The sequence below is a fragment of the Oncorhynchus mykiss genome, chromosome 6, assembly GCF_013265735.2.
Source record: "Oncorhynchus mykiss isolate Arlee chromosome 6, USDA_OmykA_1.1, whole genome shotgun sequence".
In the NCBI taxonomy this organism is placed as follows: domain Eukaryota; kingdom Metazoa; phylum Chordata; class Actinopteri; order Salmoniformes; family Salmonidae; genus Oncorhynchus; species Oncorhynchus mykiss.
Window position 1 is genome coordinate 91,039,568 of NC_048570.1, and position 62,500 is coordinate 91,102,067.

The 62,500-nt window shown below is 46.4% G+C and overlaps 2 protein-coding genes across 4 annotated transcripts; one reads left to right on the forward strand and one right to left on the reverse strand.

Annotated features, from left to right (window-relative positions):
- Positions 1-2,966: 2,966 nt before the first annotated feature.
- LOC110518689 (RNA polymerase-associated protein LEO1) lies at positions 2,967-24,212 on the forward strand. Of its 3 annotated transcripts, none has more exons than XM_036981506.1 (15): positions 2,967-3,127; positions 3,502-3,647; positions 3,735-4,009; positions 4,140-4,573; positions 5,580-5,948; positions 7,430-7,524; positions 8,106-8,254; positions 8,466-8,550; positions 11,132-11,226; positions 12,787-12,921; positions 19,915-20,050; positions 22,123-22,303; positions 22,374-22,391; positions 22,759-22,856; positions 23,903-24,212. In XM_036981506.1, exons 1-15 carry the CDS (start codon positions 3,070-3,072, stop codon positions 24,017-24,019), a joined length of 2,391 nt encoding a protein of 796 aa, XP_036837401.1. In that variant the 5' UTR covers positions 2,967-3,069; the 3' UTR covers positions 24,020-24,212. The 3 variants fall into 3 exon arrangements, with proteins under 3 accessions (XP_036837401.1, XP_036837403.1, XP_036837402.1); XM_036981508.1 differs by having other exon boundaries at positions 5,580-5,942; XM_036981507.1 differs by lacking the exon at positions 22,374-22,391 and having other exon boundaries at positions 22,123-22,318.
- A 70-nt stretch (positions 24,213-24,282) lies between these two features.
- LOC118965056 (leucine-rich repeat extensin-like protein 5) lies at positions 24,283-29,339 on the reverse strand. The gene is made up of 2 exons (XM_036981800.1): positions 29,320-29,339; positions 24,283-26,302 (listed from the first exon to the last, which is right to left on the reverse strand). The coding sequence occupies exons 1-2, from the start codon at positions 29,337-29,339 to the stop codon at positions 24,283-24,285; spliced, it is 2,040 nt and encodes a 679-aa protein (XP_036837695.1).
- Between the last annotated feature and the right edge of the window lie 33,161 nt (positions 29,340-62,500).

Sequence of the window (62,500 nt, forward strand, 5' to 3'; positions counted from 1 at the left end):
TCAGCACCCCCCTGCAGCAACTTGCCCAACCCCGCCCCCTCCACCCGCTTCTCCTTCACCCAAATCCAGACAGCTGATGTTCTGAAAGAACTGAAAAATGACTAGCCTGTTCAACCTCTCTTTTGTCTGAGATCCCTAAAGATTAGAATGCTGCCACGGTCATCGCCCTCTTCAAAGGGGGAGACATTCTAGACCCAAACTGTTGTAGACCTATATCCATCCTGCCCTGCCCTTCTAAAATCTTCGAAAGCCAAGTTAATAAACAGATCACTGACCATTTCGAATCCCACAGGTACCTTCTCCACTATGCAATCTGGTTTCAGAGCTGGTCATGGCTCTGACGCTGGACCTGTATGCTCTCGTTGGCTGGACCTCACTACATTATTCGTCGCCAAACCCACTGGCTCCAGGTCATCTATAAGACTTTGCTAGGTAAAGCCCTGCCTTATCTCAGATCTCACTGATCACCATAGCAACACCCACCCATAGCACGCACTCCAGCAGGTATATCTCACTGGTCATCCCCAAAGCCAACACTTCCTTTAGCCGCCTTTCCTTCCAGTTCTCTGCTGCCAATGACTGGAACAAATTGCAAAAATCTCTGAAGCTGGAGTCTTATATCTCCCTCTCTAACTTTAGGCATCAGCTGTCTGAGCAGCTTACCGATCACTGTACCTGTACACAGCCAATCTGTAAATAGCCCACCCAACTACCTCATCCCCATATTATTACTCACCCTCTTGCTCTTTGAAACCTAGTATCTCTACTTGCACATCATCATCTGCACATCTACAGTTGAAGTCTGAAGTTTACATACACATAGGCTGAAGTAATTAAAACTCGTTTTTCAACCACTCCACAAATTTCTTGTTAACAAACTATAGTTTTGGCAAGTCAGTTAGGACATCTACTTTGTGCATGACACAAGTACTTTTTCCAACAATAGTTTACAGACAGATTATTTCACTTAGAATTCACTGTATCACAATTCCAGTGGGTCAGAAGTTTACATACACTAATTTGACTGTGCCTTTTAAACAGCTTAAATTATGTCATGGCTTTAGAAGCTTCTGAGTCAATTGGAGGTGGACTTGTGGATGTATTTCAAGGCCTACCTTCAAACTCAGTGCCTCTTTGCTTGACATCATGGGAAAATCAAAAGAAATCAGTTAAGACCTCAGAAAACAAATTGTAGACCTCCACAAGTCTGGTTCATCCTTGGGAGCTATTTCCAAATGCCTGAAGGTACCATGTTCATCTGTACAAACAATAGTACGCAAGTAAAAACACCATGGGACCACGCAGCCGTCATACCGCTCAGGAAGGAGATGCGTTCTGTCTTCTAGAGATTAACGTACTTTGGTGCGAAAAGTGCAAATCAATTCCAGAACAACAGCAAAGGACCTTGTGAAGATGCTGGAGGAAACCGGTACAAAAGTATCTATATCCACAGTAAAAGAGTCCTATATCGACATAACCTGAAAGGCCGCTCATCAAGGAAGAAGCCACTGCTCCAAAACCGCCATAAATAAGCCAGACTACGGTTTGCAACTGCACATGGGGACAATCGTACTTTTTGGAGAAATGTCCTCTGGTCTGATGATACAAAAATAGACCTGTTTGGCCATAATGACCATCGTTATGTTTGGAGGAAAAAGGGGGACGCTTGCAAGCCGAAGAACACCATCCCAACTGTGAAGCACGGGGGTGGCAGCATCATGTTGTGGGGGTGCTTTGCTGCAGGAGGGACTGGTGCACTTCACAAAATAGATGGCATCATGAGGAAGGAAAATTATGTGGATATATTGAAGCAACATCTCAAGACATCAGTTAAATCTCAAATGGGTCTTCTAAATGGACAATGACCCCAAGCATACTTCCAAATTTGTGGAAAAATGGCTTAAGGACAACAAAGTCAAGGTATTGGAGTGGCCATCACAAGGCCCTGACCTCAATTCCAATCGAAAATTTGTGGGCAGAACTGAAAAAGCGTGTGTGAGCAAGGAGGCCTACAAACCTGACTCTGTTACACCAGCTCTGTCAGGAGGAATGGGCCAAAATTCACCCAACTTATTGTCGGAAGCTTGTGGAAGGCTACCCGAAACGTTTGACCCAAGTTAAACAATTTAAAGGCAATGCTACCAAATACTAATTGAGTGTATGTAAACTTCTGACCCACTGGGAATGTGATGAAAGAAATAAAAGCTTAAATGAATCATTCTCCCTACTATTATTCTGACATTTCACATTCTTAAAATAAAGTGGTGATCCTAACTGACCTAAGACAGGGAATTTTTAATAGGATTAAATGTCAGGAATTGTGAAAAACTGAGTTTAAATTTATTTGGCTAAGGTGTATGCAAACTTCCGACTTCAACTGCATCACTCCAGTATTAATGCTAAATTGTAATTATTTTCGCCTCTAGGGCCTATTTATTGCCTACTTCTCTAATCTTCTACATTTGCACACCCTGTACATAGATTGTTCTATTTTTCTTTTCGTTTGTGTTATTGACTGTACGTTTGTTGTTGTTTTTGTCGCATTGCTTTGCTTTATCTTGGCCAGGTCGCAGTTGTTAATGAGAACTTGTTCTCAACTGGCCTACCTGGTTTAAATAAAGGTGAAATAAAAATGTTTAAAATAAAATAATTCCAGGATCTTTATTGTTCAACAGGTGAGCCCCTCTCTCTACCAGATGAGAAAGGTCCTGCGCTGCGTGTCATCACCCAGCATGGATGCTCCGCACTGCTCACTCTCAGCACCCTTACAAAAAAAATACTGCAATTAGAGTGTAGTACACAGCAGTTATTCTGCAATTACTGCGTCCAAAATACCACAGTCGACTACAGATTCTGCACTTTTATAAACTGCAATATTTTATGTCAGGGTTAAATTATAAAATAACACAATGATTTCCATTAACGTATTAATCTGATGCATGTTTACGTGCACCTTATTTCACAGCGCTCATCTGCCGCCACCCGGTGGATATTCAACGCAGTTAATCGTGTCGTGCTGAACTGGGAAAACGCTCATCTGTCACTTCCGGTTCGTCTTTATCGAAAGAAATGGCGGACATGGACGAACTGTTCGGGAGTGATGGGGACAGTGACAACGAACAAAGAGGTGAAGTTAGCCATCAAAATGCTGTTCCGAAAAGTTAGCTAAACACGTCTAAAGTTACGCTAGATGAATAGCTTTATGCGGTTACAGCAAGTAAGTTAGCTAATGTGATCTAGCTAAGGCCGGTTGGCTGATGCTAGCGAAGCTAACGTTAAGTAGCTAACAAGTAGCTAACGTTAGTAAAGAGGACCTTTGAGAATATCCATCAACAACCTAACTAGAACCAAACGTAGCTAACGTTAGTATTTGTGTTTATTTCACATGCATGTACATTTCCCCTCTGCTGAAAGCTAACGTGTGTGTGTGTGTGTGTGTGTGTGTGTGTGTGTGTGTGTGTGTGTGTGTGTGTGTGTGTGTGTGTGTGTGTGTGTGTGTAGTGGTCTCAGCCGTGGCGTCTGGCTCTGGTTCAGGTTCTGAATCTGAGCCGGAGATGCCCAGGTCCCGTTCCCATAGTAACGCCTCCGGCAGCGACAGCGGGAGAGATGATGATGATGGACAAGATGGGGGAAAGCCCAACACCAAGGTGAGGTCCAGTTGTTTCAGTACATACACACACACACGGGAAACACTCTTAACCTCAATAATGACATGGTATAACTCTATGAACCAGGAGCTGTTTGGGGATGACAGTGAAGAGGAGCGCCAGAGCCGACACAGCGACAACCAATCAAACCTGTCGGAACGCTCAGGAAACCAGTCGGACGCCAGCATGCACTCGGAGCCCGAGGACAATGACCAGTCAGACGCGGAGCAGCACAGTGGGTCGGAGAGAGGGCACCTGGAGGAAGAGGAAGAAGATGGAGATCGAAGGTCAGAGGCAGGCAGTCCAGTATCGGGGGCGGGGAGCCCCAGGTCTGGGAGGGGCAGTGTTCGCTCTGAGAAGAGGTGAGGAGGAATGATTATGGATGGGTTTTATATAGGCTAGTGCTTTTTCATCTGGTATTGAAAGCACTTTTGAGTGAAAACAAATTTCATTGGAATGTACATAATTCATAATAACTTTTTTTCCTGCCAGTATCCATAGCGACCCCGGGACCCCCCACTCGGCTCCCGGCACCCCCCACTCAGCTCCCGGCACCCCCCACTCGGCTCCCGGCACCCCCCACTCGGCTCCCGGCACCCCCCACTCTGCGCCCGGCACCCCCCACTCCGCGCTTGGCACCCCCCTGTCAGACCCCGGCACCCCCCTGTCAGACCCCGGCACCCCCCTGTCAGACCCCGGCACCCCCCACTCAGGGCCCGGCACCCCCCACTCAGGGCCTGGAACCCCCCACTCAGATGGGGAGGGGTCAGGCAAGGAGAACCAATCAGATGATGAAAAGTGGGGAGTAGGGGCTAAGAGTGACCAATCAGAGGATGAGGAAGAGGAGAAGAAGCGGCACCAATCGGACGAAGAACGAGATAATTCTGATGAGGACGGGGCGGGGCACAGGAGCAGGAAGAAGTCAGGTATTGAAGAAAGTGTGTGTGTGGTCTGAAGGACCTTCCTCTAGCCACTCACTAGATCAGCCTTGGAGTGTGAAAAGAAAATTGTAGCAACCTTCAGCCACATCTGCTTTTCTCTTGTATTAATGTACTCTATCAAGCTTTATCAATATGATACTGTTGTATCACATCCTCTATGCTATTGGTTGCTGCTGTGCCCTTGAACAAGGCACTTAACCCCCCCACAGCAGCAGTTCCCTGTGAACCCAGTCTGGCAGCTCCCCTTACCACTAAAAAAAACCTCTACACAGCGCATTGTGACACTTGGCATTCAGGCCAAAGAGTTCAATCTTGGTTTCATCAAACCAGAAAATATTTTTTATCATGGTCTAAAAGTCCTTTAGGTGCCTTTTGGCAAACTCCAAGTGGGCTGTCATGTGCCTTTTACTGAGGAGTGGCTTCTGTCTGGCCATGCAGGTCACTGCTGTGGAGTTGGTTGTTTTTCTGGAAGGTTCTCCCATCTCCACAGAGGAACTCTGGAGCTCTGCCAGAGTGACCATTGGGTTCTTGGTCACCTCTCTGACCAAGGCCCTTCTCCTCCGACTGCTCAGTTTGTCCGGGCGGACAGCTCTAGGAAGAGTCTTGGTGGTTCCAAACTTCTTCCATTTAATGGAATGATGGAGGCCACTGTGTTCTTGGGGACCTTCAATGCTTCAGACATTTTTTTTGGTACCCTTCCCCAGATCTGTACCTCGATACAATCCTGTCAAAATAATTTAATCAATTTTAGAATAAGACTGTAACGTAACGAAATGTGGAAAAAGTCAAGGGGTCTGAATACATTCAGAATGCGCTGTATGTTGATGTGTCTTCTTTCAGAGGGGTTGGGTTAAAAGGGAAGTAACATTTTGATTGGACCTTGTGTGCAATTGACCAGTAAAATGATCTTTAATCTTTGTTTGAGCAATGACTGGAAGTCTACAGGAGAATTATAATAATTAAATGATGTGTGTGTGTGTGTGTGCTTCAGAGTCTGCGAAGGGCAGTGACAGCGAGGATGACTTCGTCGGACGGAAAAACAAGAAGATGGCGTCTGCCTCGGACTCTGACAGCGATGTTGGAGCCAAGAAGAAGATGGCGGCGTCTGGCTCAGACTCTGACAGCGATGTTGGAGCCAAGAAGAAGATGGCGGCGTCTGGCTCAGACTCTGACAGCGATGTTGGAGCCAAGAAGAAGATGGCGGCGGCATCTGCCTCAGACTCTGACAGCGATGTTGGAGCCAAGAAGAAGATGGCGGCGTCTGGCTCAGACTCTGACAGCGACGTTGGAGCCAAGAAGAAGATGGCGGCGTCTGGCTCAGACTCTGACAGCGATGTTGGAGCCAAGAAGAAGGGTAAAGGTAAACCTAGATCTAACTTTCCCAAAAATCCCTGGTTTTCCAGAAATCCTGGTTGGAGGATTCCGGATTTCCTGCTTATCCCCGCCTGAATCCGGGAGTCTTCCAACCGGGAATTGTGGAAAACTTGGGCGTTTAGAAAAATGCAACCCTAATCTGAAGAGTCCTATAGGAGGTCTCCTCAACGCATGCTAGGGGAGAAGATCCAAGGTTCCTCCTGGTGTAGGCTTGGCCGGTATATATCATATATACCAGGGATCATCAACTAGATTCAGCCGCTGGCTGATTAAAAAAATGTAATAAATAAAAAATATTATTCTTGAGTGGATTTTCCGGAAGGGGTCCGGAACATAATTACAAATAATTTGTAGACTGCAAATTGACCACAAAAAAAACCCAAACAGAGATAATATTTGACTAAAACAATATTATTTCAAACCTTGCTTACATTTGTATGTATAATGCATGGGAATACTTGGGAACCGATTTTCCAGAATTAAAATCACTTGGAGCTGATTTCCTGGTGTTTTTAGTCTTTTATGTTAAAACAATTGCTCAACTTAGGGAGGGAGGGAGGGGGGGGCAAATAAAAACCGTTTGGCCAGTGGGCCGCCATTTGAGGAACCCTGATATATACAGGATACCGTATCCCGGTGTATTTGGAAATAGCCACAGGATGGTTTTGCAATAACGTTGTAACTATCTCATTTATTTAATACATTTGAATATTTGTAGCTACTTTTTATGTACTGCAGTCAACTTGCAATACGCTTGGTGGTCTGCTTTGTCTCCTGTCACATTATTTTACATTCTGGAGCCTTGAGTCACTCACTGTTGTGCAGCATGAGCCAGGAGATGTAGTTACACATATTTGACAGCTAAATATCTTCTCACTATTAAGTTGACTGTCTAAAAGGTGCTAAATGCTCTGCAGTTGTGCATTTGGTTTGCTAATTTAGTAGCTAGTTATCTAGCTAAGTGGTTAGTTTCTTCCAAAATCAAGCTTTGCTTGGTAACAAGAGAATCCCCTAGTGGGTCAGGAGAATCCCCTAGTGGGTCAGGAGAATCCCCTAGTGGGTCAGGAGAATCCCCTAGTGGGTCAGGAGAATCCCCTAGCGGGTCAGGAGAACGCTATTGTCTGTTCTGCAAATAGTTTGTCAGAGAATGTTCGCAATGCGCTCGTTAGCATTTAGCTAGCATTCACTATGGGATTTCACATGTACTTATTAGCATTAGTAGCCTCCATATTGCAGAGGCTCAGTGGGGTTTGAAAAAAGCGCCCCTTGTGTTCAGTGCCGGTATTACTGAATATCCGGGGATGAAGGTATGACAGTCTGGATACCACCCAAGCCGACTCCGATGCACTTTGAGGAGGAGGCGGGGGGGGGGGGGGGGTCAGGGTATAATCCCTCCATGTTCCACTCCTACCTGTTACGGGTCAAAGGTTAGGGTTCAGGACTCCTCTCTCTCCATCTCTTCCTCAGGTAAGAAGCCAGCAGCAGACGACCTGTTTGGAGAGGCAGACGACATCTCATCAGACAGTGATGCTGAGAAACCCCCCACTCCAGGACAACCCCTGGTGAGACACACTTTACCCCCACTCCAGGACAACCCCTGGTGAGACACACTTTACCCCCCCACTCCCACTCCAGGACGACCCCTGGTGAGACACACTTTACCCCCCCCCCCCCCCCCCCCCCCACTCCAGGACAACCCCTGATGAGACATACTGTACCCCCCCCCCCCCACTCCAGGACAACCCCTGGTGAGACATACTGTACCCCCCCCCCCCCCCCCACTCCAGGACAACCCCTGGTGAGACATACTTTACCCCCCCACTCCAGGACAACCCCTGGTGAGAGACACTTTACCTCTGCATGTTACAATAACTAATAATGAAGAGTCTGTGTGTGTCTCTCTGTGTGTGCGTGTTTCTGTGTGTGTGTGTCTCTTTGTGTGTGCGTGTCTCTCTGTGTGTGTGTGTCTCTCTGTGTGTGCGTGTCTCTCTGTGTGTGCGTGTTTCTCTGTGTGCGTGTTTCTCTGTGTGCGTGTTTCTCTGTGTGCGTGTCTCTCTGTGTGCGTGTCTCTCTGTGTGTGCGTGTCTCTCTGTGTGTGCGTGTCTCTCTGTGTGTGTGTCTCTGTGCGTGTTTCTCTCCCCAGGACCAAGAGGATGGTATGGAAGGGGAGCAGGCTGAGGAGGAGCCTGTCCCAGAGACTCGTATCGAGGTGGAGATTCCTAAAGTCAGCACTGATCTAGGATCAGACCTCTACTTCGTCAAACTACCCAACTTCCTCTCTGTTGAGCCCAGGTTAGACTCACCCCAGATGGTCCCAGTTCACTTACTGACCCTCCCCCTGACCCTAGACCCTGACACCCCCCGGACCCTAACCCTGACCCCTAACTCTGACCTTCTCCTGAGCATCCCATGTTTTCAGATGTGAAGGGTCTGGATAGGTAGAAGCAGTGTCTTCTCTCTGAACTCTGTGTCTGATGTGATGTGTGTGTTCCTCTCTGTTCAGACCCTTTGACTCCCAGTACTATGAAGATGAGTTTGAGGATGAGGAGATGTTGGATGAAGAGGGACGGACCAGGCTCAAACTGAAGGTGTGTGTGTGCTCAGTTCTTGCCCTGTGTGTGTGATGTGACAGTATTGTGTGTGTTGTGATGTGACAGTTTTGTGATGTGACAGTGTTGTGTATTGATGTGACAGTGTTGGGAGTGATGTGACAGTGTTGTGTATTGATGTGACAGTGTTGTGTTTTGATGTGACAGTGTTGGGAGTGATGTGACAGTGTTGTGTTTTGATGTGACAGTGTTGGGAGTGATGTGACAGTGTTGTGTTTTGATGTGACAGTGTTGTGTTTTGATGTGACAGTGTTGTGTTTTGATGTGATAGTGTTGGGAGTGATGTGACAGTGTTGTGTTTTGATGTGACAGTGTTGTGTTTTGATGTGACAGTGTTGTGTTTTGATGTGACAGTGTTGTGTTTTGATGTGACAGTGTTGTGTTTTGATGTGATAGTGTTGGGAGTGATGTGACAGTGTTGTGTTTTGATGTGACAGTGTTGTGTTTTGATGTGACAGTGTTGTGTTTTGATGTGACAGTGTTGTGTTTTGATGTGATAGTGTTGGGAGTGATGTGACAGTGTTGTGTTTTGATGTGACAGTGTTGTGTTTTGATGTGACAGTGTTGTGTTTTGATGTGACAGTGTTGTGTTTTGATGTGACAGTGTTGTGTTTTGATGTGACAGTGTTGTGTTTTGATGTGACAGTGTTGTGTTTTGATGTGACAGTGTTGTGTTTTGATGTGATAGTGTTGTGTGTGATGTGACAGTGTTGTGTGTGTGTGTGTGATGTGACAGTGTTGTGAGTGATGTGACAGTGTTGTGTGTGTGATGTGACAGTGTTGTGTGTGTGTGATGTGATGTGACAGTGTTGTGAGTGATGTGACAGTGTTGTGTGTGATGTGACAGTGTGTGTGATGTGACAGTGTTGTGTGTGTGTGATGTGACAGTGTTGTGTGTGTGTGACAGTGTTGTGTGATGTGACCGTGTTGTGTGTGTGATGTGACAGTGATGTGGTGTGATAGTGTTGTGAGTGATGTGACAGTGTTGTGTGTGTGTGTGATGTGACAGTGTTGTGTGTGTGATGTGACAGTGTTGTGTGTGTGATGTGATAGTGTTGTGAGTGATGTGACAGTGTTGTGTGTGTGATGTGACAGTGTTGTGTGTGTGTGTGATGTGACAGTGTTGTGAGTGATGTGATGTGACAGTGTTGTGTGTGTGATGTGACAGTGTTGTGTGTGTGATGTGATAGTGTTGTGAGTGATGTGACAGTGTTGTGTGTGTGTGATGTGACAGTGATGTGACAGTGTTGTGTGTGTGATGTGTTGTGTGTGTGTGTGATGTGACAGTGTTGTGATGTGACAGTGTTGTGTGTGTGTGATGTGACAGTGTTGTGTGTGTGTGATGTGACAGTGTTGTGTGTGATGTGACAGTGTTGTGTGTGATGTGACAGTGTTGTGTGTGATGTGACAGTGTTGTGTGTGATGGGACAGTGTTGTGTGTGTGTGTGATGTGACCGTGTTCTGTGTGATGTAACAGTGTTGTGTGTGATGGGACGGTGTTGTGATGTGACGGTGTTGTGTGTGTGATGTGACAGTGTTGTGTGTGTGATGTGACAGTGTTGTGTGTGTGATGTGACAGTGTTGTGTGTGATGTGACAGTGTTGTGTGTGATGTGACAGTGTTGTGTGTGATGGGACAGTGTTGTGTGTGTGTGTGATGGGACAGTGTTGTGTGTGTGATGTGACCGTGTTCTGTGTGATGTGACAGTGTTGTGTGTGATGTGACGGTGTTGTGTGTGTGATGTGACAGTGTTGTGTGTGATGTGACGGTGTTGTGTGTGTGTGATGGGACGGTGTTGTGTGTGTGATGGGACGGTGTTTTGTGTGTGATGGGACGGTGTTGTGTGTGATGGGACGGTGTTGTGTGTGATGGGACGGTGTTGTGTGTGATGGGACGGTGTTGTGTGTGTGATGGGACGGTGTTGTGTGTGATGGGACGGTGTTGTGTGTGATGGGACGGTGTTGTGTGTGATGGGACGGTGTTGTGTGTGATGGGGCGGTGTTGTGTGTGATGGGACGGTGTTGTGTGTGATGGGACGGTGTTGTGTGTGATGGGACGGTGATGTTTGTGATGGGACGGTGACGTGTTCTGAGTGATGTAACAGTGTTCTGAGTGATGTAACAGTGTTCTGTGTGATGTAACAGTGCTCTGTGTGATGTAACAGTGTTGTGATGTAACAGTGCTCTGTGTGATGTAACAGTGCTCTGTGTGATGTAACAGTGTTGTGATGTAACAGTGTTGTGATGGAACAGTGATATGTGTGATGGGACTGTGATGTGACAGTGTTCTGTGTGATGTGACAGTGTTCTGTGTGATGTAACAGTGTTCTGTGTGATGTAACAGTGTTCTGTGTGATGTAACAGTGTTCTGTGTGATGTAACAGTGTTCTGTGTGATGTAACAGTGCTCTGTGTGATGTAACAGTGCTCTGTGTGATGTAACAGTGTTGTGATGGAACAGTGATATGTGTGATGGTACTGTGATGTGACAGTGTTCTGTGTGATGTAACAGTGTTCTGTGTGATGTAACAGTGTTGTGATGTAACAGTGCTCTGTGTTCAGGTTGAGAATACTATCCGGTGGAGAGCCAAGAAAGACGAGGAGGGGAACGAGAGCAGAGAGAGTAACGCCCGCATCGTCAAGTGGTCTGACGGCAGGTCAGCGCGCGCGCACACGCACACACGCACACACACACGCACACACACACACAAGACCCTCAGAGGGCTAGATGAAGAGGAGTAACGCTGGGACAGCTGATGAAGAGGAGTAACGCTGGGACAGCTGATGAAGAGGAGTAACGCTGGGACTCCTGATGAAGAGGAGTAACGCTGGGACTCCTGATGAAGAGGAGTAACGCTGGGACTCCTGATGAAGAGGAGTAACGCTGGGACTCCTGATGAAGAGGAATAACGCTGGGACAGCTGATGAAGAGGAGTAACGCTGGGACAGCTGATGAAGAGGAGTAACGCTGGGACAGCTGATGAAGAGGAGTAACGCTGGGACTCCTGATGAAGAGGAGTAACGCTGGGACTCCTGATGAAGAGGAGTAACGCTGGGACAGCTGATGAAGAGGAGTAACGCTGGGACAGCTGATGAAGAGGAGTAACGCTGGGACAGCTGATGAAGAGGAGTAACGCTGGGACTCCTGATGAAGAGGAGTAACGCTGGGACTCCTGATGAAGAGGAGTAACGCTGGGACAGCTGATGAAGAGGAGTAACGCTGGGACAGCTGATGAAGAGGAGAAACGCTGGGACTCCTGATGAAGAGGAGTAACGCTGGGACTCCTGATGAAGAGGAGTAACGCTGGGACTCCTGATGAAGAGGAGTAACGCTGGGACTCCTGATGAAGAGGAGTAACGCTGGGACTCCTGATGAAGAGGAGTAACGCTGGGACAGCTGATGAAGAGGAGTAACGCTGGGACAGCTGATGAAGAGGAGTAACGCTGGGACAGCTGATGAAGAGGAGTAACGCTGGGACAGCTGATGAAGAGGAGTAACGCTGGGACAGCTGATGAAGAGGAGTAACGCTGGGACAGCTGATGAAGAGGAGTAACGCTGGGACAGCTGATGAAGAGGAGTAACGCTGAGACTCCTGATGAAGAGGAGTAACGCTGGGACAGCTGATGAAGAGGAGTAACGCTGGGACAGCTGATGAAGAGGAGTAACGCTGGGACAGCTGATGAAGAGGAGTAACGCTGGGACAGCTGATGAAGAGGAGTAACGCTGGGACAGCTGATGAAGAGGAGTAACGCTGGACAGCTGATGAAGAGGAGTAACGCTGGGACTCCTGATGAAGAGGAGTAACGCTGGGACTCCTGATGAAGAGGAGTAACGCTGGGACTCCTGATGAAGAGGAGTAACGCTGGGACTCCTGATGAAGAGGAGTAACGCTGGGACTCCTGATGAAGAGGAGTAACGCTGGGACAGCTGATGAAGAGGAGTAACGCTGGGACAGCTGATGAAGAGGAGTAACGCTGGGACAGCTGATGAAGAGGAGTAACGCTGGGACAGCTGATGAAGAGGAGTAACGCTGAGACTCCTGATGAAGAGGAGTAACGCTGGGACTCCTGATGATTGTGTTTGAATAATTAATACATTGATTTAACAATGGGGAAATGTGTGTTTACGTGTGTATGTATCTGTGGATGTGTTCTGTCTTCACAGCATGTCTCTCCACCTGGGTAACGAAGGTGTTTGATGTGTTCTGTCTCCACAGCATGTCTCTCCACCTGGGCAACGAGGTGTTTGATGTGTATAAAGCTCCTCTCCAAGGAGACCACAACCACCTGTTCATCAGACAAGGAACTGGACTACAGGGACAGGCTGTGTTCAAGACCAAACTCACCTTCAGGTAACACTGTCTATACACACACACACACACACACACACACACTGTATGTAGGCATACACACACCTTGCTCTTTGTCTGAACCCCAACCCAAAGCTCTGAAAGACGTCATGCACCGAATACAGGAACACGTTCCGTCCAGATGGTATAGTGAACAACAACACAGTATCTAAGCTGAGCTCCCTCCAGATGGTATAGTGAACAACAACACAGTATCTAAGCTGAGCTCCGTCCAGATGGAATAGTGAACAACAACACAGTATCTAAGCTGAGCTCCCTCCAGATGGAATAGTGAACAACAACACAGTATCTAAGCTGAGCTCCCTCCAGATGGAATAGTGAACAACAACACAGTATCTAAGCTGAGCTCCCTCCAGATGGAATAGTGGACAACAACACAGTATCTAAGCTGAGCTCCCTCCAGATGGAATAGTGAACAACAACACAGTATCTAAGCTGAGCTCCGTCCAGATGGAATAGTGGACAACAACACAGTATCTAAGCTGAGCTCCGTCCAGATGAGTGAACAACAACACAGTATCTAAGCTGAGCTGAGCTCCCTCCAGATGGTATAGTGAACAACAACACAGTATCTAAGCTGAGCTGAGCTCCCTCCAGATGGAATAGTGAACAACAACACAGTATCTAAGCTGAGCTGAGCTCCCTCCAGATGGTATAGTGAACAACAACACAGTATCTAAGCTGAGCTGAGCTCCCTCCAGATGGAATAGTGAACAACAACACAGTATCTAAGCTGAGCTGAGCTCCCTCCAGATGGAATAGTGAACAACAACACAGTATCTAAGCTGAGCTGAGCTCCCTCCAGATGGAATAGTGAACAACAACACAGTATCTAAGCTGAGCTCCCTCCAGATGGAATAGTGAACAACAACACAGTATCTAAGCTGAGCTCCCTCCAGATGGAATAGTGGACAACAACACAGTATCTAAGCTGAGCTCCCTCCAGATAGAATAGTGAACAACAACACAGTATCTAAGCTGAGCTCCGTCCAGATAGAATAGTGAACAACAACACAGTATCTAAGCTGAGCTCCGTCCAGATGGAATAGTGAACAACACAGTATCTAAGCTGAGCTCCGTCCAGATGGAATAGTGAACAACAACACAGTATCTAAGCTGAGCTCCCTCCAGATGGAATAGTGAACAACAACACAGTATCTAAGCTGAGCTCCCTCCAGATGGAATAGTGGACAACAACACAGTATCTAAGCTGAGCTCCCTCCAGATGGTATAGTGGACAACAACACAGTATCTAAGCTGAGCTCCGTCCAGATGGAATAGTGGACAACAACACAGTATCTAAGCTGAGCTCCCTCCAGATGGAATAGTGGACAACAACACAGTATCTAAGCTGAGCTCCGTCCAGATGGAATAGTGGACAACAACACAGTATCTAAGCTGAGCTCCCTCCAGATGGTATAGTGAACAACAACACAGTATCTAAGCTGAGCTCCCTCCAGATGGAATAGTGAACAACAACACAGTATCTAAGCTGAGCTCCCTCCAGATGGAATAGTGGACAACAACACAGTATCTAAGCTGAGCTGAGCTCCCTCCAGATGGAATAGTGAACAACAACACAGTATCTAAGCTGAGCTCCCTCCAGATGGAATAGTGAACAACAACACAGTATCTAAGCTGAGCTGAGCTCCCTCCAGATGGTATAGTGAACAACAACACAGTATCTAAGCTGAGCTCCCTCCAGATGGAATAGTGGACAACAACACAGTATCTAAGCTGAGCTGAGCTCCCTCCAGATGGAATAGTGAACAACAACACAGTATCTAAGCTGAGCTGAGCTCCCTCCAGATGGAATAGTGAACAACAACACAGTATCTAAGCTGAGCTCCCTCCAGATGGTATAGTGAACAACAACACAGTATCTAAGCTGAGCTGAGCTCCCTCCAGATGGAATAGTGGACAACAACACAGTATCTAAGCTGAGCTGAGCTCCCTCCAGATGGTATAGTGAACAACAACACAGTATCTAAGCTGAGCTCCCTCCAGATGGAATAGTGAACAACAACACAGTATCTAAGCTGAGCTCCCTCCAGATGGAATAGTGAACAACAACACAGTATCTAAGCTGAGCTGAGCTCCCTCCAGATGGTATAGTGAACAACAACACAGTATCTAAGCTGAGCTCCCTCCAGATGGAATAGTGAACAACAACACAGTATCTAAGCTGAGCTCCCTCCAGATGGAATAGTGGACAACAACACAGTATCTAAGCTGAGCTCCCTCCAGATGGAATAGTGAACAACACAGTATCTAAGCTGAGCTCCCTCCAGATGGTATAGTGAACAACAACACAGTATCTAAGCTGAGCTCCCTCCAGATGGAATAGTGAACAACAACACAGTATCTAAGCTGAGCTGAGCTCCCTCCAGATGGAATAGTGGACAACAACACAGTATCTAAGCTGAGCTGAGCTCCCTCCAGATGGAATAGTGGACAACAACACAGTATCTAAGCTGAGCTCCGTCCAGATGGAATAGTGAACAACACAGTATCTAAGCTGAGCTCCCTCCAGATGGAATAGTGAACAACAACACAGTATCTAAGCTGAGCTCCCTCCAGATGGAATAGTGAACAACAACACAGTATCTAAGCTGAGCTCCCTCCAGATGGTATAGTGAACAACAACACAGTATCTAAGCTGAGCTCCGTCCAGATGGAATAGTGAACAACAACACAGTATCTAAGCTGAGCTCCCTCCAGATGGAATAGTGAACAACAACACAGTATCTAAGCTGAGCTCCCTCCAGACGGAATATTGAACAACAACACAGTATCTAAGCTGAGCTCCCTCCAGATGGAATAGTGAACAACAGCACAGTATCTAAGCTGAGCTCCGTCCAGATGGTATAGTGAACAACAACACAGTATCTAAGCTGAGCTCCGTCCAGATAGAATAGTGAACAACAACACAGTATCTAAGCTGAGCTCCGTCCAGATGGAATAGTGAACAACAACACAGTATCTAAGCTGAGCTCCCTCCAGATGGTATAGTGAACAACAACACAGTATCTAAGCTGAGCTCCGTCCAGATAGAATAGTGAACAACAACACAGTATCTAAGCTGAGCTGAGCTCCAGATGGAATAGTGGACAACACAGTATCTAAGCTGAGCTGAGCTCCAGATGGAATAGTGGACAACAACACAGTATCTAAGCTGAGCTCCGTCCAGATAGAATAGTGAACAACAACACAGTATCTAAGCTGAGCTCCCTCCAGATGGAATAGTGGACAACAACACAGTATCTAAGCTGAGCTCCGTCCAGATGGAATAGTGAACAACAACACAGTATCTAAGCTGAGCTCCGTCCAGATGGAATAGTGGACAACACAGTATCTAAGCTGAGCTCCGTCCAGATGGAATAGTGGACAACACAGTATCTAAGCTGAGCTCCGTCCAGATGGAATAGTGGACAACACAGTATCTAAGCTGAGCTCCGTCCAGATGGTATAGTGAACAACAACACAGTATCTGAGCTGAGCTCCGTCCAGATGGAATAGTGGACAACACAGTATCTAAGCTGAGCTCCGTCCAGATGGTATAGTGAACAACAACACAGTATCTAAGCTGAGCTCCGTCCAGATGGAATAGTGAACAACAACACAGTATCTAAGCTGAGCTCCGTCCAGATGGAATAGTGGACAACACAGTATCTAAGCTGAGCTCCGTCCAGATGGAATAGTGGACAACACAGTATCTAAGCTGAGCTCCGTCCAGATGGAATAGTGGACAACAACACAGTATCTAAGCTGAGCTGAGCTCCGTCCAGATGGAATAGTGAACAACAACACAGTATCTAAGCTGAGCTCCCTCCAGATGGTATAGTGAACAACAACACAGTATCTAAGCTGAGCTCCGTCCAGATAGAATAGTGAACAACAACACAGTATCTAAGCTGAGCTGAGCTCCAGATGGAATAGTGGACAACACAGTATCTAAGCTGAGCTGAGCTCCAGATGGAATAGTGGACAACACAGTATCTAAGCTGAGCTCCGTCCAGATAGAATAGTGAACAACAACACAGTATCTAAGCTGAGCTCCGTCCAGATGGTATAGTGAACAACAACACAGTATCTAAGCTGAGCTCCGTCCAGATGGTATAGTGGACAACAACACAGTATCTAAGCTGAGCTCCGTCCAGATGGAATAGTGAACAACAACACAGTATCTAAGCTGAGCTCCGTCCAGATGGAATAGTGAACAACAACACAGTATCTAAGCTGAGCTCCGTCCAGATGGAATAGTGAACAACAACACAGTATCTAAGCTGAGCTCCCTCCAGATGGAATAGTGAACAACAACACAGTATCTAAGCTGAGCTCCGTCCAGATGGAATAGTGGACAACAACACAGTATCTAAGCTGAGCTCCGTCCAGATAGAATAGTGAACAACAACACAGTATCTAAGCTGAGCTCCGTCCAGATAGAATAGTGGACAACAACACAGTATCTAAGCTGAGCTCCCTCCAGATGGAATAGTGAACAACAACACAGTATCTAAGCTGAGCTCCGTCCAGATGGAATAGTGGACAACAACACAGTATCTAAGCTGAGCTCCGTCCAGATAGAATAGTGAACAACAACACAGTATCTAAGCTGAGCTCCGTCCAGATGGAATAGTGGACAACAACACAGTATCTAAGCTGAGCTCCGTCCAGATGGAATAGTGAACAACAACACAGTATCTAAGCTGAGCTCCGTCCAGATAGAATAGTGGACAACAACACAGTATCTAAGCTGAGCTCCGTCCAGATGGAATAGTGGACAACAACACAGTATCTAAGCTGAGCTCCGTCCAGATGGAATAGTGAACAACAACACAGTATCTAAGCTGAGCTCCGTCCAGATGGAATAGTGAACAACACAGTATCTAAGCTGAGCTCCGTCCAGATGTAATAGTGAACAACAACACAGTATCTAAGCTGAGCTCCGTCCAGATGGAATAGTGAACAACAACACAGTATCTAAGCTGAGCTGAGCTCCGTCCAGATGGAATAGTGAACAACAACACAGTATCTAAGCTGAGCTGAGCTCCGTCCAGATGGTATAGTGGACAACAACACAGTATCTAAGCTGAGCTCCGTCCAGATGGAATAGTGAACAACAACACAGTATCTAAGCTGAGCTGAGCTCCGTCCAGATGGAATAGTGAACAACAACACAGTATCTAAGCTGAGCTCCGTCCAGATGGAATAGTGAACAACAACACAGTATCTAAGCTGAGCTGAGCTCCGTCCAGATGGAATAGTGAACAACAACACAGTATCTAAGCTGAGCTGAGCTCCGTCCAGATGGTATAGTGGACAACAACACAGTATCTAAGCTGAGCTCCCTCCAGATGGAATAGTGAACAACAACACAGTATCTAAGCTGAGCTCCCTCCAGATGGAATAGTGGACAACAACACAGTATCTAAGCTGAGCTCCCTCCAGATAGAATAGTGAACAACAACACAGTATCTAAGCTGAGCTCCCTCCAGATGGAATAGTGAACAACAACACAGTATCTAAGCTGAGCTGAGCTCCGTCCAGATGGTATAGTGAACAACAACACAGTATCTAAGCTGAGCTGAGCTCCGTCCAGATGGAATAGTGAACAACAACACAGTATCTAAGCTGAGCTCCCTCCAGATGGAATAGTGAACAACAACACAGTATCTAAGCTGAGCTCCCTCCAGATGGAATAGTGAACAACAACACAGTATCTAAGCTGAGCTCCGTCCAGATGGAATAGTGAACAACAACACAGTATCTAAGCTGAGCTGAGCTCCCTCCAGATGGTATAGTGAACAACAACACAGTATCTAAGCTGAGCTCCGTCCAGATGGAATAGTGGACAACAACACAGTATCTAAGCTGAGCTCCGTCCAGATGGAATAGTGGACAACAACACAGTATCTAAGCTGAGCTCCCTCCAGATGGAATAGTGGACAACAACACAGTATCTAAGCTGAGCTCCCTCCAGATGGAATAGTGAACAACAACACAGTATCTAAGCTGAGCTCCGTCCAGATGGAATAGTGGACAACAACACAGTACCTAAGCTGAGCTCCGTCCAGATGGTATAGTGAACAACAACACAGTACCTAAGCTGAGCTCCGTCCAGATGGTATAGTGAACAACAACACAGTACCTAAGCTGAGCTCCCTCCAGATGGAATAGTGAGGGGACTTGTTTTGGTACAGTATTACAATAGAAGGGGACTTGTTTTGGTACAGTATTACAATAGAAGGGGACTTGTTTTGGTACAGTATTACAATAGAAGGGGACTTGTTTTGGTACAGTATTACAATAGAAGGGGACTTGTTTTGGTACAGTATTACAATATAAGGGGACTTGTTTTGGTACAGTATTACAATATAATGGGACTTGTTTTGGTACAGTATTGGAATGGAACGGGACTTGTTTTGGTACAGTATTACAATAGAAGGGGACTTGTTTTGGTACAGTATTACAATAGAAGGGGACTTGTTTTGGTACAGTATTGGAATGGAACGGGACTTGTTTTGGTACAGTATTACAATAGAAGGGGACTTGTTTTGGTACAGTATTACAATAGAAGGGGACTTGTTTTGGTACAGTATTAGAATGGGACTTGTTTTGGTACAGTATTGGAATGGAACGGGACTTGTTTTGGTACAGTATTACAATAGAAGGGGACTTGTTTTGGTACAGTATTAGAAGGGGACTTGTTTTGGTACAGTATTACAATAGAAGGGGACTTGTTTTGGTACAGTATTGGAATGGAACGGGACTTGTTTTGGTACAGTATTACAATAGAAAGGGACTTGTTTTGGTACAGTATTACAATAGAAGGGGACTTGTTTTGGTACAGTATTAGAAGGGGACTTGTTTTGGTTCAGTATTATGAGACGCTGTTCCTCTTTCAGTTTAAAGGAACAAACATGAATGTCTGATTTGAGATATAAAGCTGTTTATTGTGTGTTTTCTCTCCAGACCCCACTCCACAGACAGTGCCACCCACAGGAAGATGACCCTCTCTCTGGCTGACCGCTGCTCGAAGACCCAGAAGATCAGAATACTGCCCATGGCTGGACGAGACCCCGAGTCTCAACGCAACGAGATGATCAAGGTAACACACGCTGGACGGTGTCATCTCATATAGGATGTCATGTAATAAAGGTTATGAGATGTGTGGCGTAATGTTAGCAGAACTACACTCAGCAAAAATATGAACGCAAAAAAATGGAACGATTTTAAAAGATTTTACTGAGTTTACATTTCATATAAGTAAATCAGTCAATTGAAATAAATGCATTAGGCCCTAATCTATGGATTTCACATGACTGGGACTACAGATATGCATCTGTTGGTCACAGAACCCGTAGATAAAGAGAACCAGTCAGTATCTGGTGTGACCACCATTTGCCTCATGCAGCGCGACACATCTCCTTCACATAGGGTTGATCAGGCTGTTGATTGTGGCCTGTGGAATGTTGTCCCACTCCTCTTCAATGGCTGTGTGAAGTTGCTGGAAATGGGCTGGGAACTAGGAACACGCTGTCGTACATGTCGATCCAGAGCATCCCAAACATGCTCAATGGGTTACATATCTGGTGAGTATACAGGCCATGGAAGAACTGGGACATTTTCAGCTTCCAGGAATTGTGTACAGATCCTTGCGACATGGGGCCGTGCATTATCATGCTGAAACATGAGGTGATGAACGGCACGACAATGAACCTCAGGATCTCGTCACGGTATCTCTGTGCATTCAAATTTCCATTGATTTAAAATGCAATCGTGTTCGTTGTTCATAGTTTATGCTTGCCCCATACCATCACGGTGTGTGTCCTCTGTTCACAACGTTGACATCAGCAAACTGCTGGCCCACACAACACCATACACGCTGTCTGCCATCTGCCTGGTACAGCTGAAACTCCTGTTTGCCATCTGCCTGGTGCAGTTGAAACTCCTGTTTGCCATCTGCCTGGTACAGTTGAAACTTCTCCTGTGTGCCATCTGCCTGGTACAGTTGAAACTTCTCCTGTGTGCCATCTGCCTGGTACAGTTGAAACTTCTCCTGTGTGCCATCTGCCTGGTACAGTTGAAACTTCTCCTGTGTGCCATCTGCCTGGTACAGTTGAAACTTCTCCTGTGTGCCATCTGCCTGGTACAGTTGAAACTTCTCCTGTGTGCCATCTGCCTGGTACAGTTGAAACTTCTCCTGTGTGCCATCTGCCTGGTACAGTTGAAACTCCTGTGTGCCATCTGCCTGGTACAGTTGAAACTCCTGTGTGCCATCTGCCTGGTACAGTTGAAACTCCTGTGTGCCATCTGCCTGGTACAGTTGAAACTCCTGTGTGCCAGTGGCCGTCGAAGGGGAGCATTCGTCCACTGAAGTTGGTTACAACTGAACTGCAGTCAAGTCAAGACCCCGGTGAGGATGACGAACACTCAGATGAGCTTCCCCGAGACGGTTTCTGACCGTTTGTACAGAACTGTTGTGCAAACCCACAGTTTCAACAGTTTGTCTGGGTGGCAGGTTTCAGACGATCCCGCAGGTGAAGAAGTCGGATGTGAAGGTCCTGGGGCTGGTGCGGTTGTAAGGCCGGTTGGACGTACTGCCAAATTCTCTAAGACGATGTTACTGAGGTGCTTTATGGTAGAGAAATGAACATCAAATTCTCAGGACATTCCTGCAGTCAGCATGCCAATTGCCCGATCCCTCAAAACTTGAGACATCTGTGACATTGTATTATGTGACAAAACTGCACATTTTAGAGTGGCCTTTTATTGTCCCCCAGCAGAAGGTGCACCTGTGTAATTATCATGCTGTTTAATCAGCTTCTTGATATGCCACACCTGTCAGGTGGATGGATTATCTTGGCAAAAGATAAATTCTCACTAACATGGATGTAAATACATTTGTGGACAACATTTGAGAGAAATAAGCGTTTTGTGAATATGTGAACATTTCTTGAATCATTTATATCATCAGCTCATTAGAAACATGGGACCAACACTTTACATGTTGAGGTTTATATTTTTGTTCAGTGTAATAACTACAGTCTGGAGACGAGACAGACTTTCTGTTGTTTCTAGAAGCACCGACTGGGCTTCTGTTGCTGATTACAGTCTCCTATATTTTCTCAGAACATTTCAAATAGACAGGACGACACCTTATCTCTTTCCCCCCTACAGAAAGAGGAGGAGCGCCTGCGTGCGTCTATCCGTCGTGAGGGACAACAGCGGCGGATGAGAGAGAAGCAGCACCAACGAGGGCTGAGCGCCGGTTACCTGGAGCCCGATCGCTATGACGACGATGAGGAGGGGGACGAGTCGGTCAGCCTGGCCGCCATCAAGAGCAAATACAAGGGAGGAGGAGGGGGGCTGAGGGGTGAGGACACACACACCATATCTAAACAGAGACATCCAGATCAAATACAAGGGAGGAGGAGGAGGGCTGAGGGGTGAGGACACACACACCATATCTAAACAGAGACATCCAGATCATATACAAGGGAGGAGGAGGGGGGCTGAGGGGTGAGGACACACACACCATATCTAAACAGAGACATCAGATCAAATACAAGGGAGGAGGAGGAGGAGGAGGGCTGAGGGGTGAGGACACACACACCATATCTAAACAGAGACATCCAGATCATATACAAGGGAGGAGGAGGGGGGCTGAGGGGTGAGGAGACAGTGAAAGTGTTTGTATTTGCTCATTTTAATGCGTTCTCTCCCCTTCCTCTCTTCTGTCCCTTCCCTCTCCTCCGTCCCCCTCCTCTCCTCCGTCCCCCTCCTCTCCTCCGTCCCTCTCCTCTCTCCATATAGAGGAGCGTGCTCGGATCTACTCGTCTGACAGTGATGAGGGTTCTGATGATGATAAAGCCCAGAGACTGCTCAAGGCCAAGAAACTAGACTCTGACGAGGTGAGACACACACACAGGTGTTAGTACAGTGAGAGAATGGAGAGATGACAGAGGGTGCAGTCCTATGATCTACCAGCAGGAGACATTGTGAATCACTACATATAGGAACCTAGTTCAGCTAACAAAGCACTTTGAGGCAGATCTGAAGTGAGTCAAATCACATTTTTCCTGTCTCTCTCCCCCCTCTTTGTTTTCTCCCCCCTCTTTGTTTTCTCCCCCCTCTTTGTTTTCTCCCCCTCTTTGTTTTCTCCCCCCTCTTTGTTTTCTCCCCCTCTTTGTTTTCTCCCCCCTCTTTGTTTTCTCCCCCCTCTTTGTTTTCTCCCCCCTCTTTCTCTCTCCCCCTTCTTTGTTTTCTCCCCCTCTTTCTCTCTCCCCTCTTTGTTTTCTCCCCCCTCTTTCTCTCTCCCCCCTCTTTGTTTTCTCCCCCCTCTTTGTTTTCTCCCCCCTCTTTGTTTTCTCCCCCCTCTTTGTTTTCTCCCCCCTCTTTGTTTTCTCCCCCCTCTTTGTTTTCTCCCCCCTCTTTGTTTTCTCCCCCTCTTTGTTTTCTCCCCCTCTTTGTTTTCTCCCCCCTCTTTCTCTCTCCCCTCTTTGTTTTCTCCCCCCTCTTTCTCTCTCCCCCCTCTTTGTTTTCTCCCCCCTCTTTGTTTTCTCCCCCTCTTTGTTTTCTCCCCCCTCTTTGTTTTCTCCCCCCTCTTTGTTTTCTCCCCCCTCTTTGTTTTCTCCCCCCTCTTTGTTTTCTCCCCCCTCTTTGTTTTCTCCCCCCTCTTTGTTTTCTCCCCCCTCTTTCTCTCTCCCCCCTCTTTGTTTTCTCCCCCCTCTTTCTCTCTACCCTCTTTGTTTTCTCTCCCCTCTTTGTTTTCTCCCCCCTCTTTGTTTTCTCCCCCCTCTTTCTCTCTCCCCTCTTTCTCTCTCCCCTCTTTGTTTTCTCCCCCCTCTTTGTTTTCTCCCCCCTCTTTGTTTTCTCCCCCTCTTTGTTTTCTCCCCCCTCTTTCTCTCTCCCCCTCTTTGTTTTCTCCCCCCTCTTTCTCTCTACCCCCTCTTTGTAGGAAGGGGAGAGTTCAGGGAAGAGGAAGGCTGAGGAGGATGAGGAGGAGGAGGTGGAACCCAAGAAGGCAAAGAAATACGTCATCAGCGACGAAGAGGAGGAGGAAGATGATGAATGATGTCATGTTGTTGATCATACCACTGTATTATCAGTGTGTTGTTATATCCAGTGCGTTGCGATGTAGACCTAAACGTTTCATTTGTAGTTTGTATATTTTCTAATGATGCCTGTGTGTGAGTGAGAGAGAGAGAGCTCTGTACAGCTGTAGGAATAAAGACCAGATGAACTAAGTGTTTATCTCAATGACCAAACCTCAGTCTCTTTGTTATGATTCATTTTTAGAGTTCAGTTTGACTGTTTTTGTTTTGAGATGTCCATTTTCTAATGGAGGTTAAAGATGGAGAGTTGATGGGGGGGGATGGACTGTCTGGGGGATGATGGACTGTCTGGGGGATGATGGACTGTCTGGGGGATGATGGACTGTCTGGGGGATGATGGACTGTCTGGGGGATGATGGACTGTCTGGGGGATGATGGACTGTCTGGGGAATGGAGGACTGTCTGGGGGATGATGGACTGTCTGGGGGATGAAGGACTGTCTGGGGGATGATGGACTGTCTGGGGGATGATGGACTGTCTGGGGGATGATGGACTGTCTGGGGGATGATGGACTGTCTGGGGGATGATGGACTGTCTGGGGGATGATGGACTGTCTGGGGGATGATGGACTGTCTGGGGGATGATGGACTGTCTGGGGGATGATGGACTGTCTGGGGGATAGAGGACTGTCTGGGGGATGATGGACTGTCTGGGGGATGATGGACTGTCTGGGGGATGATGGACTGTCTGGGGGATGATGGACTGTCTGGGGGATGATGGACTGTCTGGGGGATGATGGACTGTCTGGGGGGTGATGGACTGTCTGGGGGATGATGGACTGTCTGGGGGATGGAGGACTGTCTGGGGGATGATGGACTGTCTGGGGGATGATGGACTGTCTGGGGGATGATGGACTGTCTGGGGGATGATGGACTGTCTGGGGGATGATGGACTGTCTGGGGGATGATGGACTGTCTGGGGGATGATGGACTGTCTGGGGGATGATGGACTGTCTGGGGGATGGAGGACTGTCTGGGGGATGATGGACTGTCTGGGGGATGGAGGACTGTCTGGGGGATGGAGGACTGTCTGGGGTATGATGGACTGTCTGGGGGATGAAGGACTGTCTGGGGGATGATGGACTGTCTGGGGGATGATGGACTGTCTGGGGGATGATGGACTGTCTGGGGGATGATGGACTGTCTGGGGGATGATGGACTGTCTGGGGGATGATGGACTGTCTGGGGGATGATGGACTGTCTGGGGGATAGAGGACTGTCTGGGGGATGATGGACTGTCTGGGGGATAGAGGACTGTCTGGGGGATAGAGGACTGTCTGGGGGATGATGGACTGTCTTGGGGATGATGGACTGTCTGGGGGATGATGGACTGTCTGGGGGATGAAGGACTGTCTGGGGGATGATGGACTGTCTGGGGGATGATGGACTGTCTGGGGGATGATGGACTGTCTGGGGGATAGAGGACTGTCTGGGGGATGATGGACTGTCTGGGGGATAGAGGACTGTCTGGGGGATAGAGGACTGTCTGGGGGAGAAGGACTGTCTGGGGGATGATGGACTGTCTGGGGGATGATGGACTGTCTGGGGGATGATGGACTGTCTGGGGGATGGAGGACTGTCTGGGGGATGATGGACTGTCTGGGGGATGATGGACTGTCTGGGGGATGATGGACTGTCTGGGGGATGATGGACTGTCTGGGGGATGATGGACTGTCTGGGGGATGATGGACTGTCTGGGGGATGATGGACTGTCTGGGGGATGATGGACTGTCTGGGGGATAGAGGACTGTCTGGGGGATGATGGACTGTCTGGGGGATAGAGGACTGTCTGGGGGATGATGGACTGTCTTGGGGATGATGGACTGTCTGGGGGATGAAGGACTGTCTGGGGGATGATGGACTGTCTGGGGGATGATGGACTGTCTGGGGGATGATGGACTGTCTGGGGGATAGAGGACTGTCTGGGGGATGATGGACTGTCTGGGGGATAGAGGACTGTCTGGGGGAGAAGGACTGTCTGGGGGATGATGGACTGTCTGGGGGATGATGGACTGTCTGGGGGATGATGGACTGTCTGGGGGATGGAGGACTGTCTGGGGGATGATGGACTGTCTGGGGGATAGAGGACTGTCTGGGGGATGGAGGACTGTCTGGGGGATGATGGACTGTCTGGGGGATGGAGGACTGTCTGGGGGATGATGGACTGTCTGGGGGATGATGGACTGTCTGGGGGATGATGGACTGTCTGGGGGATGAAGGACTGTCTGGGGGATGATGGACTGTCTGGGGGATGATGGACTGTCTGGGGGATGAAGGACTGTCAGACCTCTTCACTAACAGTAGATACTGTTCAATCCATCTGGCACAGCAGAGAGAGAAGGAATGGAGGGGTGGAGGATGGGTAAGAGGAGAGAGGAGGATGAGGATGGGTAAGAGGAGAGAGGAGGATGAGGATGGGTAAGAGGAGAGATGAGGATGGGTAGGAGAGGAGAGAGGAGGATGAGGATGGGTAGCAGAGGAGAGAGGAGGATGGGTGAGAGGAGGATGAGGATGGGTAAGAGGAGAGCGGAGGATGAGGATGGGTAAGAGGAGAGATGAGGATGGGTAGGAGAGGAGAGAGGAGGATGAGGATGGGTAGCAGAGGAGAGAGGAGGATGGGTGAGAGGAGGATGAGGATGGGTAAGAGGAGAGCGGAGGATGAGGATGGGTAAGAGGAGAGTGGAGGATGAGGATGGGTAAGAAGAGAGTGGTGGAGGATGAGGATGGGTAAGAGGAGAGCGGAGTGGTGGAGGATGAAGATGGGTAAGAGAGGAGGAGGGTGGTGGAGAGTGGAGGATGAGGATGGGTAAGAGGAGAGGGTGGTGGAGGATGAGGATGGGTAAGAGGAGAGCGGAGTGGTGGAGGATGAGGATGGGTAAGAGAGGAGAGTGGAGGATGAAGATGGGTAAGAAAGGAGAGAGGGGGGTTAGTGACCAGTCTTTGAACATCTCATACTCCTCTCGTCCCCTCGTCTACTCAAAACCAATTGGATCAGAAATGGGTTTTGAGAAGGTGATGAGGAATATAGCGGGAGTAGAATTGAGAGAAAGAGGGGTGAGTAAGAGAGAGAGAAAGAGAGCGAGGGGAAAATAAGAGAGTGATGAGGACAATGGGAGGCTGGTTAGTGATTGTTGCACCAGCCACTCTGACACACAGCCTCATATACACAGGGCACATTCCACCCTACACTCTGACACACAGCCTCATATACACAGGCCACATTCAACCCTACACTCTGACACACAGCCTCATATACACAGGGCACATTCCACCCTACACTCTGACACACAGCCTCATATACACAGGGCACATTCAACCCTACACTCTGACACACAGCCTCATATACACAGGGCCCATTCAACCCTACACTCTGACACACAGCCTCATATACACAGGCCACATTCAACCCTACACTCTGACACACAGCCTCATATACACAGGGCCCATTCAACCCTACACTCTGACACACAGCCTCATATACACAGGGCACATTCAACCCTACACTCTGACACACAGCCTCATATACACAGGCCACATTCAACCCTACACTCTGACACACAGCCTCATATACACAGGCCACATTCAACCCTACACTCTGACACACAGCCTCATATACACAGGGCACATTCAACCCTACACTCTGACACACAGCCTCATATACACAGGGCCCATTCAACTCTACACTCTGACACACAGCCTCATATACACAGGGCCCATTCAACCCTACACTCTGACACACAGCCTCATATACACAGGGCACATTCAACCCTACAAGTTGAAGTTTTAATGTCACCTGCACAAGTACAGTGAAATGCCTTTTTCTTACCAACTCTGACACCAACAATGTGGTACTGAAAATAACAAGGTAGAAAGAAAAACACCAGAAATCAGAAAGCAAGAACAGGAGAAAGTAAGAAGCTTTTTACAGGGACAGATCCAATACCATATTTACAATGTGCAGAGATACTGGAGTGATAGAGGTTGACACACTACATGGCCAAAAGTATGTGGACACCCCCTTCAAATGAATGGATTAGACTATTTCAGACACACCTGTTTGCTGTCGGGTGTATAAGATTGAGCACACAGCCATGCAATCTCCTTAGACAAACATTGGCAGTTAAATGGCCTGCACTGAAAAGCTCAGTGACTTTCACCGTCATAGGATGCCACCTTTCAATCAAGTCAGTTCGTCAAATGTCTGCCCAGCTAGAGCTGCTCCGATAAACTGGAAGTGCTGTTGTGAAGTGGAAACGTCTAGGAGAAACAACGGCTCAGCCGCAAAGTGGTAGGCCACACAAGCTCACAGAGCAGGACAGCCGAGTGCTGAAGCGCGTAAAAAAATCGTCTGTCCTCGTTTGCAACACTCACTACCACGTTCCAAACATCACATCCAAAATGTCGGTGTGTAGAGTCCTGTCGGTGTGTAGAGTCCTGTCAGTGTGTTGGGTCCTGTCAGTGTGTTGGGTGTGTAGAGTCCTGTCAGTGTGTTGGGTCCTGTCAGTGTGTAGAGTCCTGTCAGTGTGTTGGGTCCTGTCAGTGTGTAGAGTCCTGTCAGTGTGTTGGGTCCTGTCAGTGTGTAGAGTTCTGTCAGTGTGTTGGGTCCTGTCAGTGTGTTGGGTCCTGTCAGTGTGTTGAGTCCTGTCAGTGTGTTGGGTCCTGTCAGTGTGTAGAGAGAGTCCTGTCAGTGTGTAGAGTACTGTCAGTGTGTTGGGTCCTGTCAGTGTGTAGAGTCCTGTCAGTGTGTTGGGTCCTGTCAGTGTGTAGAATCCTGTCAGTGTGTTGGGTCCTGTCAGTGTGTTGGGTCCTGTCAGTGTGTAGAGTCCTGTCAGTGTGTTGGGTCCTGTCAGTGTGTTGGGTGTGTAGAGTCCTGTCAGTGTGCAGAGTCCTGTCAGTGTGTTGGGTGTGTAGAGTCCTGTCAGTGTGTTGGGTGTGTAGAGTCCTGTCAGTGTGCAGAGTCCTGTCAGTGTGTTGGGTGTGTAGAGTCCTGTCAGTGTGTAGAGTCCTGTCAGTGTGTTGGGTCCTGTCTGAGTGTTGGGTGTGTAGAATCCTGTCAGTGTGTAGAGTCCTGTCAGTGTGTTGGGTGTGTAGACTCCTGTCAGTGTGCAGAGTCCTGTCAGTGTGTTGGGTGTGTAGAGTCCTGTCAGTGTGTTGGGTCCTGTCAGTGTGCATAGAGACAGTGCCATTATTTCTGGGACACGTTTACACACACACACACACACGGGTCATTACTGTTCTCTCAGAGAGTGTCCTCAAGTTACCCACTGGCCACACCACACATTGTATATTCATACACACGGGGCAAGAACAGCCCTGTGCGCACAGAGAGAGGGCAGCCCCAGCCAGACAGAACCGGTGGTAGATAATCAGAACACAGAGCAGTAAAAAGGTAACTAGGAGATTAAAGAGTTGTTACGTAAAATGACCCTGTTGTTTTCCTCTAGACAACAGCAGCTCTGTTCCACACAGACACACACACACTGCAGAACTAACACACACACTGCAACACTAACACAGACACTGCATGCTTCTTAGTGGCTCAGCCTGATTAGGCTCAGAGCATGTGTTTGTTTGTGTGTGTGTGTGTGTGTCTCTCTCTCTCTCTCTCTCTCTCTCTCTCTCTCTCTCTCTCTCTCTCTCTCTCTCTCTCTGTGTCTGTGTGTCTCTCTCTCTCTCTCTCTCTCTCTCTCTCTCTCTCTCTCTCTCTCTCTCTCTCTCTCTCTGTCTGTGTGTCCCTCTCTCTCTCTCTGTCTCTCTCTCTCTGTCTCTCTCTCTGTCTCTCTCTCTCTCTCTCTCTCTCTCTCTCTCTCTGTCTCTCTCTCTTTCTCTCTCTCTCTCTCTGTCTGTGTGTTTCTCTCTCGCTGTGTGTGTTGGTGTGTGTGTGTGTGTGCATATGAGACATACGCAGACAAAGCATCGAACAGTGAGACAGATCTTAGTGTTTCTGCTGACAACCAGAGTTCACACACACACACACACACACACATTGTAAAAGTAGAGCATTATAGTGAATGGGGTTCGATTTGGAACAGAGCCCTGGAGTGACTGAGAGTGAGGACAGAGCCCTGGAGTGACTGAGTGAGGACAGAGCCCTGGAGTGACAGAGTGAGGACAGAGCCCTGGAGTGACTGAGAGTGAGGACAGAGCCCTGGAGTGACAGAGTGAGGACAGAGCCATGGAGTGACTGAGAGTGAGGACAGAGCCCTGGAGTGACTGAGAATGAGGACAGAGCCCTGGAGTGACAGATTGAGGACAGAGCCCTGGAGTGACAGAGTGAGGACAGAGCCCTGGAGTGACTGAGAGTGAGAACAGAGCTCTGGAGTGACTGAGAGTGAGGACAGAGCCCTGGAGTGACTGAGAGTGAGGACAGAGCCCTGGAGTGACTAAGAGTGAGGACAGAGCCCTGGAGTGACAGAGTGAGGACAGAGCCCTGGAGTGACTGAGAGTGAGGACAAAGCCCTGGAGTGACAGAGTGAGGACAGAGCCCTGGAGTGACTGAGAGTGAGGACAGAGCCCTGGAGTGACTGAGAGTGAGGGTTCCATTTTGGACAGAGCTCTGGAGGGACTGAGAGTGAGGGTTCTATTTGGGACAGAGCCCTGGAGTGACTGAGAGTGAGGGTTCCATTTGAGACAGAGCTCTGGAGTGACTGAGAGTGAGGGTTCTATTTGTGACAGAGCCCTGGAGTGACTGAGAGTGAGGGTTCCATTTGAGACAGAGCTCTGGAGTGACTGAGAGTGAGGGTTCTATTTGGGACAGAGCCCTGGAGTGACTGAGAGTGAGGGTTCCATTTGAGACAGAGCTCTGGAGTGACTGAGAGTGAGGGTTCGATTTGGGACAGAGCCCTGGAGTGACTGAGTGTGAGGGTTCGATTTGGGACAGCGCCCTGGAGTGACTGAGAGTCAGGGTTCTATTTGGGACAGAGCCCTGGAGTGACTGAGTGTGAGGGTTTCATTTGGGACAGAGCCCTGGAGTGACTGAGAGTCAGGGTTCTATTTGGGACAGAGCCCTGGAGTGACTGAGAGTGAGGGTTCGATTTGGGACAGAGCCCTGGAGTGTCTGAGAGTGGAAGTTTACTGGTGTAATTAGCTGACTCATGTCTGGGGTTAGAGTCCAGGGTTAGAGTCTGGGTGGGTATGATTTGGGTACAGTCCCATACAGGACCAGCCCTATACTACTGTCTGCTGATATCAGGCATGTGTACAGTCGTGGCCAAAAGTTTGGAGAATGACACAAATATTAATTTCCACAAAGTCTGCTGCTTCAGTGTCTTTAGATATTTTTGTCAGATGTTACTATGGAAAACTGAAGTATAATTACAAGCATTTCATAAGTGTCAAAGGCTTTTATTGCCAGTTACGTGAAGTTGATGCAAAGAGTCAATATTTGCAGTGTTGACCCTTCTTTTTCAAGGCCTCTGCAATCCGCCCTGGCATGCTGTCAATTAACTTCTGGGCCACATCCTGACTGATGGCAGCCCATTCTTGCATAATCAATGTTTGGAGTTTGACCCTGGGTCTCGACCCCGCCCTGTGCAACTGGGTACTGGACTTCCTGACGGGCCGCCCCCAGGTGGTGAGGGTAGGCAACAACATCTCCACCCCGCTGATCCTCAACACTGGGGCCCCACAAGGGTGCGTTCTGAGCCCTCTCCTGTACTCCCTGTTCACCCACGACTGCGTGGCCACGCACGCCTCCAACTCAATCATCAAGTTTGCGGACGACACAACAGTGGTAGGCCAGATTACCAACAACGACGAGACGGCCTACAGGGAGGAGGTGAGGGCCCTCGGAGTGTGGTGTCAGGAAAATAACCTCACACTCAACGTCAACAAAACTAAGGAGATGATTGTGGACTTCAGGAAACAGCAGAGGGAACACCCCCCTATCCACATCGATGGAACAGTAGTGGAGAGGGTAGCAAGTTTTAAGTTCCTCGGCATACACATCACAGACAAACTGAATTGGTCCACTCACACAGACAGCATTGTGAAGAAGGCGCAGCAGCGCCTCTTCAACCTCAGGAGGCTGAAGAAATTCGGTTTGTCACCAAAAGCACTCACAAACTTCTACAGATGCACAATCGAGAGCATCCTGGCGGGCTGTATCACCGCCTGGTACGGCAACTGCTCCGCCCACAACCGTAAGGCTCTCCAGAGGGTAGTGAGGTCTGCACAACGCATCACCGGGGGCAAACTACCTGCCCTCCAGGACACCTACACCACCCGATGTTACAGGAAGGCCATAAAGATCATCAAGGACATCAACCACCCGAGCCACTGCCTGTTCACCCCGCTATCATCCAGAAGGCGAGGTCAGTACAGGTGCATCAAAGCTGGGACCGAGAGACTGAAAAACAGCTTCTATCTCAAGGCCATCAGACTGTTAAACAGCCACCACTAACATTGAGTGGCTGCTGCCAACACACTGACACTGACACTGACTCAACTCCAGCCACTTTAATAATGGGAATTGATGGGAAATGATGTAAATATATCACTAGCCACTTTAAACAATGCTACCTTATATAATGTTACTTACCCTACATTATTCATCTCATATGCATACGTATATACTGTACTCTATGTCATCGACTGCATCCTTATGTAATACATGTATCACTAGCCACTTTAACTATGCCACTTTGTTTACATACTCACCTCATGTATATACTGTACTCGATACCATCTACTGTATCCTGCCTATGCTGCTCTGTACCATCACTCATTCATATATCCTTATGTACATATTCTTTATCCCCTTGTATAAGACAGTAGTTTTGGAATTGTTAGTTAGATTACTTGTTGGTTATTACTGCATTGTCGGAACTAGAAGCACAAGCATTTCACTACACTCGCCTTAACATCTGCTAACGATGTGTATGTGACCAATAAAATTTGATTTGATTTGAAGTTCTCAATGGGATTAAGGTCTGGGGAGTTTCCTGGCCATGAACCCAAAATATCGATGTTTTGTTCCCCGAGTCACTTTTGCCTTCTGGCAAGGTGCTCCATCATGCTGGAGAAGGCATTGTTCATTACCAAACTGTTCCTGGATTGTTGGGAGAAGTTGCTCTCGGAGGATGTGTTGGTACCATTCTTTATTCATGGCTGTGTTCTTAGGCAAAATTGTAAGTGAGCCCACTCCCTTGGCTGAGAAGCAACCCCACACATGAATGGTCTCAGGATGCTTTCGTGTTGGCATGACACAGGACTGATGGTAGAGCTCACCTTGTCTTCTCCGGACAAGCTTTTTTCTGATGCCCCAAACAATTGGAAAGGGGATTCATCAGAGAAAATGACTTTACCTCAGTCCTCAGCAGTCCAATCCCTGTACCTTTTGCAGAGTATCAGTTTGTCCCTGATGTTTTTCCTGGAGAGAAGTGGCTTCTTTGCTGCCTTTCTTGACACCAGGCCATCCTCCAAATGTATTTGCCTCCCTGTGCGTGCAGATGCACTCACACCTGCCTTCTGCCATTCCTGAGCAAGCTCTGTGCTGGTGGTGCCCCGATCCCACAGCTGAATCAACTTTAGGAGACGGTCCTGGCGCTGGCTGGACTTTCTTGGGCGCCCTGAAGCCTTCTTCACAACAATTGAACTGCTCTCCTATTGATGGATCAAATAAATGGTTGATTTAGGTGCAATCTTACTGGCAGCAATATCCTTGCCTGTGAATCCCTTTTGTGCAAAGCAATGATGACAGCAAGTGTTTCCTTGCAGGTAACCATGGTTGACAGAGGAAGAACAATGATTCCAAGCACCACCCTCCTTTTGAAGCTTCCAGTCTGTTATTTTAACTCAATCAGCATGACAGAGTGATCTTCAGCCTTGTCCTCGTCAACACTCACACCTGTGTTAACGAGAGAATCACTGATATGATGTCAGTTGGTCCTTTTGTGGCAGGGCTGAAATGCAGTGGAAATGTTTTTGGGGGATTCAGTTCATTTGCATGGCAAAGAGGGACTTTGCAATTAATTGCAATTCATCTGATCACTCTTCATAACAGTATATGCAAATTGCCATCATACAAACTGAGGCAGCAGACTTTGTGAAAATTAATATTTGTGTCATTCTCAAAACCTTTGGCCACGTCAATAATACTATATTATACTAAATTCACTGTGTGCATCTGACACGAGACAATCACACATGTAGGGCTATTTAAAATACAGGGGACAATCACACATGTAGGGCTATTTAAAATACAGGAGACAATCACACATGTAGGGCTATTTAAAATACAGGAGACAATCACACATGTAGGGCTATTTAAAATACAGGTGTGTCATGCATGGGTAATGATCTGATATGTGTGTAGAGAGAGTGTGTAGGGACAGTGTGTAGAGAGAGTGTGTAGGGATAGTGTGTAGTGTGTAGAGAGAGTGTGTAGGGATAGTGTGTAGAGGGAGAGTGTAGGGACAGTGTGTAGGGATAGTGTGTAGTGTGTAGAGAGAGTGTGTAAAGAAGAGAGACAGGAGAGGAGGAGAGAGACAGGAGAGTAGGAGAGACAGGAGAGGAGGAGAGACAGGAGAGGAAGAGAGACACAGGAGAGACAGGAGAGGGGGAGAGAGACAGGAGAGAGACAGGAGAGACACAGGAGAGACAGGAGAGAGACAGGAGAGGGGGAGAGAGACAGGAGAAAGACAGGAGAGAGACAGGAGAGACACAGGAGAGAGAGAAGAGAGTGACAGGAGCGAGAGTAGCGAGAGGAGCGAGACAGGAGACAGAGAAGAGGTGTGGGGGGGGAGTTGGCACAGCTATGGACACGTACGGCAGGGGTGCTGCAGCATTTCATCTTCCCATGTCACCCCCCCTTCCCTCATCTCTCTCTCTCTCCCCCCTCTTTCTCCATCTCTCTCTATCTTTCTCCTTCCCCTCTCTCGTTCCCCCGCTCCCCTCTCTCTGCAGGGCTGACATCACTGCTGTTAGAAAGCAGAGCAGACAGGCTCCCTGGCCGTAGAAACACCCTGCAGGTTTAAGTCATTTGAGGTGATGTCATGCTGGTGTCATGCAGGGCGAAGATAAAGGCTGAAGTGAAAAAAACATCAAAAATAAAGGCTGAAGTCATATGGAGGAATCAGAAAGGAGGTAGTGTCATGTGGGGTACACCCTATTACAGAGCATGTTCTCACACAAATACACACCCTATTACAGAGCATGTTCTCACACAAATACACACCCTGTTACAGAGCATGTTCTCACACAAATACACACCCTGTTACAGAGCATGTTCTCACACAAATACACACCCTGTTACAGAGCATGTTCTCACACAAATACACACCCTGTTACAGAGCATGTTCTCACACAAATACACACCCTGTTACAGAGCATGTTCTCACACAAATACACACCCTATTACAGAGCATGTTCTCACACAAATACACACCCTGTTACAGAGCATGTTCTCACACAAATACACACCCTGTTACAGAGCATGTTCTCACACAAATACACACCCTGTTACAGAGCATGTTCTCACACAAATACACACCCTGTTACAGAGCATGTTCTCACACAAATACACACCCTATTACAGAGCATGTTCTCACACAAATACACACCCTGTTACAGAGCATGTTCTCACAGAAATACACACCGTGTTACAGAGCATGTTCTCACACAAATACACACCCTATTATAGAGCATGTTCTCTCACAAATACACACCCTGTTACAGAGCATGTTCTCAAACAAATACACACCCTATTATAGAGCATGTTCTCACACAAATACACACCCTGTTACAGAGCATGTTCTCACACAAATACACACCCTGTTACAGAGCATGTTCTCACACAAATACACACCGTGTTACAGAGCATGTTCTCACACAAATACACACCCTGTTACAGAGCATGTTCTCACACAAATACACACCCTGTTACAGAGCATGTTCTCACACAAATACACACCCTGTTACAGAGCATGTTCTCACACAAATACACACCCTGTTACAGAGCATGTTCTCACACAAATACACACCCTATTACAGAGCATGTTCTCACACAAATACACACCCTGTTACAGAGCATGATCTCACACAAATACACACCCTGTTACAGAGCATGTTCTCACACAAATACACACCCTATTACAGAGCATGTTCTCACACAAATACACACCCTGTTACAGAGCATGTTCTCACACAAATACACACCCTATTACAGAGCATGTTCTCACACAAATACACACCCTATTACAGAGCATGTTCTCACACAAATACACACCCTGTTACAGAGCATGTTCTCACACAAATACACACCCTGTTACAGAGCATGTTCTCACACAAATACACACCCTGTTACAGAGCATGTTCTCACACAAATACACACCCTATTACAGAGCATGTTCTCACACAAATACACACCCTGTTACAGAGCATGTTCTCACACAAATACACACCCTATTACAGAGCATGTTCTCACACAAATACACACCCTATTACAGAGCATGTTCTCACACAAATACACACCCTATTACAGAGCATGTTCTCACACAAATACACACCCTGTTACAGAGCATGTTCTCACACAAATACACACCCTGTTACAGAGCATGTTCTCACACAAATACACACCCTGTTACAGAGCATGTTCTCACACAAATACACACCCTGTTACAGAGCATGTTCTCACACAAATACACACCCTGTTACAGAGCATGTTCTCACACAAATACACACCCTATTACAGAGCATGTTCTCACACAAATACACACCCTGTTACAGAGCATGTTCTCACACAAATACACACCCTGTTACAGAGCATGTTCTCACACAAATACACACCCTGTTACAGAGCATGTTCTCACACAAATACACACCCTGTTACAGAGCATGTTCTCACACAAATACACACCCTATTACAGAGCATGTTCTCACACAAATACACACCCTATTACAGAGCATGTTCTCACACAAATACACACCCTGTTACAGAGCATGTTCTCACACAAATACACACCCTGTTACAGAGCATGTTCTCACATGCAAAGAGTCAATATTTGCAGTGTTGACCCTTCTTTTTCAAGGCCTCTGCAATCCGCCCTGGCATGCTGTCAATTAACTTCTGGGCCACATCCTGACTGATGGCAGCCCATTCTTGCATAATCAATGTTTGGAGTTTGACCCTGGGTCTCGACCCCGCCCTGTGCAACTGGGTACTGGACTTCCTGACGGGCCGCCCCCAGGTGGTGAGGGTAGGCAACAACATCTCCACCCCGCTGATCCTCAACACTGGGGCCCCACAAGGGTGCGTTCTGAGCCCTCTCCTGTACTCCCTGTTCACCCACGACTGCGTGGCCACGCACGCCTCCAACTCAATCATCAAGTTTGCGGACGACACAACAGTGGTAGGCCAGATTACCAACAACGACGAGACGGCCTACAGGGAGGAGGTGAGGGCCCTCGGAGTGTGGTGTCAGGAAAATAACCTCACACTCAACGTCAACAAAACTAAGGAGATGATTGTGGACTTCAGGAAACAGCAGAGGGAACACCCCCCTATCCACATCGATGGAACAGTAGTGGAGAGGGTAGCAAGTTTTAAGTTCCTCGGCATACACATCACAGACAAACTGAATTGGTCCACTCACACAGACAGCATTGTGAAGAAGGCGCAGCAGCGCCTCTTCAACCTCAGGAGGCTGAAGAAATTCGGTTTGTCACCAAAAGCACTCACAAACTTCTACAGATGCACAATCGAGAGCATCCTGGCGGGCTGTATCACCGCCTGGTACGGCAACTGCTCCGCCCACAACCGTAAGGCTCTCCAGAGGGTAGTGAGGTCTGCACAACGCATCACCGGGGGCAAACTACCTGCCCTCCAGGACACCTACACCACCCGATGTTACAGGAAGGCCATAAAGATCATCAAGGACATCAACCACCCGAGCCACTGCCTGTTCACCCCGCTATCATCCAGAAGGCGAGGTCAGTACAGGTGCATCAAAGCTGGGACCGAGAGACTGAAAAACAGCTTCTATCTCAAGGCCATCAGACTGTTAAACAGCCACCACTAACATTGAGTGGCTGCTGCCAACACACTGACACTGACACTGACTCAACTCCAGCCACTTTAATAATGGGAATTGATGGGAAATGATGTAAATATATCACTAGCCACTTTAAACAATGCTACCTTATATAATGTTACTTACCCTACATTATTCATCTCATATGCATACGTATATACTGTACTCTATGTCATCGACTGCATCCTTATGTAATACATGTATCACTAGCCACTTTAACTATGCCACTTTGTTTACATACTCACCTCATGTATATACTGTACTCGATACCATCTACTGTATCCTGCCTATGCTGCTCTGTACCATCACTCATTCATATATCCTTATGTACATATTCTTTATCCCCTTGTATAAGACAGTAGTTTTGGAATTGTTAGTTAGATTACTTGTTGGTTATTACTGCATTGTCGGAACTAGAAGCACAAGCATTTCACTACACTCGCCTTAACATCTGCTAACGATGTGTATGTGACCAATAAAATTTGATTTGATTTGAAGTTCTCAATGGGATTAAGGTCTGGGGAGTTTCCTGGCCATGAACCCAAAATATCGATGTTTTGTTCCCCGAGTCACTTTTGCCTTCTGGCAAGGTGCTCCATCATGCTGGAGAAGGCATTGTTCATTACCAAACTGTTCCTGGATTGTTGGGAGAAGTTGCTCTCGGAGGATGTGTTGGTACCATTCTTTATTCATGGCTGTGTTCTTAGGCAAAATTGTAAGTGAGCCCACTCCCTTGGCTGAGAAGCAACCCCACACATGAATGGTCTCAGGATGCTTTCGTGTTGGCATGACACAGGACTGATGGTAGAGCTCACCTTGTCTTCTCCGGACAAGCTTTTTTCTGATGCCCCAAACAATTGGAAAGGGGATTCATCAGAGAAAATGACTTTACCTCAGTCCTCAGCAGTCCAATCCCTGTACCTTTTGCAGAGTATCAGTTTGTCCCTGATGTTTTTCCTGGAGAGAAGTGGCTTCTTTGCTGCCTTTCTTGACACCAGGCCATCCTCCAAATGTATTTGCCTCCCTGTGCGTGCAGATGCACTCACACCTGCCTTCTGCCATTCCTGAGCAAGCTCTGTGCTGGTGGTGCCCCGATCCCACAGCTGAATCAACTTTAGGAGACGGTCCTGGCGCTGGCTGGACTTTCTTGGGCGCCCTGAAGCCTTCTTCACAACAATTGAACTGCTCTCCTATTGATGGATCAAATAAATGGTTGATTTAGGTGCAATCTTACTGGCAGCAATATCCTTGCCTGTGAATCCCTTTTGTGCAAAGCAATGATGACAGCAAGTGTTTCCTTGCAGGTAACCATGGTTGACAGAGGAAGAACAATGATTCCAAGCACCACCCTCCTTTTGAAGCTTCCAGTCTGTTATTTTAACTCAATCAGCATGACAGAGTGATCTTCAGCCTTGTCCTCGTCAACACTCACACCTGTGTTAACGAGAGAATCACTGATATGATGTCAGTTGGTCCTTTTGTGGCAGGGCTGAAATGCAGTGGAAATGTTTTTGGGGGATTCAGTTCATTTGCATGGCAAAGAGGGACTTTGCAATTAATTGCAATTCATCTGATCACTCTTCATAACAGTATATGCAAATTGCCATCATACAAACTGAGGCAGCAGACTTTGTGAAAATTAATATTTGTGTCATTCTCAAAACCTTTGGCCACGTCAATAATACTATATTATACTAAATTCACTGTGTGCATCTGACACGAGACAATCACACATGTAGGGCTATTTAAAATACAGGGGACAATCACACATGTAGGGCTATTTAAAATACAGGAGACAATCACACATGTAGGGCTATTTAAAATACAGGAGACAATCACACATGTAGGGCTATTTAAAATACAGGTGTGTCATGCATGGGTAATGATCTGATATGTGTGTAGAGAGAGTGTGTAGGGACAGTGTGTAGAGAGAGTGTGTAGGGATAGTGTGTAGTGTGTAGAGAGAGTGTGTAGGGATAGTGTGTAGAGGGAGAGTGTAGGGACAGTGTGTAGGGATAGTGTGTAGTGTGTAGAGAGAGTGTGTAAAGAAGAGAGACAGGAGAGGAGGAGAGAGACAGGAGAGTAGGAGAGACAGGAGAGGAGGAGAGACAGGAGAGGAAGAGAGACACAGGAGAGACAGGAGAGGGGGAGAGAGACAGGAGAGAGACAGGAGAGACACAGGAGAGACAGGAGAGAGACAGGAGAGGGGGAGAGAGACAGGAGAAAGACAGGAGAGAGACAGGAGAGACACAGGAGAGAGAGAAGAGAGTGACAGGAGCGAGAGTAGCGAGAGGAGCGAGACAGGAGACAGAGAAGAGGTGTGGGGGGGGAGTTGGCACAGCTATGGACACGTACGGCAGGGGTGCTGCAGCATTTCATCTTCCCATGTCACCCCCCCTTCCCTCATCTCTCTCTCTCTCCCCCCTCTTTCTCCATCTCTCTCTATCTTTCTCCTTCCCCTCTCTCGTTCCCCCGCTCCCCTCTCTCTGCAGGGCTGACATCACTGCTGTTAGAAAGCAGAGCAGACAGGCTCCCTGGCCGTAGAAACACCCTGCAGGTTTAAGTCATTTGAGGTGATGTCATGCTGGTGTCATGCAGGGCGAAGATAAAGGCTGAAGTGAAAAAAACATCAAAAATAAAGGCTGAAGTCATATGGAGGAATCAGAAAGGAGGTAGTGTCATGTGGGGTACACCCTATTACAGAGCATGTTCTCACACAAATACACACCCTATTACAGAGCATGTTCTCACACAAATACACACCCTGTTACAGAGCATGTTCTCACACAAATACACACCCTGTTACAGAGCATGTTCTCACACAAATACACACCCTGTTACAGAGCATGTTCTCACACAAATACACACCCTGTTACAGAGCATGTTCTCACACAAATACACACCCTGTTACAGAGCATGTTCTCACACAAATACACACCCTATTACAGAGCATGTTCTCACACAAATACACACCCTGTTACAGAGCATGTTCTCACACAAATACACACCCTGTTACAGAGCATGTTCTCACACAAATACACACCCTGTTACAGAGCATGTTCTCACACAAATACACACCCTGTTACAGAGCATGTTCTCACACAAATACACACCCTATTACAGAGCATGTTCTCACACAAATACACACCCTGTTACAGAGCATGTTCTCACAGAAATACACACCGTGTTACAGAGCATGTTCTCACACAAATACACACCCTATTATAGAGCATGTTCTCTCACAAATACACACCCTGTTACAGAGCATGTTCTCACACAAATACACACCCTATTATAGAGCATGTTCTCACACAAATACACACCCTGTTACAGAGCATGTTCTCACACAAATACACACCCTGTTACAGAGCATGTTCTCACACAAATACACACCGTGTTACAGAGCATGTTCTCACACAAATACACACCCTGTTACAGAGCATGTTCTCACACAAATACACACCCTGTTACAGAGCATGTTCTCACACAAATACACACCCTGTTACAGAGCATGTTCTCACACAAATACACACCCTGTTACAGAGCATGTTCTCACACAAATACACACCCTATTACAGAGCATGTTCTCACACAAATACACACCCTGTTACAGAGCATGATCTCACACAAATACACACCCTGTTACAGAGCATGTTCTCACACAAATACACACCCTATTACAGAGCATGTTCTCACACAAATACACACCCTGTTACAGAGCATGTTCTCACACAAATACACACCCTATTACAGAGCATGTTCTCACACAAATACACACCCTATTACAGAGCATGTTCTCACACAAATACACACCCTGTTACAGAGCATGTTCTCACACAAATACACACCCTGTTACAGAGCATGTTCTCACACAAATACACACCCTGTTACAGAGCATGTTCTCACACAAATACACACCCTATTACAGAGCATGTTCTCACACAAATACACACCCTGTTACAGAGCATGTTCTCACACAAATACACACCCTATTACAGAGCATGTTCTCACACAAATACACACCCTATTACAGAGCATGTTCTCACACAAATACACACCCTATTACAGAGCATGTTCTCACACAAATACACACCCTGTTACAGAGCATGTTCTCACACAAATACACACCCTGTTACAGAGCATGTTCTCACACAAATACACACCCTGTTACAGAGCATGTTCTCACACAAATACACACCCTGTTACAGAGCATGTTCTCACACAAATACACACCCTGTTACAGAGCATGTTCTCACACAAATACACACCCTATTACAGAGCATGTTCTCACACAAATACACACCCTGTTACAGAGCATGTTCTCACACAAATACACACCCTGTTACAGAGCATGTTCTCACACAAATACACACCCTGTTACAGAGCATGTTCTCACACAAATACACACCCTGTTACAGAGCATGTTCTCACACAAATACACACCCTATTACAGAGCATGTTCTCACACAAATACACACCCTATTACAGAGCATGTTCTCACACAAATACACACCCTGTTACAGAGCATGTTCTCACACAAATACACACCCTGTTACAGAGCATGTTCTCACACAAATACACACCCTGTTACAGAGCATGTTCTCACACAAATACACACCCTATTACAGAGCATGTTCTCACACAAATACACACCCTGTTACAGAGCATGTTCTCACACAAATACACACCCTATTACAGAGCATGTTCTCACACAAATACACACCCTATTACAGAGCATGTTCTCACACAAATACACACCCTATTACAGAGCATGTTCTCACACAAATACACACCCTGTTACAGAGCATGTTCTCACACAAATACACACCCTGTTACAGAGCATGTTCTCACACAAATACACACCCTGTTACAGAGCATGTTCTCACACAAATACACACCCTGTTACAGAGCATGTTCTCACACAAATACACACCCTGTTACAGAGCATGTTCTCACACAAATACACACCCTATTACAGAGCATGTTCTCACACAAATACACACCCTGTTACAGAGCATGTTCTCACACAAATACACACCCTGTTACAGAGCATGTTCTCACACAAATACACACCCTGTTACAGAGCATGTTCTCACACAAATACACACCCTGTTACAGAGCATGTTCTCACACAAATACACACCCTATTACAGAGCATGTTCTCACACAAATACACACCCTATTACAGAGCATGTTCTCACACAAATACACACCCTGTTACAGAGCATGTTCTCACACAAATACACACCCTGTTACAGAGCATGTTCTCACACAAATACACACCCTATTACAGAGCATGTTCTCACACAAATACACACCCTATTACAGAGCATGTTCTCACACAAATACACACCCTATTACAGAGCATGTTCTCACACAAATACACACCCTATTACAGAGCATGTTCTCACACAAATACACACCCTGTTACAGAGCATGTTCTCACACAAATACACACCCTATTACAGAGCATGTTCTCACACAAATACACACCCTGTTACAGAGCATGTTCTCACACAAATACACACCCTGTTACAGAGCATGTTCTCACACAAATACACACCCTGTTACAGAGCATGTTCTCACACAAATACACACCCTGTTACAGAGCATGTTCTCACACAAATACACACCCTGTTACAGAGCATGTTCTCACACAAATACACACCCTGTTACAGAGCATGTTCTTGTTTCATAACTGTAAAGGTTCAATGTGTCAGAGGAAACACCGTGCACCTGGCAACCTTGGTTAGCGTGCACTGCGCCCGGCCCGCCACAGAAGTCACTGGTGCGCGATGAGACAAGGACACCCCTACCGGCCAAGCCCTTCCTAACCCGGACGACGCTAGGCCAATTGTTTATTATTATTATTCTAGACAATATTAAAAACACTATTACAGACATTATTAAAAACATTATCACAGACATTATTACAAACATTATTCTAGACATGATTACAAACATTATTACAGACATTATTCTACACGTTATTACAGACATGATTAAAAACATTATTCTAGACATTATTCTAGATATTATTACAGACATTATTAAAAACCTTATTCTAGACATTATTACAAACATTATTCCAGACATGACTCCAAACATTACTGTGTTCATTGTCTCTCTCTCTCTCTCTCTCTCTCTCTCTCTCTCTCTCTCTCTCTCTCTCTCTCTCTCTCTCTCTCTCTTTTTGTTTGAGGCCATTAATATTGCAGCCAGCAGAGAAGATGGAGAGTAAAACTGAAATGTAATATCTCACTGTGCTGCTGTGGAAAAGTCCATGTTGCCATGTAGGTGTGAAGGTAACTCTTTTCTTAATGTTCTACCCACCTCCAGTTGGCTCTCCTTCTTTCTCTGTGTTGAGTCTCTCTCTCTCTGTCATTCTATCTATACAGACTGTCTGCCCTTTCTCACTGTCTCCCTGCCCCCTCTTCTGTTCTCCCTCTCCCTCCCCCCTCTCTCTGCCCCCCCCCCCCCCCACTCTACCCCTCCCCTCTCTCTCTGCCCCCTCTTCTGTTCTCCCTCTCCCTCCCCCCCTCTCTCTTTCTAGGTCTTGTATAACAAGCTAATAAATTACATAGAAACCTAATACTCAGCACTCACCAGGGTGTACACACACACACACACACACACACACACACATACTTTAATTCCATTCAAAGGGCTTTATTGGCATTGGCAACATATACTACATGACCAAAAGTCGAACATCTTGTTCCAAAATCATGGGCATTAACTGCCTCCACTATAGCAGCGTCCAATCTTCCGGAAAGGCTTTCCACTAGATGTTGGAACATTGCTGTAAGGGCTTGATTCCATTCAGCAACAAAAGCCTTAGTGAGGTCGTACACTGATGTCGGGTGATTAGGCCTGGCTAGCAGTCAGCGTTCCACTTCATCCCAAAGGTGTTCGATGGGGTTGAGATCAGGGCTCTGTGCAGGCCAGTCAAGTTCTTCCACACCGATCTCGACAAACCATTTCTGTATGGACCTCGCTTTGTGCTGTCGTGTCTTTGGCATCATTAAACTGAAGACTTAGTTTATCAAATCAATTCTCTGTAATTATTATTACGTGATTAGTCTAACCATGTAAATGTAATTAACTAGGAAGTAGGGGCACCAAGGAAAATATTCAGATTACAAAGTTAGAATTTTCCTAAAATAACTTAAAGATATTTTAATATCTGGTCAATTAGTCTTATAATTAATGAATTATTCTTTACCTCACGTTAATCTCATTCCAAACGTCGTAAATTGTTGGTTATCTGCACGAACCCAGTCTTCACTATGAATCATACATAAATTGTCTTAAATCATTTATTTACTAACTAAATAATCCCAGAAATGCAGAAACAAACAAACAGTAGATAGTTACAAGGAAATGATAACGGAGTTTCCCTAGGGGGATAAACCAGCATTGCAGCTTGGTGGACAAAAGGGAAGTGGGGGTCAACTGAGATGAGACACGACAAAGTTGATAATTATAACAATTGAAATGCTAATCCTTTGCACATGAATGCTCACTCATTCGGGAACAATTGCAATCAATATATATATATATTTTACGCTCAGTGTGTCGTCGGGATCTCTGTTGAAAAGTTTGTTTCTGTTGGAGAGTTTGTCCGCTCTCTCTCTCTGTCTGCCGTGCTTAGAATGGATAGTTCAGAGTAACATTCAGCAATGTTGTTATAGAATAGATGTTTCGGCGGTTGTCGGCCATCACGTTCAATTACACCGAATTCCTAGCTGCAGACTAGTAATTAGTATCAAATATTTGTTCTTATTCTGTCTGTATCGATAGTCTCAGAGTTTAACCACGTGGTATGGTTAAGATCTCAGCAATCTACTCAAACCTTAGCCCTCTCGGGTATCGAGGTAAGATGGCCTCTACTAAAACCTTAGCCCTCTCGTAATTGAGAGAAACATGGTCTGAAGATAAATTCCCATGGTGGGGGTTATATTCGGAAGAGCAGAAAGGGGCTGTCCCACGATGCCAGATCAATGTCTGTGCTCATGGGGCGGGCCAATGATTTAGTTAAACTCCAAAGGCAATTGGAGTTTCCTGCATTAAACAGTTTAAAATCACATTACATCATTTCATAAATAGTTTCATCTTTACTCATTCATTTTATACAACAATTAGATGCAAGCCTCACAACTGAGACTCTTGTATAAACAGGGTTATGGTAATGTGGCTGTATTGTCTCTCATGAGTTTCACAAAATTGTACAAAACGGACCTCTACCTCCTCCTCTATCTCCTCCTCTACCACTGACCTCTGGTTATCTACCTCCTCCTCTACCTCCTCCTCTACCACTGACCTCTGGTTATCTACCTCCTCCTCTACCTCTTCTATCTCCTCCTCTACCACTAACCTCTGGTTATCTACCTCCTCCTCTACCTCCTCCTCTACCACTAACCTCTGGTTATCTACCTCCTCCTCTACCTCCTCCTCTACCACTAACCTCTGGTTATCTACCTCCTCCTCTACCACTGACCTCTGGTTATCTACCTCCTCCTTTACCTCCTCCTCTACCTCCTCCTCTACCACTGACCTCTGGTTATCTACCTCCTCCTCTATCTCCTCCTCTACCACTAACCTCTGGTTATCTACCTCCTCCTTTACCTCCTCCTCTACCTCCTCCTCTACCACTGACCTCTGGTTATCTACCTCCTCCTCTACCACTGACCTCTGGTTATCTACCTCCTCCTTTACCTCCTCCTCTACCTCCTCCTCTACCTCCTCCTCTACCACTAACCTCTGGTTATCTACCTCCTCCTCTACCTCCTCCTCTACCACTGACCTCTGGTCATCTACCTCCTCCTCTACCTCCTCCTCTACCACTGACCTCTGGTTATCTACCTCCTCCTCTACCTCCTCCTCTACCACTGACCTCTGGTTATCTACCTCCTCCTCTACCTCCTCCTCTACCTCCTCCTCTACCACTGACCTCTGGTTATCTACCTCCTCCTCTACCTCCTCCTCTACCTCCTCCTCTACCACTGACCTCTGGTTATCTACCTCCTCTACCTCCTCCTCTACCTCCTCCTCTACCACTAACCTCTGGTTATCTACCTCCTCCTCTATCTCCTCCTCTACCTCCTCCTCTACCACTGACCTCTGGTTATCTACCTCCTCCTCTACCTCCTCCTCTACCACTAACCTCTGGTTATCTACCTCCTCCTCTACCTCCTCCTCTACCTCCTCCTCTACCACTGACCTCTGGTTATCTACCTCCTCCTCTACCACTGACCTCTGGTTATCTACCTCCTCCTCTACCTCCTCCTCTACCACTGACCTCTGGTGATCTACCTCCTCCTCTACCTCCTCCTCTACCACTGACCTCTGGTTATCTACCTCATCCTCTACCTCCTCCTCTACCACTGACCTCTGGTTATCTACCTCCTCCTCTACCTCCTCCTCTACCACTGACCTCTGGTTATCTACCTCCTCCTCTACCTCCTCCTCTACCACTAACCTCTGGTTATCTACCTCCTCCTCTACCTCCTCCTCTACCACTGACCTCTGGTTATCTACCTCCTCCTCTACCTCCTCCTCTATCTCCTCCTCTACCACTGACCTCTGGTTATCTACCTCCTCTACCTCCTCCTCTACCTCCTCCTCTACCACTGACCTCTGGTTATCTACCTCCTCCTCTATCTCCTCCTCTACCACTAACCTCTGGTTATCTACCTCCTCCTCTACCTCCTCCTCTACCACTGACCTCTGGTTATCTACCTCCTCCTCTACCTCCTCCTCTACCACTGACCTCTGGTTATCTACCTCCTCCTCTACCTCCTCCTCTACCACTGACCTCTGGTTATCTACCTCCTCCTCTACCTCCTCCTCTACCACTGACCTCTGGTTATCTACCTCCTCCTCTACCTCCTCCTCTACCACTGACCTCTGGTTATCTACCTCCTCCTTTACCTCCTCCTCTACCTCCTCCTCTACCACTAACCTCTGGTTATCTACCTCCTCCTCTACCTCCTCCTCTACCACTGACCTCTGGTTTTCTACCTCCTCCTCTACCTCCTCCTCTACCACTGACCTCTGGTTATCTACCTCCTCTACCTCCTCCTCTACCACTGACCTCTGGTTATCTACCTCCTCCTCTACCTCCTCCTCTACCACTGACCTCTGGTTATCTAACTCCTCCTCTACCTCCTCCTCTACCACTAACCTCTGGTTATCTACCTCCTCCTCTACCTCCTCCTCTACCACTGACCTCTGGTTATCTACCTCCTCCTCTATCTCCTCCTCTACCACTAACCTCTGGTTATCTATCTCCTCTACCTCCTCCTCTACCACTGACCTCTGGTTATCTACCTCCTCCTTTACCTCCTCTACCTCCTCCTCTACCACTAACCTCTGGTTATCTACCTCCTCCTCTACCTCCTCCTCTACCACTAACCTCTGGTTATCTATCTCCTCTACCTCCTCCTCTACCTCCTCCTCTACCTCCTCCTCTACCACTAACCTCTGGTTATCTATCTCCTCTACCTCCTCCTCTACCACTGACCTCTGGTTATCTACCTCCTCCTCTACCTCCTCCTCTACCTCCTCCTCTACCACTAACCTCTGGTTATCTACCTCCTCCTCTACCTCCTCCTCTACCACTAACCTCTGGTTATCTACCTCCTCCTCTACCTCCTCCTCTACCACTGACCTCTGGTTTTCTACCTCCTCCTCTACCTCCTCCTCTACCACTGACCTCTGGTTATCTACCTCCTCCTCTACCTCCTCCTCTACCTCCTCCTCTACCACTAACCTCTGGTTATCTACCTCCTCCTCTACCTCCTCCTCTACCACTAACCTCTGGTTATCTACCTCCTCCTCTACCTCCTCCTCTACCACTGACCTCTGGTTTTCTACCTCCTCCTCTACCTCCTCCTCTACCACTGACCTCTGGTTATCTACCTCCTCCTCTACCTCCTCCTCTACCACTAACCTCTGGTTATCTACCTCCTCCTCTACCTCCTCCTCTACCTCCTCCTCTACCACTGACCTCTGGTTATCTACCTCCTCTACCTCCTCTTCTACCTCCTCCTCTACCACTGACCTTTGGTTATCTACCTCCTCCTCTACCTCCTCCTCTATCTCCTCCTCTACCACTGACCTCTGGTTATCTACCTCCTCTACCTCCTCCTCTACCTCCTCCTCTACCACTAACCTCTGGTTATCTACCTCCTCCTCTACCTCCTCCTCTACCTCCTCCTCTACCACTGACCTCTGGTTATCTACCTCCTCCTCTACCTCCTCCTCTACCACTAACCTCTGGTTATCTACCTCCTCCTCTACCTCCTCCTCTACCTCCTCCTCTACCACTGACCTCTGGTTATCTACCTCCTCCTCTACCTCCTCCTTTACCACTGCCAACTCATCTATCTATCTCTTCCTCTCTCTCTCTCTCTCTCTCTCTCTCTCTCTCTCTCTCTCTTTCTCTCTCTCTCTTTAGCTCTCTCTCTCTTTAGCTCTCTCTCTTTAGCTCTCTCTCTTTAGCTCTCTCTTTAGCTCTCTCTCTCTCTCTCTTACTCTATTGCTCTCTCTATGTGCGTCTCTCCCTCTCTCTCTATGTAGAAGGCCCATCTCTCTCTCTCTCCTTCTCTCTCTCTCTCTCTCTCTCCTTCTCTCTAGTATGCCCATCTCTCTCGCTCTCTCTCTCTGTGTCTCTGTAGTAGGCCCATCTCTCCCTCCCTCTCTCTGCCTCTGCCTCTCTCGTTCTCTCTCCTGTCTCAGGTCTATCTCTCTCAAATCCCCCCTCCTGTTCTCTCTCTTTCTCTCTCTCTCTAACTGCCTCTCTAACTGCCTCTCTAACTGCCTCTCTCTCTCTCACTCACTCACTCACTCACTCACTCACTCACTCACTCACTCACTCACTCACTCACTCTCACTCACACACCATCTGACCGGTTAGATAACTGGTAGAGAACTGCAGCAGTAGATGACCTATATGGGCCAACATCATAACAGTGTCAGAGAGCAGAGAGAGCAGACTAAATGGTTATATTAAATACAACAAAGCTGCATGCCTCAATTTCTACATAAACACATAAATGAATTCAAAAACAAATCAAGACTGAAAGTGATGAAATCAGAACACAGCGTGGTCTGTTTTTGTTATGTTTCTGATAGAACAGTTGGACCGTTTTCCCAGGCTATGCTTTTTATAAACACGACCATAAGACAGACAGAAAGCACAGTACTTTTTTTTTAAACCTTTATTTAACTAGACAAGTCAGTTAAGAACAAATTCTTATTTTCAGTGACAGCCTAGGAACAGTGTACCTTGTCAGCTCGGGGATATGAACTTGCAACCTTTCGGTTACTAGTCCAACGCTCTAACCACTAGGCTACCCTGACCCAGCAACAGTCAAAACATACGAGCACTATATTGTCCAGTCATACATAGTTTCAATACTGTTAATGGACATGATCAATGTTGTGATGGGTAGAGAGTTGACTATTTATATTGAGAGATTCCATTTTTAGCACTTCTAACAGGACATCGAAGGAGAAGAGGAGTCTTGTCATGAATGTTCTCTGCATTGAAATAAACTGTACTGCCACGTTGGCTTTTCTTTGAGACTGATATTGGAGCCAAACAGAAAAACTAGAAAAGGCCAATGTTTGTTGGACAAGTATGAGTCTGCTACTTTTTGTGAAATCGAAATTATTTGCACCCTTGATTACAAAAAAATAGCAAAATATACTGAGCTATATTGTATACAACAACAACAAAAGAGTAGGAAATTGTATAATTTTATAGTAAAACAATGACTCAGAGAAAGAGATTTAGTTTAGTAATACAAAAATCAAAATCTAAAATCCAAAATTATTGGCACCTTGTTTTAAATACTTTGTGCACCGTCCCCTTGCGAGGATAAAAGCACTTTATCTACCATGTTTTTTTTTATCGATTGAAGGATCTGAGACCATTCCTCCAAACAGAATATGTTGTTTATCGATTGAAGGATCTGAGACCATTCCTCCAAACAGAATATGTTTTTTTATCGATTGAAGGATCTGAGACCATTCCTCCAAACAGAATATGTTTTTTTATCGATTGAAGGATCTGAGACCATTCCTCCAAACAGAATATGTTTTTTTATCGATTGAAGGATCTGAGACCATTCCTCCAAACAGAATGTTTTTTTATCGATTGAAGGATCTGAGACCATTCCTCCAAACAGAATATGTTTTTTATCGATTGAAGGATCTGAGACCATTCCTCCAAACAGAATATGTTTTTTTATCGATTGAAGGATCTGAGACCATTCCTCCAAACAGAATATGTTTTTTTATCGATTGAAGGATCTGAGACCATTCCTCCACACAGAATCTTTCCAGAACTTTTATATCCTTCAGTCTGCCCTCTTAAATTCAAAGGTTTTCAAATGGGGTTCAAGTCCAGAGACTGAAATAGATTTTGCTAAATGTAAATTTTGTGGTCAGTTAACCATTTCCTTGTGTATTTTGACGTGTTCTTGGGGTTAATGTTGTGCTGGAAGATCCACTGGTGGACAAGTTTCAGCCTCCTGGCAGAGGAAACCAGGTGGTTGAAACCACTGTATATTTTTGAGAGAAAAAAAAAACTACTTGTTTAAACAATATATTTTTCTCTGAGAAATTGTATTAGTATAAAATTATATAATTTCCCAATGTTTTTATATAATATAATATAGCTCAGGGTTTGTATTATCTATTATATAGCATTTTTTAAAATCTTCATCAAGGGTGCCAATAATTGTGCATATTAATTTCGTGGGTGCCTATATTTGTCCTATTTTACACATGTACAAGTGTGAATTGGAAATGTGTTTTTGTTGTTGTTGCATATTCCGACCCCCCCCCTGAGAGTGGGGTCACGACCTGGGTCTGCCATTATCAACAGCAACCCTAACCCTAACCCTAACCCTAACCCCTGAGAGTGGGGTCATGACCTGGGTCTGCCATTATCAACAGCAACCCTAACCCTAACCCCTGAGAGTGGGGTCACGACCTGGGTCTGCCATTATCAACAGCAACCCTAACCCTAACCCCTGAGAGTGGGGTCACGACCTGGGTCTGCCATTATCAACAGCAACCCTAACCCTAACCCCTGAGAGTGGGGTCACGACCTGGGTCTGCCATTATCAACAGCAACCCTAACCCTAACCCCTGAGAGTGGGGTCACGACCTGGGTCTGCCATTATCAACAGCAACCCTAACCCTAACCCCTGAGAGTGGGGTCTTGACCTGGGTCTGCCATTATCAACAGCAACCCTAACCCTAACCCCTGAGAGTGGGGTCTTGACCTGGGTCTGCCATTATCAACAGCAACCCTAACCCTAACCCCTGAGAGTGGGGTCACGACCTGGGTCTGCCATTATCAACAGCAACCCTAACCCTAACCCCTGAGAGTGGGGTCACGACCTGGGTCTGCCATTATCAACAGCAACCCTAGAGGTATTTAGGGGTTCAGTGCCTTGCTTAACAGCACATCAACAGACCTTTTCATCTTGTCAGCTCAGGGACTTGAACTAGTGACCTTTCAGTTACTGTCCCAACCTGCCACCTCAAAGTGACTGTGTTACACAAATCGTTTGCTATATCAATCCTCTTTTCAGAAATGCTTTTTATTTTATTTATATCTATACATCAGTTATGAAATATCACCAAACAAAGTCAGAAATGAACTGGTCATTGGGCAGTTTCGGCAAATGCCAGATGGGCTGGTCCATCTTAAAGTCTAAATTGCATTTAAAAAACCATCTAATTATTAGTGGGTGGTGCCTCAGGGAAGAAAATAGCCCGGTGTGTTGGAGATGTTCTAGTCCCAGTCCGCCCCTGAACGAGGTCTTTCCCATCATGGCTGTGTTCGTATTGATGTAACACATCTCATCGTTAATGTCAAGAGTCATCTGAATGCTATGTACATTCAAATGAAACCAGATTTAGAAGTAGTGGGGGGGGGGGGGGGGGGGGGGGGGGGGGGGGATTTATCACACAGCACCTGTCCGTCCCAAATGGCACCCTACTTCCTGTATCTATATACTGTAGTGCACTACATTTGACGAGGGCCCATAATAGGGTGTCATTTTGGACTCACCCTGGGAGTCGCTCCTCAGCCTAAATACACTGTGTGCCTGTCTGATGAGGTCAAATCACACGTCTAATGTCTGACCTTTTTTTGGGGAACTTGGGTCATTTAACTACTCGATGAATCCGATACAGCTTCAATCAATTGTCTGTTCTAAAAACAGTTTGTGTGGATAGAACATAATAAAAACAGAGCGACTGAGTCAGATGTCCTGAATTACTGCAACACTTCTTCTTAGTGTTAATGTGAAGAGTGAGGATTTATATTAGAGCACTTTAACAGAGGGGTCTCCTGGTGACATGACTGTGTCTGATTCTCTGAGGGAGGGACACAGTAAAGGAAGAGGGAATATAACACAGGAAATAGATCACAGGAGCATTATTTATATATATATAACACAGGAAATAGACCATAGAGGTATTATTTATATATAACACAGGAAATAGACCATAGAGGTATTATTTATATATATAACACAGGAAATAAATCACAGGAGCATTATACTGGCCAGGTCGCAGTTGTAAATGAGAACTTGTTCTCAACTAGCCTACCAACTAGCCTACCTGGTTAAATATAGATCACAGGGGCATTATTTCTACATACAGTGCAATCAGAAAGTATTCAGACCCCTTGACTTTTACCACATGTTATTGTGTTACAGCCTCATTCTAAAATGTATAAAAAAATATAGATGTTCCACATCAACCAACACACAATACCCCATAATGACAAAGCAAAAACAGGTTTTTAGAAATGTAAAAAATGTTAAAAAAAATATAAAAAAACATTAATAATATCACATTTACATAAGTATTCAGGCCCTTTATTGAGTACTTTGTTGAAGTACTGAGTACTTTGTTGAGTTTCTCCCATTGTTCTGTGCAGATCCTCTCGAGCTCTGTCAGGATGGATAAGGAGCGTCGCTGAGTAGCTATTTTTAGGTCTCTCCAGAGATGTTAGATCGAGTTCAAGTCTGGGTTTTGTCCGGGCCACTCAAGGACATTCAGAGACTTGTATCGAAGCCAGTTCTGCGTTGTCTTGGCTGTGTGCTTCGGGTCGTTGTCCTGTTGGAAGGTGAATCTTCCACCCAGTCTGAGGTCCTTGCTCTGACATGCACTGTCAACTGTTGGACCTCATATAGACAGGCATGTGCCTTTTTGGCAAATTCAATTGATGTGTCATGTCCAATCAATTGAATTTGCCACAGGTGGACTCCGATCAAGTTGTAGAAGCATCTCATAGCAAATGTTCTGAATACTTATGTAAATAAGGTATTTCAGTTTGTTTTATTTATATATAACATAACATTTCTAAAAACCTGTTTTCGCTTTGTCGTTATGGGGTACTGTGTGGAGATTGATGAGGGGAAACGATGATTTAATCCATTTCAGAATGGAGGCTGTAATGTAAGACAATGTGGAGTAAAGGAAGGGGTCTGAATACTGTGAATGCTCTGTATTTGCAGGGAGCTGAACTACTGCAGGAAGGGGTCTGAATACTGTGAATGCTCTGTGTATGCAGAGAGCTGAACTACTGCAGGAAGGGGTCTGAATACTGTGAATGCTCTGTGTATGCAGAGAGCTGAACTACTGCAGGAAGGGGTCTGAATACTGTGAATGCTCTGTATACGCAGGGAGCTGAACTACTGCAGGAAGGGGTCTGAATACTGTGAATACTCTGTGTATGCAGAGAGCTGAACTACTGCAGGAAGGGGTCTGAATACTGTGAATGCTCTGTGTATGCAGGGAGCTGAACTACTGCAGGAAGGGGTCTGAATACTGTGAATGCTCTGTCTATGCAGGGAGCTGAACTACTGCAGGAAGGGGTCTGAATACTGTGAATGCTCTGTATATGCAGAGAGCTGAACTACTGCAGGAAGGGGTCTGAATACTGTGAATGCTCTGTATATGCAGGGAGCTGAACTACTGCAGGAAGGGGTCTGAATACTGTGAATGCTCTGTGTATGCAGAGAGCTGAACTACTGCAGGAAGGGGTCTGAATACTGTGAATGCTCTGTATATGCAGGGAGCTGAACTACTGCAGGAAGGGGTCTGAATACTGTGAATGCTCTGTATATGCAGGGAGCTGAACTACTGCAGGAAGGGGTCTGAATACTGTGAATGCTCTGTATATGCAGGGAGCTGAACTACTGCAGGAAGGGGTCTGAATACTGTGAATGCTCTGTGTATGCAGAGAGCTGAACTACTGCAGGAAGGGGTCTGAATACTGTGAATGCTCTGTATATGCAGGGAGCTGAACTACTGCAGGAAGGGGTCTGAATACTGTGAATGCTCTGTATATGCAGGGAGCTGAACTACTGCAGGAAGGGGTCTGAATACTGTGAATGCTCTGTATATGCAGGGAGCTGAACTACTGCAGGAAGGGGTCTGAATACTGTGAATGCTCTGTGTATGCAGAGAGCTGAACTACTGCAGGAAGGGGTCTGAATACTGTGAATGCTCTGTGTATGCAGGGAGCTGAACTACTGCAGGAAGGGGTCTGAATACTGTGAATGCTCTGTATATGCAGGGAGCTGAACTACTGCAGGAAGGGGTCTGAATACTGTGAATGCTCTGTATATGCAGGGAGCTGAACTACTGCGGGAAGGGGTCTGAATACTGTGAATGCTCTGTATATGCAGGGAGCTGAACTACTGCAGGAAGGGGTCTGAATACTGTGAATGCTCTGTATATGCAGGGAGCTGAACTACTGCAGGAAGGGGTCTGAATACTGTGAATGCTCTGTCTATGCAGAGAGCTGAACTACTGCAGGAAGGGGTCTGAATACTGTGAATGCTCTGTGTATGCAGGGAGCTGAACTACTGCAGGAAGGGGTCTGAATACTGTGAATGCTCTGTGTATGCAGAGAGCTGAACTACTGCAGCTCCTAAAGTAGTTCACTGCAGGGCCGTTTCATGACCACAGATAACAGAGGGGCAATGAGACGGGGACACATTTTCACACGCTCACACAGGGAATCAGGATACAGGCGGGAAAAACCCTCCCAGTTAGAGGATAGACACCAACGATGACCAACAGCCTTATGGGAAAAGTATATCCCACACCAACAGAGAGATGACCCTCCTGTAGTTCGGGATATCGAACACACCCACACTGTCCTGGCATCAGTTAGAACAGAGATCCCCACTTTACATTCTAGTCATTTAGCAGACACTCTTATCCAGGGCAACTCACACATACAGCCCCCCCCCCCCCCCCCCCCCCCCCCCCCCCCCCCCCCCCCCAAACCCACGACCCTGGCATCGTAAGCGCCATACCCTACCAACAGAGCCACACGGAACCACCTTCACTCCAAGACTGGGTCCAAATGGCTCCTTACACTCGTATCCAGAGCAATTTACACTGGTGAGTTCATACATTTTTCATACAGATACACCCCCCCCCCCTCCCCATGGGAATCAAACCCACATCCCTGGCAATAATGAATCATGCATCTTATTCAACACGTTTTCCACACTCAGTGTTCATAATGACTGTGTTGTTACAGTATTAAGACAGTAGTCGTCATGTAACCATTGTGGTCTCCTGTACAGTCTGTTGCCAGTCCAGCTTTAGGGGATAACGACTGTAAACCTTGTAGCTAATCAGCCTCAAACTGTGTCCCAAATAGAGCCCTATTCCCTATATAGTGGTACTACTATAGACCAGAGCCCTATTCCCTATATAGTGGTACTACTATAGACCAGAGGCCTATTCCCTATATAGTGGTACTACTATAGACCAGAGCCCTATTCCCTATATAGTGGTACTACTATAGACCAGAGCCCTATTCCCTATATAGTGGTACTACTATAGACCAGAGCCCTATTCCCTATATAGTGGTACTACTATAGACCAGAGCCCTATTCCCTATATAGTACACTACTATAGATCAGAGCCCTATTCCCTATTTAGTGCACTACATTTGATCAGGGCCCATAGGGAGCAGGGTGAGATTTGGGACAGATTGTGTTCTCTAACCGTGTTTTGGGTCTGACCTGATCTGACCTGACCCGCTGGATCGTGTGTCAGGACTTAAACATTTGGTTCGGACATAATCCGTTTAACTAGCAGGTCAGGATTGATCTGGAAGGTTCCGTGCCCACCTACATACCTCCAGTGGGAGATTAGTAGTGTTTGTTTCAACAACACATTATCAACATGTCATGAGCCTACAGCTCAGCGTTTTACTGCAGAACACAGCCTTTACTGCTCGGTTCTACTGACACCTCCCATACTTCCCCTTCTTAGGATTTCATACCGTTTTGTGTGTGTGTGTGTTGTGTGTTGGGGTCTGTTCTGTTGATTTGTGTTGGGGTCTGTTGTGTTGTGTTGGGGTCTGTGGTCTGCTGGGGTCTGTTGGACAGGGAAGGAGAGGTGGAGGAGGAAGGAGAGGGAAGGAGAGGTAGAGGAGGAAGGAGTGGGAAGGTGAGGTAGAAGAGGAAGGAGAGGTAGAAGAGGAAGGAGAGGGAAGGAGAGGGAGAGGCGTGTGGACTTTGATATCTCTGCGTGTGTAGAGGTTGGAGAGTCAGTCAAACCCTGTCCTGTCCTGTTCTGTCCTGTCCTCCTGTCCTGTCCTTATACCTCACACCCAGTCATTCAGTCAGTCAGTTGATGTTCAGTACATGTTGAACTGTCAGGGTTTAGTGTTCAGACCAAAATGTTAATGTTCATTTCTAATGATGTACTATCGTCTGCAGCCTCAGTCTCAGTCCCTCATACAATAAATGACTCAACAGGTTGTGTTGCTGACCGAAACCAAAGCTTGTCCAGTCGCTCTGAGGGTTCTGTTCTGTGGCTAGACGTTGATGTACCAGAGATAGTTAAGTGGCTGTGGATGTACAGATGTAGGATCTTCATTTGAGCCAGTTTGCTACAGTAAGAAAATCATATATTTTTTTAAACCTCTCCTACAACAGGGTAATCAAATTAAGATACCACATCTGTACTGCATTTAGTAGTCAGGAATGTAGTTGAGGTTTTTGCACAGCCGGGCTAATTTGGCACATTTTCAACCAGCCCGTCATGAAAAGTACTAGCCTTGGGCAAGCGGCCTGGTTTAATTTCCATCCGTGCTTGTGGTGCTGGTTTCCACTGTGGGTTATCGGTCACCTCCTCCATTGTGAGGAGGTCACTTATAGTCACAACATCTGGCTGCTTTGCTGACACTATATTTAGATAGTCTGTCTGGAGATGCTCTTCACTATCAGTAACATTTCAACTAGCTATCTACTAACCCTAACCTTAACCTTAACCCTTGACTTAACCCTTATTCTAAACCTGACCCTGACCCTAACCATAGCAAGCAGTTGTCTATCAGCGGATAGTTTGTTGATAGTATGACCATCTGTAGAGCATCTACACATGGAACATCCAGACCATCCACATAAAGTGTGACCTCTGTTTCCTCTGGCCTGTCACTAGAGTGATTAGCCAGACGGACTCTCTCTCTCTGTTTCCTCTGGCCTGTCACTAGAGTGATTAGCCAGACGGACTCTCTCTCTCTGTTTCCTCTGGCCTGTCACTAGAGTGATTAGCCAGACGGACTCTCTCTCTCTGTTTCCTCTGGCCTGTCACTAGAGTGATTAGCCAGACGGACTAGACCACATTGTTACTGGTCGTTGAATGTCTCCATGACTAAAGTACCCCTCTCTGTGATCTATAGCTCTCTCTCTCTGTCTCTCTCTCTCTCTCTCTCTGTCTCTCTCTCTGTCTCTCTCTCTCTCTCTCTCTCTCTCTCTCTCTCTCTCTCTCTGTCTCTCTCTCTCTCTCTCTCTCTGTCTCTCTCTCTCTCTCTCTCTCTCTCACTCTCTCACTCTCTCTCTCTCATTCTATTCCTTTCCCCAACCCTTCTCTCACTCCCTTCCCCTCCTATCTCTCCCTCTCTAACTTCCTCTCTTTTGTTCTCATTCTTCCCTGGCGAGTCATGAAGTTTCCCATGCCATGTATGTGCTGCTGCTTTCAACATGTATTTTTTATTGAACCTTTATTTAAGTAGGCAAGCCAGTTAAGAACACACTCTTATTTACAATGACGGCCTACTGCCTGGTTCCCATGCCCTGTATGTGCTGCTGCTGCCTGGTTCCCATGGTACGGAGAGCTGCTGTTCTTTACACTGTGGTATGGAGGGATACAGGTCCTCTGCTGTTCTTTACACTGTGGTATGGAGGGATACAGGTCCTCTGCTGTTCTTTACACTGTGGTATGGAGAGATACAGGTCCTCTGCTGTTCTTTACACTGTGGTATGGAGAGCTGCTGTTCTTTACACTGTGGTATGGAGGGATACAGGTCCTCTGCTGTTCTTTACACTGTGGTATGGAGAGCTGCTGTTCTTTACACTGTGGTATGGAGGGATACAGGTCCTCTGCTGTTCTTTACACTGTGGTATGGAGGGATACAGGTCCTCTGCTGTTCTTTACACTGTGGTATGGAGAGCTGCTGTTCTTTACACTGTGGTATGGAGAGCTGCTGTTCTTTACACTGTGGTATGGAGGGATACAGGTCCTCTGCTGTTCTTTACACTGTGGTATGGAGAGCTGCTGTTCTTTACACTGTGGTATGGAGAGCTGCTGTTCTTTACACTGTGGTATGGAGGGATACAGGTCCTCTGCTGTTCTTTACACTGTGGTATGGAGAGCTGCTGTTCTTTACACTGTGGTATGGAGAGCTGCTGTTCTTTACACTGTGGTATGGAGGGATACAGGTCCTCTGCTGTTCTTTACACTGTGGTATGGAGAGCTGCTGTTCTTTACACTGTGGTATGGAGAGCTGCTGTTCTTTACACTGTGGTATGGAGGGATACAGGTCCTCTGCTGTTCTTTACACTGTGGTATGGAGAGCTGCTGTTCTTTACACTGTGGTATGGAGAGCTGCTGTTCTTTACACTGTGGTATGGAGGGATACAGGTCCTCTGCTGTTCTTTACACTGTGGTATGGAGGGATACAGGTCCTCTGCTGTTCTTTACACTGTGGTATGGAGGGATACAGGTCCTCTGCTGTTCTTTACACTGTGGTATGGAGGGATACAGGTCCTCTGCTGTTCTTTACACTGTGGTACGGAGAGCTGCTGTTCTTTACACTGTGGTATGGAGGGATACAGGTCCTCTGCTGTTCTTTACACTGTGGTATGGAGGGATACAGGTCCTCTGCTGTTCTTTACACTGTGGTATGGAGAGCTGCTGTTCTTTACACTGTGGTATGGAGGGATACAGGTCCTCTGCTGTTCTTTACACTGTGGTATGGAGAGCTGCTGTTCTTTACACTGTGGTATGGAGGGATACAGGTCCTCTGCTGTTCTTTACACTGTGGTACGGAGAGCTGCTGTTCTTTACACTGTGGTATGGAGGGATACAGGTCCTCTGCTGTTCTTTACACTGTGGTATGGAGGGATACAGGTCCTCTGCTGTTCTTTACACTGTGGTATGGAGAGCTGCTGTTCTTTACACTGTGGTATGGAGAGCTGCTGTTCTTTACACTGTGGTATGGAGGGATACAGGTCCTCTGCTGTTCTTTACACTGTGGTATGGAGGGATACAGGTCCTCTGCTGTTCTTTACACTGTGGTATGGAGAGCTGCTGTTCTTTACACTGTGGTATGGAGGGATACAGGTCCTCTGCTGTTATTTACACTGTGGTATGGATAGCTGCTGTTCTTTACACTGTGGTATGGAGGGATACAGGTCCTCTGCTGTTCTTTACACTGTGGTATGGAGAGCTGCTGTTCTTTACACTGTGGTATGGAGGGATACAGGTCCTCTGCTGTTCTTTACACTGTGGTATGGAGGGATACAGGTCCTCTGCTGTTCTTTACACTGTGGTATGGAGAGCTGCTGTTCTTTACACTGTGGTATGGAGGGATACAGGTCCTCTGCTGTTCTTTACACTGTGGTACGGAGAGCTGCTGTTCTTTACACTGTGGTATGGAGGGATACAGGTCCTCTGCTGTTCTTTACACTGTGGTATGGAGGGATACAGGTCCTCTGCTGTTCTTTACACTGTGGTATGGAGAGCTGCTGTTCTTTACACTGTGGTATGGAGGGATACAGGTCCTCTGCTGTTCTTTACACTGTGGTATGGAGGGATACAGGTCCTCTGCTGTTCTTTACACTGTGGGGAAATAGCATGAGGTGGACTGCAGTGGACAAGGTGCCTGACTGGAGGTGCTCTCTGAGTAGTCAGTAGATGGCATTGTCAGAAAGTACACAGGTGTCACTATCATAGACTAGTACATGAGCTAGTTGTCTTCAAGTTATAGAGTTATAGTTAAGATTATAGGTTTGGTTTTGGTCATAGGTTTGGTTATGGTTATAGATTTGGTTATAGAGTTATGGTTATAGATTTGGTTAAAGAGTTCTAGTTATGGTTATAGGTTTGGTTATAGAGTTATGGTTATAGATTTAGTTACAGAGTTCTAGTTATGGTTATAGGTTTGGTTATAGAGTTATGGTTATAGATTTAGTTACAGAGTTCTAGTTATGGTTATAGGTTTGGTTATAGAGTTATAGTTATAGCGTTATGGTTATATAGTTATGGTTATAGAGTTATGGTTATAGAGTTATGGTTATAGAGTTATGGTTATATAGTTATGGTTATAGAGTTATGGTTATGGTTATAGAGTTATGGTTATAGAGTTATGGTTATATAGTTATGGTTATAGAGTTATGGTTATATAGTTATGGTTATAGAGTTATAGTTATAGAGTTATGGTTATATAGTTATGGTTATAGAGTCATGGTTATAGAGTTATGGTTATAGAGTTATGGTTATATAGTTATGGTTATAGAGTTATGGTTATATAGTTATGGTTATAGAGTTATGTTATAGAGTTATGGTTATGGTTATAGAGTTATGGTTATAGAGTTCTAGTTATGGTTATAGAGTTATGGTTATAGAGTTATGGTTATAGAGTTATGGTTATATAGTTATGGTTATAGAGTTATGGTTATAGAGTTATGGTTATAGAGTTATGGTTATGGTTATAGAGTTATGGTTATAGAGTTATGGTTATAGAGTTATGGTTGTAGAGTTATGGTTATAGAGTTATGGTTATAGAGTTATGGTTATAAAGTTATGGTTATAGAGTTATGGTTATATAGTTATGGTTATAGAGTTATGGTTATAGAGTTATGGTTATGGAGTTATGGTTATAGAGTTATGGTTATGGAGTTATGGTTATAGAGTTATAGTTATGGTTATAGAGTTATGGTTATGGTTATAGAGTTATGGTTATGGTTATAGAGTTATGGTTATAGAGTTATGGTTATAGAGTTATGGTTATAGAGTTATGGTTATGGTTATAGAGTTATGGTTATAGAGTTATGGTTATGGA

Coding starts and splice junctions, on each gene's coding strand:
- LOC118965056 (XM_036981800.1), bottom strand. CDS start 29,339: ATGTGTGGTGTGGCCAGTGG. Junction 26,303..29,319: donor ATGTGTGGTGTGGCCAGTGG/GTAACTTGAGGA, acceptor ATCATCCCCCAG/ACAGTCCATCATCCCCCAGA.
- LOC110518689 (XM_036981506.1), top strand. CDS start 3,070: ATGGCGGACATGGACGAACTGTTCGGGAGTGATGGGGACAGTGACAAC. Junction 7,525..8,105: donor CCACTCCAGGACAACCCCTG/GTGAGACACACT, acceptor TTCTCTCCCCAG/GACCAAGAGGATGGTATGGA. Junction 12,922..19,914: donor AAGACCAAACTCACCTTCAG/GTAACACTGTCT, acceptor TTTTCTCTCCAG/ACCCCACTCCACAGACAGTG.